The following is a 72,089-nucleotide window of genomic DNA, read 5'->3' on the forward strand; positions in this document are numbered from 1 at the left end:
TTGCTGTCATTGGCTATCAACATCAGACAGCAAATTGCTCAAACATTATAGTGTATTCTATCCAGCCTTATTAGCACGTAGCTAAGGAATCATATTTCTAGTTCTGTTGGATTATGAGCATATGGAAGTTATGTTATGAAATTATGATGATTCTGATGTGAAAATGCAAAAGTGTGCCTCCACGGAGGAAGTCTGCTATACTTAGCTAGCAGAGCAGCCGCAGAAACTGCATCCTCATGGCAGAACAGGCTGACCTTTGGTTTCCTCTTCGTTCACTTTTTATGCAAACAACAAACAACAGTTCTGTTAACCTTACTGAAATGGCATGCAGTCAAGAATACATTAGACGTCATAGTGGGCTCAGGGAGTGAGCCTTGGCCTTTTCTTTGCCGTTTCCATGAGTTCAAACAGATTTCATGAGAACTAAAACAATAATAATAATAAAATAAAACACAAGCAGACATCTGTTCTTTTGTCTCGTGGAATTCTGCATCTTTGTTGGTTTTCCCATGCCAGTTATGCTACACACTACACAGACAGGTAGATTGAGACCAGTTTGTTTCTGTCTTTTCTAAATTCCATTTTGTTTGCTCATATTATATCATATCCTCCCACTTCCATATGTGTGTGTTGTGTGTGTTACAAATCATGTAGCAGAACACCCACTTGCAAGCACACACACACACACACACACACACACACACACACACACACACACACACACACACACACACACACACACACACACACACACACACACACACACACACAAAAACTCACCACCTGTAACATACACAAAACCCTGCTGGTCTGTTGTCCTTTTGTGTGATATAGATACTGCTTATTGCATTCAGAGTCCACCGGGGCAAAGGAATGGCTGAATAAGGGATTTGATGAGATGGGTTTTGACGTGGTAGCATTTAGTATGCCCGGTTCTTGTGTGAGCCTTGACTGACTCTGCACAGGCATCAGGAAAGGTCAATGCTAATACAGACTGGTTAGTCCATTTGGTTCACTCTTTCTCTATTTCACATGCTTCTTTCCATCTATTCTATCTCCTCCCGAAGTCCTTACCAACACATTTCCTTAGTTCTCCTTCTCTCACACACTCACTTTTTAGTTTACTCTCAGACACAAACACACTGCCCATCACCCATAAGAATTTCAATAGATGTTGTGGATACCCTTATCTGTCTCCTTTTTCCTCCCTCTCCTGCCTCCCTCCCTTGCATGGGTGATTAGGCTCATTGCAGCCTTACTACCTTGTTAGTGCATCTTGAAAGGTCACACCCGCACAATAGCTAGTCCATATAGCTCAGGATATACCCTAGCAAAAAAAAAAGTCAAACTGCTGGATTTGGCAAGCAATACAATGTATAGAGGACACATAATGTAAATACTTGGTGACGGCTGGTGGTGATATCGGGTGGGTGGGTTATCAAATGCGTTTATACCCATCAATAGTTCATGCTGAAGCGTCCCATCCGAGATACCAAGTTACAGCAACGACACTATATACCTTGTTATGTAGCGAGTGCTCTACAATAACACCACAGACTGTTTACACCGCACGTCATCACTCCGGAGGCTGAACATTTCAGAGATACTGGACATAAACATGAAACCGAATTTGCAGCTGTTCCCAGTTATTGTTGCTCAAAATGGTCAGTTATGGCATCTGGGTAGCATAGCGGTCTATTCCGTTGCCTACTAACATGGGGATCGCCTGTTCGAATCCCCATGTTACCTCCGAATTGGTCGGGCGTCCCTACATACACCCGTGTCTGCGGGTGGGAAGCCGGATGTGGGTGTGTGTCCTGGTCACTGCACTAGTGCCTCCTCTGGTCGGTCGGGGAGCCTGTTTGGGAGGGGGGAATGGGGGGAATAGCGTGATCCTCCCACGCGCTACGTCCCCCAGGCGAAAGTCCTCATTGTCAGGTGAAAAGAAGCGGCTGGCGACTCCACATTTATCGGAGGGGGCACGTGGTAGTCTGCAGCCCTCCCCGGATAGGCAGAGGGGGTGGAGCAGCGACCGGGACTGCTCGGAAAGGGTGGGGTAATTGGCGAAGTACAACTGGGGAGAAAAAAAAAGGTGGGGGGGGTAAAAAAAAGGTCAATTAATGTGTTTTTGCTGTTTTCATAGTCTACTATAGTAGTAGAAGGCCTCTATAGTTTCTGTAAAATGTCCCTAAATGTAGCTTCCAAAACGTGCTCTATTTCTCATTGTTGTATTCCAGGAGAATAAGTCTGACCTGTACAAGAAGGATGACCCAGACTGGGTGCCATCTGTTGATATGACAGGAAAGCAAGATCCACTACCGCCTAAAGAGCCATTGTGAATTCAACCCAGAAGAAACTGGAGGTCCATGCTTTGTGCCGTATAGGGACACAAACCGAAATGACTGGTGAGTTTGTTGATTCTCTGAGCAGCGAACTTCAAAATCACGGAACAGAAAACCTGTCAGTTGTGTTCTGATGTGGCACATTTGTCCTCTTCCTACGACCGACATACATTTGTTGGTAAAGATGAGACGGGTTTATTTTCCACTGGCCTACATACATTCTAGGTTTTGTTAGCACTCTTTACTCTTGGCCTCCAACTCCCTGTGAAGAAGTCGCTTGTTGCAATGAAGGTGCTGGTGCTGACATCGATGTGACTAAGGCTTAATGGTTCTACGGACTTCCTGTCTCATGTGTTCAATGTGTCAACAGCCACTGCTGTCGGGGTCTTCACTGAACCCAGCCACTGAGGATGCACAAGCCAGTGCATCCTCAGTGCCGGTCCCAAGCCCGGACAAATGGGGAGGGTTGTGTCAGCAAGGGCATCCGGCGTAAAATCTTTGCCAAATCAAATATGCGGATCATAAATACGGATGATCCGCTGTGGCGACCCCTAATGGGAGCAGCCGAAAGTAGTACTAGTAGTAGTAGTTAGGGTATTCACTGATGTCATCGATGCCGTGTTCATTCACATGAAACCGCTTGTTATATGGCGAAAAAAGAAACGTGTTGCTAGAAAACCACGCCAACACAATTCAGAAAACATTTTAGTAAAATAAATAAATAAATAAATGTGTTATTATTGGCTGTTTTGAGGATTTTTTTAAATTTATTTTTTAATAGATCTTCCATCTAGCCAGAGGAGAAACGTGGTCTTCCTAAAAGCACCATAACAAGGTTACATGTTCTATTGGTATTACACCACAGGGCACAGTCTCTTACATGGCAAATGCATGGGGGAGGAAGAGAGAGGGATAAGCACATAACCAAAAAACTGTGGATTTTTGGAGAACACTGTTCCCGGTGATTTAGTTCTCGCTGACCTCGGCTTTGACATTCAGGACGCTTTAGGTTGCATAATGGCCCGGGTAAAAATCCCAGCCTTGACTCACGCCCAGCACAATGGCCCCAGTGGTTAGAGCTGCTGCCTCACAGCAAGCAGTTACCTCGGGTAACCTCTTGCTGTGAATTCTTGCTGCGGGCTTATCTCCCGAGGACACCTCTGGGAGAGGAACAGGCTACGGGAGTAAACCCCTACAGAAAGTCGACGTCTACGGTGCTGTTGTGTTTTGTTTTTCTTGCCCTTCTGCATGTGATTTAGTGGGACAGTACTGTTGGCGTCATGTGTGGCTGCCGCTTCTCCCTCTCGTAGCCCCCCGCCCACCTCCCATCCACCCCCTGTATGTCTGTTGTGTTTATCTGTTGTCTTGTTTCACCCCGTTTATTGTAAAGTGACTTTGAGTGTTAGAAAAGTGCTATATAAGTTTAACTTATTATTAGTAGCATTATTATTATTATCATTATTAAGAAGTTCTTGAATTTGATGATAAAATAAAGTGCAGTTAGCTCCAGCTGACATAGAATCACAAGGAAAATTGCTCATTTTAGGATTCATGTTCAGCATGTGACTGGCAATTTTTGCCAGAAATATTGTATGTTTTTTTTTTTTTGGGCGGAGGGGGGGATTGCCAACTAATGTATTGATGTGCAAGGATAATGACCGTCTTTGCACCGTAAACAAATTGGACTTGCTTGTCGAGCTCTGATGAACCTTTGCCCATCAGTTGTTGATTTTAACTGAAGTGACTTGGTTTAGACCAGCGTTTCTCAAAGTGTGCGGCGCCCCCCCTGGAGGCAAAGAGGCATGACGGGGGTGCTCATGACTGGGGTGGGGGGTTGTAGTGCAGAACTACTGTTTTGACATTGGACTCTTTCACACGGCGGAACAATCAACAAAATGTGCTTTCATGAGACCGTCTGTAGGTTCACAGAATGGGGAGATGTTTGACAGGGACACAAAACAAAGACGGGTGGCACAGTGATTAGCGTGGTTGCCTCACAGCAAATAGGCCCTGGGTTCAAGCCCCGGGGTAGTCCAACCTTGGGGGTCGCCCAGGTCCTCCTCTGTGTGGAGTTTGTTCACCCCGTGTCTGCGTGGGTTACCTCCGGATGTCCCGGTTTCCTCCCACAGTCCAAAGAAATGTAGGTCAGGCGAACCGACCATACTGAATTGTCCCTAGGTGTGTGTGTGTGTGTTGGCCCTGTGATGGCCTGGCGGCCTGTCCAGGGCGTCTCCCCGCCTGCCGCCCAATGACTGCTGAGATAGGCTTCAGCATCCCCGTGACCCTGAGGGCAGGATAAGCGGCTTAGATAATGGATGGATGGATGGATGGAAAATAAAGACAGGCGATGCTTCCGAGACAAACAAGATAAAGTGCTTAGCTGATGGTAATCAAACAAAAACCAAGGTTAAGAAAATATGACGAAGCCTATCTTGCTCTTGGGTTCACAGTGAATGTGGTGGGAGATGAGGAGAGACCAGTGTGTATTGTATGTCTGAAAACTTTGGCAGCTGATAGTATGAGACCAAACAATTTAAGAGGACACTTCGAGACATTACACCCCAGTCACGTCAATAAGCCACTCGAGTTGATTCAGAGAAGACTTGGTGCACACCGTCAGCAGGAACAGCTGCATCAGTGAACAACAGCGCAATGGCATCATACAAAGTCACATACAGAATTGCCCAGTGCAAGAAACCACACACAATAGCAGAGGAGCTCATACATTCCACGGCTTCAGAAATGGTGTCAACTATGTCTGATGAGACAAGCGCCGCAAAACTGAAGGGTGTCCCTCCGTCCAGTGATACAGTTGCAAGATGTATATGCGGCATTTCAAATGACCTTGAAGAACAACTCATTGAAAAACTGAAAGACAAACGTTTCACCTCACAAGTGGACGAGGCTCCTGACAGCAATAAAGACTGCTTGTTTATTGCTTATGTCCACTCTGTGACGTCAGAGTCACTGTGTGAGGATTTGCTGTTTTGCAAGTATGTCCCAAGTAGAGTGACAGCTGATGAGCTCTTCAGGCTTCCTGACTGTTACCTGGCAGGACGTGGGCTGAAATGGGAGAGCTGTGGGGGCATTTGTACGGATGGTGCATCGACCATGGCAGGGGAAACGAAGGGATTGCAGGCACTAATCAAGAGGGTCTTACCAAATGTGCAATGGATGCACCGTGTCATACACAGAGACGCGCTAGCATTGCTAGGTGGCTCTCGTGAGGTAAAGTAGTGTCGCGAGTCTTTGAGCTCGGAGAGGAAATCCGGGTGTTTCTGGAGGAGGAGCGAGCGTATGCATGAAGTTGCGAGCAAGTTTAATGATGAAACTGGCCTATCTCAGCGATATATCTGGAAAGCTGAATGAATTCAATTGTCAGCTTCAAGGCAGAGACAAGCACCTTCCTCACCTAGTAGGCAAGGTCAGTGCATTCACTCGAAATCTTGAGATGTGGGGCAGGCAACTTGATCAAGGAAATACTGATTTCTTTGAGAATCTGAGGGAATTGGTAGAAACCAGTTATTCTGGAGCCACCACAGCCATTTCATGTCTTAAGGAGCACATCTCATCCCTGAGAGGATTATTTCAATATAGTGTTAATTAGTGTCTAGAACATTAGTGTTAATTTGCCCATTATTACTAACACAAATTACCAGTTGGACATCTTTAATCACTTATGCTTATCTATCCTGGACATGGTTGCTCCTATCAAAACCAAACTCAAGTCCTCTGTCAGAAAAGGCCCGTGGATGACAGAAGAAATGTGTAGCCTTAAAAGAACCTGTCGAAGATTTGAATGCGAGTGGAAGTCCAGTAAACTGCAGGTTCATTACTTGCTAGTCAAAGACTAATTAACTTCATACAATTGTAAGATAATGGAGGAATTTCTCACAGCTAATCTCTGCCAACCAGAACAGCCTCAGCATCCACTTTAATCAATCAGCTTGTAAACTCCCTTTCCCCTACTGGAGATGCTTCTTCCCCAGCTGATGTGAAACTCCTCCTCACTCCTCCCACCTCTACAGTGGACCTATTTTTTGCCCCTCCTTGGATGTTTTGGGTTGTTTTAGACCAATGCCACTGCAGGATCTCAAGAAACCTCTGTCACTTATGATACCCTCATCGAGTCCCCTTGTTATTATCTTGACAAACCTGCTTAAAGAAGCAATCGAGTCAACCAGCCCTGCACTGCTGACCATCATCAATGGCTCTATGACCTTTGGAGTTGTACCAAATATATATATATTTATTTGTTTAACGGCTTGTTTTCAACCGCCGCTGAAGACATCTGGTTTAGGTCCCACAAATTAAAAAAAAAAGACAAAAAAAATCTGGCCAATTTCAAAAGTGCCTTTCATTTCAAATGTCCTAGAACAGATGGTGCTGGACCAACTGCTACAGGCACTTAATAACATCAATATATTTGAGAAGTTTTAATCTGGGTTCTACAAGGTACACAGCACAGAAACTGCCCTTGTCAGAGTCCCAAATGATGTACTGATAGCTACCAGACTCTGGTGTATATCCCCTGTTATCACTGATCGATCTCAGTGCAGCTTTTATAAGATCGACCATTCCATCATTAATGACTGTCTAAAAGAGGGGGCAGGTATTATTGGAACTGCTCTGGACTGGTTTTCCTCATATTTAGCCAACAGGGACTATTTTGCTCCTGTTGGTGAATTTACCCAATGAACTGCTCAGTCTAAACATATAATTCAATTCAATTCAAATTATTGTTATTTAAAAAACAATGTGTAGGCACATGTCAAAATGAAATGAGGGCTGTGGCTTCGCCAAACAGTGCAAGACACACATGGACAAACATAGCAAACATAGTATAAGATATATATACAAATGAATACTTACTGATAAAGTAAAAACATTAAGAAAAAGAGCACGAGTATAAACATATTTGCAGACACTCAGTAGCCAGGATCAGGTGGGTAGCAGCTTGGGGAATTATTTTGTTTTGGAGCCTGGTAGTGCAGCTGTGAGGCTCCTGTAGCGCCTCCCAGAGTGCAGGGGGGAGAACAGTCTATGGTTGGGGTGGGTGGGGTCTCTGCTGATGCTGAGACCCCTTCGACAGCAGCGTTTGTGATAAATGTCTTTTATGGCTGGGAGCTGGGTACCGGTGATATGCTGGGCCGCCTTGACGACCCGATGCAGAGCTTTCTGGTCTACTGAGGTGCAGCTGCCGTACCACACTGAGATGGAGGTGGTCAGGATGCTGTCTATGGTGCAGTGGTAGAAGTTCCATTCCCTCTGCCGATCTGGGGAGGGCTGCAGACTACCAAATGTCTCCTCCGATACATGTGGAGTCACCACCCACTATTTTTCACCTGACAGTGAGGAGTTTCACCAGGTGGACCTAGCACATGGGAGGATCACACTATTCCCCCAAGCCCCCCTGCCCCCTAAACAGGCACCGCAACTGACCAGATGAGGTACTAGTGCAGCAACCAGGACACATACCCACGTCCAGCTTCCCATCCTCAGACACGGCTGATTGTGTCTGTAGGGATGCCCGACCAAGCTGAAGGTAAAACGGGGATTCAAACTGGCAATTCCCGTGTTGGTAGGCATTGGAATAGACTGCAATGCTACCCAGATGCCCCCAGTCTGGGTCTTTTAACTATTCCAGAGCCCAGGTTAAAATCAAAGGGTGATAGAGTGTTTGCAGTACTGGCGCCATGGCTCTGGAACAGCCTTCTACTGAGCATCCAGTCAGCTGACTCTGTTGCCACTATTATATCTTGTCTTCAAATTCCCAATAACTGATAAGTCTATATTTTCCTGGGTACAGGGTTATGTTTGTGTCTATCTATCTATCTATCTATCTATCTATCTATCTATCTATCTATCTATCTATCTATCTATCTATCTATCTATCTATCTATCTATCTATCTATCTATCTATCTCTCTCTCTCTCTCTCTCTCTCTCTCTCTCTCTCTCTCTCTCTCTCTCTCTCTCTCTCTCTCTCTCTCTCTCTCTCTATATATATATATATATATATATATATATATATATATATATATATATATATATATATATATATTATAGCCAATGGCGAAGGTGTGTGTGTGTGTGTGGATAGAATAGACTCGTCTTTTTTTTTTCCTTCATATGATGGATTGCATTTGGACCCAATTGGCCAAAAGTCTGTCAGTTATTTGTGCATGATGGGGCCACAGTATGATGCCATCATGGCTGAAAACACGCTCCACCGGAGCAGTAGATGCAGGCACTGCCAACACCCTGATGGCCACTCGAAATAAAGAAGGTAAAGCCTTCATGTTCATTGCCCAGAACAAAAGGGCATTCTGTCCTTCAGCTATCTCAAGGTAGCAACTTTGCTGTAGTGCTGGATTGGTCCCAACATCCCTTATCTGTCTCTTGCGATATGCTGCAAACAGCCCTTCCTCTGATTTTGGTCATCTCACTCTCCCTCTTCTACACAAGGCACAGCTTGCTCAGTCCCTGCAGTATCTTGCAGGATCAGCTGTGGCAAAACCTGTAACAGCACAGCACAATTACAATTAGATTCAGCATTACTATTAGGATGTTGGTGATGTGGTGGGATTAACTAAAACATTATTGTTGCAGTCATTTGCATCAATCTATGAGACCACACATTTTCATTACACACAATATTTACCTTTCACTCTTTGTGCCACCTCCTCCTTGACTTCAGGACTGACCAGCACATGGTCCTCCACCTACATCAGGGAAAAGGCTGGATCCAAACCTGCTGATTTGAATTAGACTGGAATGGAAAAGGGGGCAGTGATTCCACCTTGTGTCCTGGCCATGTTCCCATTGATGAAGATTCCAAAAAATATTTTTGCTTCAGGGATGCCTGGAGGCCCATGTTACCTGCAGGCCCCCGACCAGGGCACTAAGGAACCATACTTGAAGCTTCTGATACTCCACGTAGTGACTCAGGGCCAGGATGGAGGGAACAACAGAGCTGATGGTGGCGACCTTCTCCCCCTGTGTCTAATCTGTTGCTTCTCCAAACAGCTTTGGGACATCTGTCAACTCCTTCAGCTGATTCCATTCCCATGCAGTTGAATGGCAGATGCTTGTGCCTGGCCTCCTCTAGAACATGGCAGACTTTCAGATGATCACAGTGGAGAACTGCCTTCACTTGTCTCGTTGTTCGAGTTCCAGCTTGTGTTGATAACTTTGAAAGAGAATGAGACACCACTTTGTTTTTTTTTTGTTTTTTTTTGTTTTTTCAAGAAATTCCATACCACCAGCTGGAGAATGTCGGCAAAATGTTGTGAGCAATGTTTTCTAGCCATAGCAGCATCCATTGTTTGCTGTTCTTCCAAGAGGAGGCTATTCCAGAGCCCAGGGTCATCAATATGATCTTTGTCGTGTACTTCATCACCTTGTTCAATGGGAAAGCACACCGTGAAAGCTTTTTTTTCTTTCTTTCATATTAGCAGCATTGTCACTAATGATGTGGTCCAATTTATCATTAATATTGTACTCATCACAGAGGCCCTCAACCTGCTCACAGAAGCTTTCAGCTCTGTTTGGTCCTCTGAAGAAGTCACAGGCCAAGAGATTGGACTTTAGCTGTAACCTCTCTTCATCTTTCTCAAACCAGTGTACGGCAACTCCAAGAAACCTCCTCATCGTTCTGTCGGACCAGATATCCACTGTGACCGAGACACGGTCTGCATTGCTCAACTGGGTTTTTAGTTTTGAACGTCGCTTTTCAGCAAAGTTATCTGCTTCTGATGTCAATGTTCTGCAAGACACTGGGCTGTATGTACTGTCAACCATGGACAGAAACGACTAAAAGTCTTGTTTTCCACAATAGATGGAAAATGTGCAATTGATAACCAAGTCAGACAATACGGAACTGGTGATGGCTTTCTGCTGTGGATGATTTATACTGTACTGCCTTACACGGGTCTCCAAGACCTGTGAGACTGAAGGTTGTTGTGGGTCAATCGAGATGCTTCTCTTAATCTGATATCCTTTAAATCTCTAAGAGGTAAACATATTAATAAATATCAGACAATGCATGAAAGTGCAACATTAATTTTAATAGATGAAACTACTATTTTGCTAATATTATTCATTTCATTGCCAAATTCATAGCAAAACATAATCATGTTTTTTGTAAATATATCAATATTCAGAATCACAGTTATAATTAAATAATTTTGAGCTGCTTGAAAAAAAAAACAGTAGTCTATTGGGAAAAAAATGGGTCAATACATCCATTGTATTCCCACTTGAAAAAACTAAATAAAATAAAAATGGATTTATTTGACCTCAGCTTGCCCCGCAGTTTACGGATCCGTGGCTTTGTTTTATTTATTTTTTTCCCCACTTGCTTCCTGCACAACTGACTCTTCTCTCTCTCTCTTACTCATATACCTCACACACATGCACACACGCATGCACACACACACACACACACACACACATACACTCGCTGCCCCATTCTCTAACCTAACACACTCCTCTGCCCCCGTTTTCTCTAACACACACACACGGGTGCATGCCCTCCCTGTAGTGAACAATTATGTTAATGCGGGAAAAACGTGCCATGGATGGCCAAGAGTCTGCAGGTTGTCATTCCAACCAGAATGTGAAGCAGGTCATTCCACTGATTAGCTCACCTTCAACCACAGAGGAGGAACTAATCATTGAAATCACCTTGTATAGTATTTGGTTCAAATGAAAACCTGCAGACTCTTGGCCCTCCATGACACATGGTTGCCCATCTCTGGCTATTCTACCTCCTCTTAACCTAATTACAGACAACTGATTGTTGGTTGACTTGATAACTAAGACTGCCCAGCTGTGGGTTAAATGCTAGGTGCAAAGATAACATATATTTCACTATATCAAGTGATTATTGATTGAACTAGGAAAGTTAGCTAAATTACTTAGCTACCTGTTAGCTAATATTGGCTAAGCATTGGCTTTCAAGCTAGCTAGCTACCATACATTAAGTCTCAATTTGCCAGTCTTTGTCCAGCTTCAAGTGCCGAACAAAGTTTGATATTATGGTATCTGTATTGTTATTTTTTAAACACATGCTCTGCTATTGTGCTGCTATTGCTACCTTTTTTTTATTGCTAACCACATAATCTTTATATGCAAAAGCTATTATCCTGGGTATAATTTTCCCATGAGCCACTTGCTTTATACTACACTATGCTCTGCAGTCAAACACGTCTGCTTGAATTGATGTTTCACATTGTTCTCATATGCAATGTGATTATCTGGCTTATTGGTTGAGGGTGGATGTGATATTTGCTGATGTCAGTCAAAGTCACGTGTACTACTGAAGGCCAGGCTACACTTTGAAACCTTTAGTATGCCTCGGGGACTTGCAAAAACTGATTAATTGTATAATTTGTAATATAGGTAGGCTAGCAGGTGTTTCCGAGTCAAAAGGCTCAAATCCAACTGCAGTCACAAGTCACTGGTGATCAAGTCAAAGTCGAGTCACAAGTCTTAATTGAGTTTCTCAAGTTGAGTCTAAAGTCATCAAATTTGTGACTCGAGTCTAAGTCATGTGACTCACGTCCACACCTCTGAAGCACAGTGTAATTGAAATTGTGTTGTGTGGGAACTAGTGTTTACAAGGAGGAATCAGTAACTCAAGGATCAAGGATTGTAATAACCATCAGGGTATTACAATTATGAGTTGTTTTGGCTAGTTTCTTACTAATATACTGAGTGTAAGGTTGTATAAGTTTTGTGAAGAAGATATTATATTGATGGAAAAGGGTTTTGAAAAGGGTAAACCACAGTTGATTATATATTCGCACTTAAACTTGCAGTGGAATTGTTTTGCTTAAAGAAAAGCAGCCTTTTGGGGGATTTTAACAGAGTAAACCTCAGCCACAAACTGCCAAAATGCAAGCAGCATGTTAAATGTCCCACCAGAGGGGAAAAAAAAAACAATCTGGATATAAAGGATGATTATCGCTCTGTCCCTGTGCAGCCCTGGGACTCCCCGATCACTGTCTGATTCATCTTAAACCAACCTAAAGCAGAAACAAAAATCTGCAAAGCCAGTGGTTAAAACTGTGAGGAAAAGGACCAATGAGTAACAACTGGCGCTCCAGACCTGCCTCGACTGCACTGACTGGAGTGTTTTCAAGGCTGCATCTACAGACCTGGATGAACTTACTGACACTTACATCAGTTTTGTGAAGACATGTGTCTTCCAACCAAAGCTTGTTGTATGTTTAACAACATTAAGCCCTGGTTCACAGCAAAACTCAAGCAGCTTAATCAGGCCAAAGAGGAAGCCAACAGGTGTGGAGATGGGATCCGGCATAACAAAGCCAGAAATACTGCACAAGGAGATCAGATTGGCAAAAAGGTGCTAGTCCGAAAAGTTGAAAATAAGGTTTTCTGTCAACAACCCATCATCAGTCTGGAGAGGTTTGAAATACATCACCATCTACAGGAGACCATCCCCCCACACTGCAGGGAACTATCAACTGGCCGATGACCTAAATGGGTTTTACTGCAGGTTTGAAAAGCAAACTTTCACACCACTCATCCTCTTCAGCCACAACACACAAACAACTGCACCCACTGCCAGCCACTCTCCCCTCCCCGCTGAACCCCCACCCAAACTCAGGATATGTATTGAGGAGGTGTGCCAGCTCTTCCAGAGACAGAAGACCAGAAAAGCACTGGCCCTGAATGGCATGTCGCCCTCCTGTCTTAAAGTCTATGCTGACCAGCTGGCCCCTATTTTCATACTGATCTTCAACAGATCACTGGAGCTGTGTAAAATCCCCTCCTGCTTCAAGAGCTCCACTACCATCCTGGTCCCCACTAAACCCCATATCACAGGATTAAATGACTACAGGCCCATTGCCCTAATGTACGTGGTCATGAAATCCTTCAAGGGACTGGTGTTGGCCCAAGTGAAGGAAATAACAGGTCCCCTGCTCAACCCTCTGCAGTTATCCTACTGAGCACACAGGTCAGTGGAAGACACATTCAACATCAGATTGCACTACGTCTTCCAACACCGCGACTCCCCAGGGACATATATAAGGGTCCTGTCTGTGGACTAGCCAATGTTTAACACTATCATCCCGGATATCCTCCACTTCAAACTCACCTGGCTCACTATACCAGCCCCCATCTGCCAGTGGATTAAATACTTCCTGACAGACAGTAGGCAGCTGGTGAGGAAGGGAAAATCACATCAAGCACCTGAACAATCAGCACTGGCACCCCCCAGAGATTTGTGCTTGTCCCTCTACTCTTCTCCCTCTACACAAATGACTGCACCTCAGGTGATCTGTCTGTTAAACTCCTGAAGTTTGTGGATGACACAACCATCATTGGTCTTATCCGGGATGGTGACGAGTCTGCATATAGACGGGAGGTTGATCAGCTGGTCCTCTGGTGCAGCCATAACAACCTGGAGCTGAACATGCTCAAGACAGTGGAGATGACAGTGAACTTCAAGAGGAGTTCCCCAACACTGCCCCCCCACTATACTCAACAGCATGGTGTCTACGGTGAAAACCTACATATTACTGGGTTCCACATTCTCCCAGGACCTAAGGTGGGCATCCATAAGAGACACAATGATCAAAAAGGTCCAGCAGAGGATGGACTTTCTCCGCCAGCTCAATATATTCAACCTGTCTCACGAACTGTTGATTCAGTTCTACACTGAAATAATCCAGTCTATTTTCTGCAGATCCATCACTGTCTGGTTTGGTTTGGCCACCAAACAGGACAGGGACAGACTACAATGGACAGTTAGGTCTGCAGAGAAAATCATTAGTATCAACGTGCCCTCCTTTCAGTACTTATACACCTCCAGACTCAGGAAATGGGCAGGCAGACACCATCACTGCAGACCCATCACACCCTGGTCACGACTTGTTATAGCTCCTCCCCTCTGGTAGGCACTACAGAGCACTGTACAACAAAACAACCGGTTATAAAAACAGTTTCTTTCCACGGGCTGTCGTCAAATGAATGCTTAACTCTATCAACTAAATCTAACCATTCCGTATATACTGTACTGTACATTGTACATATACTGGTACACTGTCATGTCCACCTCAGCATATGTGATATATTATCTGCACCATTGCACTTTATCTCCTCTTATTCAGCTGTATAAGTCAATCCTTGTGTATATATCCGAAGATTGTTCTGTTGTAGTGTTGTTATTATATGTTAAGTACACAGAGAGCCATGAAACTGGAGTCAAATTACATGTATGTGTAAACTTACATGGCCAGTAAACATGATTCTGATTCTGATTTTGATTGTGAATCTGTTTGAAAATACCTGGAATGTATAGTAACACAAATAATGTTAAAATTACATTAGCAAATTCAAGAAAAACATGATTTGCAAAGCAATGATTTGGCATAGACAACTATCAATTTTGATGTCACACTATTTCTGATTAACCCCTGCGTCTCTGTGTATAAATGTAGTCAACATTTTATTTTCACAAAAAAAAAGAGCCTAATTTGAGTTTCATGTAGTTTGATAAATTTCACATACCAGTGACCTAGAACAACGCTGATGCATTATTGCAGTACTCAGTTTGAAAGCCTAATCTTTTTCAATCTAGGTCTGTCTTTACCTCCTGTTTATTTCTAGTGTCAACCACCACAAAAGATGCAATGATCTTTTGGAACAAAAGTAATGATCTATTTTCAACAACCTGTTACAAAAGGCTTTTGCATAATAGGGGAGAGGAAGGCGTCACGTGTAAGGGGGCACAACAAAGGAGAAAGTGAAAGTGTGAAGAAGAGAGAGACAGAAAGAGTGAATGAGAGAGACGGTGTATGAGATTGACCTATAAGGTTAACAGCCTCCCTGAGAGAGCAGGGGTGGGCGGTGGGTGGCAGGAAGTCAATGAAAACCAGATTGTCAGAGAGTCACATCATTAGGAATACTGAATGAACCCTTGTTAGAGAAGAACCCATCACCGCTGTTTTTACTGTTATATATTTCATAAGTAATAAAAACCAATAATTTACACTATAATATTAGGACCACACTAGATACACACATTTCATTGCACAGACAACTAGGATTCAATAGCCTCAAGTCCTAATAGTCTACATTCAGTAAAATGTTTCCCTAGTAACCATCAGTTACCATTACACATTCCAACAACATCCGCAACCGTCCCTTTTGAGCAAGTGGCCCACAAGTGACACAGCTAATCCTACAAAACATGTCATAAGCTACCTAATGCATAATTTAGTTTGCAGTGAATTTTACTTTTTTTTTTGACAGATGATAAGGCTTTTTGGACATTTTACAAAGCTCGCTCCTCTGTGTTGGAGAGTTGAAACATGCAGCGAGATGAATTGTGGGAAGCTTTATTTTTGTGGAGGGCGGGCGTAGAAGTTTCCCAGTGGGTCGGTCTTATGAAGCTGGTCTTTTTTTTCTGACCACAGCATTATATATATATTATTACATATATCATCTTATCTGCAGTGACATGGCTGGTCCAATCCGTATTTGCAGGTAGCAGTTGCCATCATAACTGAAAGTATCTAGCACTCGGGCAGTTAGTATCTACCAGCCTTTAAAATTATCTAGCACTTGAGCAGTTAGTATCTACCAGCCATTAAAAGTATCTAGCATGTTTTGCCAAAATATGGATAGAAAGATAAAACCCTTGGCTAGTGGTGCAGAGAAGGTGCACCAAATAAAGTAAAAGACCTTTCTGGCTTACACCACGAAGTGGGCTAAGATAACGGATTTAATTAAGCAGTGTGCCAGTGGTGATGAGGACCGTGGCAAAGAGGCAGAAAAATCAAAGACGAGTGATAAGGGAGCAGGCGCTTTATCGTGTGTACAAGCTACGCTGTGAACTAGCTAAATTAACTAACTAAAGAACAAATGTTTTTGTTAACCTTGGGTTCCAATGCTAGAATCCTGGTGCAGGTTTGACTACTTCCAAGTTGAACTAGTCAGACTTAGTGCACAAACGTTTGGAAAAGTTTACACTGAATTTCTCTAAAATTACTGAAAAAAAAAGGTCATCAGCTTTGACTGTACATAAATGGGTAAAACCAGAAGGGAACCATCAAGGCCCTGTAGGCCCTGAAAGAGGGCCTAAGGTATTCTAAAAAATATATATATATATATATATATATATATATATATATATATATATATATATATATATATATATATATAATATTCAAAAAGTCATCCGTTCTGATTTTATTTTATGAATTCATTATTTGACAATCAACATCTGAACAAAATGTTTCTGAGGAAACAAACCCTTAACAGCTGCCTATTCAGTTTGTGTTGGGATGTGAAGGGTTAAATGAAAGAAGCCGCTTTGGCTCCCTGTCAGAATTGTGCTGCCTATGCAGTTGCTAGGAAGAAAATGCTATGCTTTCAGCTATGTGATTGGTGGTCCAATCTAATCATAGAGGTCTGAACAATAGTAATTAATTGAAAGAGTACTTTCAAAGACCATAAAATGGACCAATCATATCTTTCCTCTACATGGATGGGCTTTGTTATTCTAACTTTATGACGGGGGGGGGGATCATAAACTAGTAAAATAAATAAATGAATAAATAAATAAAGCAGATCAACTAGTTAGCTAGCTAGCCTGTTGGTTCACGATGGAAGCCGTGAGTAGAACTACCACTAGTGTGGAGGGCATCATTACAAATACATTCTCCACATCGTTTTCAAGATTAACTTTTAATGAAAAGTTGGCATTAAATGACAAAGGAAGACCTACTCCAGAGCTTAATTTGGCAAGTTATTTAAAAAAAAAAAAAGAATTAAAATCTAATAAACTGCCATGCCAACTGATTTTATTCTGTCCGCCAGTGTCATTGTTTTATATATGTTAAAGTTTATTTGAGAAAACAGTCATTATGCAGAATCACTGGTCAATCTCTAAATGTACCAAACTCAGTGGTCATTATTTACCATGGCGTATATATTTAATAGGCTGCTGTGCCAGTATAATATTAAAAATATTACTTGTTTGTGGTGGTGGGTTCCCAAAATGCAATGGTCGCTGTTCAGTGTCCATGGTTCTGGAGTGTATATCGCTAATGGTTGCGCTGTCATGATTTACATGAAAATTTTGTCGGTTCCGTGTGGTAGGAGGGGGTGGATGTCATGTGTTTTGCACCCCGGCCCATTGTCACCATATTCCGCTGAAGTGAACACACAAGAGGTGTGATGATGTGATTATTTGAAAGGAGGATTTGTATTTTGCTTTAGAAATTAGCTGTTTTTTTTGTTTTTTTTTGTTTCCTTGTTTTGCTGATAACTCACTCTCTCTGTGCCATGTGCTAACATATTCTACGGCTGGACTTGCATCGTAAATTTTGTTTCAGAGCTGGAATTGATGTTGGTAGCTTTTGTGGTACCAAAGGAGATGACAACATAAGCTAGGCTGATAGTTTGCATTTTTTTTCCCTATGGAGGAAGGGGGCCAAGGTTTAAGAGTAACGGTTTGCTACTGCTTGTAGGGAGGATTTTCGTTTTGTATTAGACTTTATCTGTTCTTTGTTTTGGTGATAACTCACTCTCTCCGTGCTGCTTGCCGGTTGCATTGCTAAGGCTGGACAGGCATCTTAATTTTTGTTTCAGAGCTGGAATTGCTGTTGGTAACTTTTGCAGCACCATGGCAGAGCACACATTATGCTACCCTGGTAGTTTTATTTTTTTTTCCCAATGAGGGAAGGGGGTTCAGAGGGTCAAGGTTTAACAGGCATGGTTTGCTACTGAGTAAAATAAACACGTGCATTTGATCATTTTCTTCTAGACAACTCAACATTTTCTTTATCATTATAACATGTCGAGTATATCTATTTGCTAGCCAGCCCAGCAATAAAAAAATGACTTGTTAAATATTTACAATTTAAATAAAACGGGTAAATGTTGGAATTGAACTGGTGACAGTTGCAACCGTGCGACGTGGTCTGTAACCATTTGGCTACGGAGATGCCCAGAGGAGGAACTTCCTAATTCAAAATCATCACCAATGGCACATGCATCAAAAGACACTCCACTTTCACTGTATGCTTAACCGTTGGTATAAAACCCTAAATATGGGTTTTGCAGTGGGAGAGGAAAAGGGGTGAGGGTGTGTTTAGAGGAAAGCAGAGTTACTTCTTGAGTATCATGAGGCTCACCATCATCTTCCGTTGGAAGGGGCTTTAGCAGGGAATTAGTGTAGGGAACAGCAGATTTAGAAGGATTCAGTCGGGAAGTGTTTCACAGAGGTGTTGGAGGAAGTGAGATTGTGGGTGCAGGTTTGTCTTACAGTGGTAATATGATTATGAGGTGCTCGGGTGTTCAGAGGAAGAATATGGAACATGAACTGTTACACAGGACCCTAAAACAATGTCTGCACTCTTTGGACCTGCTTTTCATGCTGGCACAGGACTAGCAGACATGCAAACACAGATTAGTAGTTTCCTTGGGTGCAAGATGATTTTTTTTTTTACCCGCCTGCACCTGATATGTATTTCCATGGTTTGAAAGGAACTCACCAACATAAAATGGGTGGAGTGGTGTGTGTGTGTGTGGGGGGGGGGTATGCATTTAGATCCACTGGTACATATAAAATGGGGCGGCATGGTGGTGCAGTGGTTAGCGCAGTCGCCTCACAACAAGAAGGTCCTGGGTTCGAGCCCCGGGGTAGGCCAACCTTGGGGGTCGTCCCGGGTCATCCTCTGTGTGGAGTTTGCATGTTCTCCCCGTGTCTGTGTCGGTTTCCTCCGGGTGCTCCGGTTTCCTCCCACAGTCCAAAGACATGTAGGTCAGGTGAATCGGCTTTACTAAATTGTCCCTAGGTGTGAATGTGTGTGTGTGTGAGGGCCTGGTGGCCCCTGTGAGGGCCTGGTGGCCTGTCCAGGGTGTCTCCCCGCCTGACGCTCAATGATTGCTGGGATAGGCTCCAGCATCCCCATGACCATGAGAGCAGGATAAAGGAGAAGCAGTTTGGATAATGGATGGATGGTGTATATAATTTTGTTGATCATTTTGACTTGCAATGCACTTACAAGCATGCCAGCCCAGACCATGTATATGTGCAGATGCAGGTGCATTGAGCTACTTTAATGCAGCAGTTCAGGCGAGGGTGCATGGAAACATCTGTCCAAATGTGCTTATGGGTGTTAGCCAATCCATTTTGGCCCCTGAAATAAATAACTAAACCTATAGCAACATAGAACAAATTAATCAGCTATACATGTCAATATGTGGCTGTTGTATTTAATGTGATTCAAAGATGGTTTGTGCTCATCATGATGCACAGAAAAGTCAACCTAACTTAGCAAAGTGAATGTGTGTCTCATCCAATATGATATAAATACAAGTACAAACTCTCTATACCAGAGCTGGTTGGGAATCTTGCAGAATTCCTGTGGTGCTGGAGTCAGTTTCACTATCTTACCATGAACAGGACGAGATGGGAGAGTATTTTTTTTGCAGAGCAAGATGATCAGGGTGGAAGTGAAAATCATTGGTGTAGTGGGGGGATAGTACACAGTGTATACCCACTGCTATTTTTGGGAATCTGGAGTATACCCACCTACCGGCCTAATAACCATGGATTTATGTAGGCGAGTCCGCCCACTTCCTCCTCAGTGAGACACCCATCTATTTAGTAGCACGTCCACCTATTGAACTACCACTGAAGCCCTGGCGAAGTCCACTGGGAAGACAGCAGTGCCACAGGTAAAGAATCTGCCATGAGGGACACAACAGGTCATGTCTGTTTTTCACACCACTCTGCTCCCTGCCTGCTCTCCACCACTCCAGATCCACTTCCACCTGGTTCGACCTGATGGAGGTGGATGTGTGTGCCCGTCCAGGCTAAACTCCCACTGTCCATTTTGGCTCTCGCTAGCTCCCCATGAGACAGGAATACAACCAACGGGGTCCAGGTCGAATGACAACAAGGCACCTGTGTAGGGAGAAGGGCTGTCTCAGCTTCATTCTCCTGAGACCAGCTGTATCATTAAGTTTGCCTACATCTTTTCTGCATGGCAGACTTGGATAGGTGGAACCCAGCCACTGAGGATGCACAAGCCAGTGCATTCTTAGTGCTGGTCCCAAGCCCAGACAAATGGGGAGGGTTGCGTCAGGAAGGGCATCCGGCGTAAAATCTTTGCCAAATCAAATATGCGGATAATAAATAAGATTTCTTGAGGAGAGATGCTGGGTATATTGGGAGAAGGATGCTGAATATGGAGCTGCCAGGGAAGAGGAAAGGAGGTAGGCCAAAGAGGAGGTTTATGGATGTGGTGAGGGAGGACATGCAGGTGGCTGGTGGGACAGAGGAAGGTGCAGAGGACAGGAAGAAATGGAAACGGATGATCTGCTGTGGCGACCCCTAACGGGAGCAGCCAAAAGTAGTAGCAGAGACTTGGATAGGTGGGGTTGGGTGGATATCCTGACTGTCTCTAATGCTTCATTTCAGTCAGTCGAGGTAATTGTTGTATATTGATTATAACTGGCTCATCCTAACATATATCATATGGACGAAAAGTAGACAAAAATAAAATAATAGGGTGTCCTGGTAGCGTGGTGGTCTATTCCGTTGCTTACCAACACAGGGATTGCCGGTTCGAATCCCTGTGATACCACCGGCTTGGTTGGGCGTCCCTACAGACACAATCGTGCGGGTGGGAGGCCGGAAGTGTGTTATGTGTCCTGGTCACTGCAGAAAAGTGGTGTGACTGGCCATGTACAACTGGGGAGAATGGAGGAGGAGGAGGGAAATCAAAAATTAATAAAATAATAATGTGGAGGCTGAAATTTCAAGAATTAAAGTATTTTGGACAAGGCTTGTTGACAGAGATTCAACAAAGGGCAACATAATTAATTAACTAATTTAGTAGCAGTTAAACTAAAATACAAATGTAGGCTTTTCTAAAATGCAGCAGCAAAACGGATGGGGCCAATTTTAGCAGTTAACAGCATCAGTATGGGGCTACCTGGAGAGTCCACTTCCACCTAACAAGCCACATTAGGAAACATCTATATTGCAATGAATTACAAGTGGTGAGTGTCATAGCTAATTAATTAATGTTCCCTCTCTGAACAGCCAATCTGCACTTCTTCTTGTTACGTATTATACTAGCTGCTCTGCCTTCTCTGTTCCACCTCAGGCGGTTAAATCATAGCTTCACTTTTTTTTTGAGCTGAGACCTCATTAAAATTTAATAGTTGAGCATTGCTCAGACAGAAACATCGCTGATGGCTTCAGCACTGAGAAACTGAAACTTCCCATCCTGCTGAATCTCTCCACCGGGCTTTAACACGAGATCAGCAGTCACACTTCACTTCTCATTTGTCATTTGTGATATTGGGCTATGAACAAAACAAAAATTAATTGACTTGACACTGCATTTTTTGTTATTTTTTTTGACCTGGTAGTTTATGTATTTTTTTTTCACTACATAGATTTTTTTAACCCACTTTGCTTTTTTTTTCTTCTTTCTTCTGTTCAGGTCCCTTTAGGGGCTCCATACCTAACTGATATTTTTGTGTAACAAAAAAAAGTATGTATTTATGTATATATATTTTTTCCTGTATCTGTGTTGATATTCCGCTCCTCATTAGTTGAGCACTTATAACACCATTGACGGTTTCGGAAAAAACACTATATATATATATGTGTGTGTGTGTGTGTGTGTGTGTGTGTACATACACACAGGGTGTTGTGATGCGTCTAGTGCAGCAGTGTGTAGTTGGAGGGAAGGTGCATGTGTTCTTCCAACCCGCTTGTGTCCTTCCTGCCCTTAGCTTGCTGCCACTGGCTAGCCTTTGTGGCGAATAGGGAAGCATCCTAGCGTGTAACCCTTCCCTTGCCAGTACATAGCCTCTCCTTCACCAAGACTCCTGCCAGGCCTCCCCGTGGCCACACATGGTAACTGGGGTCTTGCGGCCCCAGGCTAACTTGGCAGGGGATCTCGGAGCAGCAGTGGGCCCCAGAGATATGGTGTGCAGGCCCACCCTGGTGGACACGCCCTGGCACCTATCAACCACTGCCCCGCTGCCTTGTGGGTGAGTCTGGGGAGACATAAGGCTAAGGGAGCTCACCCCGACAGAAAAGCAAGCTGTGGCGGTACGCTTTGAGGCGGTTTCCGAAAAACAGGATTTCCGGCAGCCCCCTGCAGTTGTGTGGAGGTGCCGGTCGTCTAGGGATCCCCCTTGCCATCGGAACCATCTCCTCTACAATCAAGTCATGTGGCGTTGGGAGAAGCGCACCCCCCATGCCACTTTAAAAACCATCTCTGCGCAGGTATCTTCTGCTATCTGAGTCCTCAAAGGACCCACAAATAGAAGAAGATGGTCATCATCGGGCACGATGGACAACCAGCAATGCAATGCAATGCAATGCAATGTGTGTGTGTGTGTGTATGTATATATATATACATATATATATATATATATATATATATATATATATATATATATATATATATATATATATATATATATATATATATATATATATATATATATATATATGAGACATTGGGGGGATGTAACCGATAAGAAGAAAGAATTGTTAAATTGACTTTATTTTTCCATCATCCTTTTAAGATGAAATGAGAACACTCTCAATATCAACAAAAGAGACCTATATATCTTATCAAAGCCTGTCAGGAGTATAATAACATCAAATACATTAATATCTACACACCGGCACTGCTACACACAGCCATTCCTTTGCCAACACACACTCAGACACTAACACACAACCACTGCTATATGCATGCCGACAACCATCCACATGCAGGAACAGCCACATAAACGGCCAAGCAAACACATGAACACACAGAAATATGAAAAATAAGTTTTGTTTTAAAAAGCATGTTACACATGACAAAAATTACCCTACTGGGATTGGTATTACACTATATATATAAAATCCAGTGTGTGTGTGTGTGTGTGTGTGTGTGTGTGTGTGTGTGTGTGTGTGTGTGTGTGTGTGTGTGTGTGTGCATCCACATATCAATGCATACACCTTTTTTTATTTTTTTTCCTGTAACAATTAATTCTACAGTTAGTGGTGCTTTGAGGTGACTTTTCCCCAACCCTTTTGTCAATTTAATATTCAGTAATTACTTTTCTATGTATTAATGAGATAAGAGCTCCATATTGCTTCGGCCTCATAACATACAGCAGAACCTCATGAGAACGGGGTTGTAATAAGAGATGATGGGGTATGTAGGGGAGCATTATGCAATCTGGTGTGATTATAATTCGAATAAGGGAGGTTAATGACACAGGAAGTTCAACTCAATATCCTATGCAGGGCTGCATTTACATGGAAAGAGAAAGACCGAGAACACAGAGGTGTGAGAGGTGGAGAAAAATAGTGGTCTTCAGAAAGATAAAAAATAAAAGAAAGCAGTGGGTTCAGGTTGTGCAGTGTAAAGAGGACAGCAATGTGTGGATGGTGTCGTTCCTCGCTATTATCATCTAAGTGACAGTAATGATTCTCCCCATATATATATATACACACACACACACACACACACACACCCAATCAATATATATACACACACACACACACACCTATTTTGGGTCCTCGTCTTAAACTACCCCTCGTACTAGCAGATATCAAGTGCAGTTATTGGGGTATCCACCAATAGAATATGTGCAGCACGCAGGGACTGAATGTGATTAGACAAATGTTATGTAAATAAAAATAGTAATTTCTAAATGCTTGGTGTTAAACTAAAATGGATGGATGTTGTCTAATCTAAAGGAAAGCAATTTACTGCAGATTAAAATCGTATTGGCAAGAGAAAACGGGTGTCTCCATTTGGATCGTGTTCATCAGGTGGCCACTGTAGATATGTCGCTGTGTGCCCGGGCACACCTCATTTATCAGCATTACATGGAAACGGCTCTCAGTTCCCTCCTACAGCATAAATTAAGAGTTATTGTATGTATAGGAAAGTTGATATTTATCAAATGTGTGTATGCTTGCCTCACACACAACTGTAAGTAATTTGCCTTGATAAATCCCACACATAAAAACCACCATGCTCATGCACAATGAGTCTCATTTATGTAAAGAAATGACCCCAAATAATGTGTTATGGCAAATAAATAAATAAATAGATAGATAGATAGATAGATAGATAGATAGATAGATAGATAGATAGATAGATAGATAGATAGATAGATAGATAGATAGATAGATAGATAGATAGATAGATAGATAGATAGATAGATAGATAGATAGATAGATAGATAGATAGACAGACAGACAGACAGACAGACAGACAGACAGATAGATAGATAGATAGATAGATAGATAGATAGATAGATAGATAGATAGATAGATAGATAGATAGATAGATAGATAGATAGATAGACAGACAGACAGACAGACAGACAGACAGACAGACAGACAGACAGACAGACAGACAGACAGACAGACAGACAGACAGACAGACAGATAGATAGATAGATAGATAGATAGATAGATAGATAGATAGATAGATAGATAGATAGATAGATAGATAGATAGATAGATAGATAGATAGATAGATAGATAGATAGATAGATAGATAGATAGATAGATAGATAGATAGATAGATAGATAGATAGATAGATAGATAGATAGATAGATAAATAAGCCAAACAAAAAATCACAAATATCTGACTTTCAAGATGGAGTGGTCTAAAGAGGGCAATGAGGGAAAACTTTTCAGACATTGAAATAAGTTTCGATCATAGAGACGGAAGCAGAACAACACATACTTTGTGGTTTAACAAACAAGAGGAAAACAATACAGTCCGAGCTGCTTTAAACGAGTGCAAAATAGTTACTGGTATCCAAAAGAAATGGTTTGATTCGAGAAAAGCTGCATAAATAAATAGATAGATAGATAAATAAATAAATAAATATTATCATTATTATTATTATTATTATTATTATTATTACACCCTGCAAAAGTGAAACAGTGCAACAGGTGGAGGGCAGATTGAGACTTATCTGTCCACTAACTAGTGTATATAGACAGCATCAACGGAATCATGCAGTGACAAATCTGATGGATCACCAGACACTCCATCATCATCATCATCATCATCAGGTCGAGTATCCTCGGATGGCTCTGACCCTCTCACGCCACCCATTTCTATCCTGCCTAGCAGCTGGAAATTCCTCAGATGGACATCCTGTGTCGTCCACAAGTTGATTGATGTAATTTCTTGCAGGCCTCCCCCCACGTGTCTTTCCACGTTTGGGTGACCAAAGTAGAGTGTCGCTAGCAACTTCTTCCTTGCTCCTCCGGTAATGACCAGCAAATCGAACCCTTCATTCTCGGACAGCGCTTGAGATGGCAGGTTTTTTGCCATAGAGACACTTCTTTGTAGGATGCTTCTTCCAGGATACATTTAGTGCAGCACGCAGCATTCTGTCAAAAGCCCCATCAAGTTTGGATTCAAGCCATTCAGTGAGGGTCCAAGAAGATGATCCATAAGTGAGAAGGGACTCAAATATTGCTCGAAACAATTCCTACTTCAGTGTGTCTGGTAACGTGGACTTCCATATGACGTTATGTCCGTCAATGGCACCCCAAGCCTTTCCAATTTGAAGCCGCACGTCTCTTTCGGTGGATTCGATGTTGCATTCCAAGTAAGCTGCTGTGACTGATGGTAAAGTCAAGCTTTATTTTAACAAACATATTCAGATACAAACCATATTTGAGTATTTTCTCCTGACCACAACATACACATCATCTTTGAAAGTGATGTGGGTGATTTGTGCAGCCTCTTGTCCTCTTTGGCATGAGAGTCACCTATTGCCAAGTCAAGTCGAGTCAACTTTATTTGTATAGCACAATATCACGAATACAAATTTGCCTCAGTGGACTTTACAGCAACACAACATCCTGTCCTTAGACCCTCACATCGGATAAGGAACAACTGCTTAAAAAAACCCTTTAACAGGGGGAAAACATAGGAGGAAACCTCAGGGAGAGCAACAGAGGAGGGATCTCTCTCCCAAAATGGACAACATACAATGGATTTTGCGTTTATACAATTTGCAAAATGCAACATTGAAAATTGAGAGAGGATAACAGAATTATAATGGAATTATAAAATATATGAAGAATATGATGAGGAGGATGCCAAGCAGTGTCCAGACACCACCGGAGTAGACCAGGACCCGAGCTATGCGACCACCATCACATCATCATGTAAAATAAGTAAATAAATAAATAAGTCACACATCTTAGTGAGAGAAGGATATAACATTATAAAAGGATAACAAAGGTATATGGATTTATAGGGTATATAAAAAGAATATATGATGAGGGGAATGCCACGCAGTGTCCAGGTGGTGACCGCCACCACCATGGAGACCTGGGAGGAGGGCAGAATACACATGCACATGGGGGAGACTCATCACACCATTCACACACACACAAGAAGAGAAAAGAGAAGACGTGATTCAGAGAGAGAGAGAAAAGACACGTGAGAGAAGGGGACAGTTTTTAATAGTCCATAATCTGTACTCTATAATCTCGTCGGCAGAACAGTGGTTGGTAAATTCATTGAGACAGAAACCAACCCACCATGCAGTACAGGTTGTGAAGCACTCAAATAAAAGGCAACTAAGTGTAGACCAATGCAAAAAAAAAAAGAAAGATGAGTTTTGCGTTTGGATCTAAAGAGTTGTGACTGACAAGGTCCTAAAGCGACAACAAGAGGTTTAGTGTGTCAGTTCAAGGAATCAAGAAGCAGCTGAAGGACGTATGGGGGAAAAATCAGTCACTGAAAAAAAATGTTCATTGGGTCAAACCTATGAGCAAATATATGATGCTGCCCTGCAGACATGGTGTCTTACCAGTTGAATGGAATATATGGAAGAACAGATGCATGTCATGGTTGTATGACACTAGCTTTTTTCACGGTGTTAGAGGTAGGCAAAGCTCTCCGTCGGACAAGGGCTCAGCAAAACTTTATTTTTGATGGCAATGTTGGGTTCAGCAGATTTTTTGTTTTTTCTGATAGTAATGTTGGGGACTATAGCAAGTCTGCAGTGATGAATGCAACATTCTGATTTTTTTCTTTTCCCCGGTAGCAGCTGAGACTAGCATAAAAAATAAATAAATAAATAAATCAGTTAGCAATCGGCCCTCCATCCTCACCAGCTTGTCCCTGCACACTCCACACAGAAAAACCCAGTCAGGTTTGAACACACAACCTTCTTGCTAAGTCACACATCATGCCAGTCTGTTGCACAGTGTTGTCTGGAAACTGCATGTCTTACAGGGTCAATGGCATTGTCCCATCAGCTACTGCTGGCCATATTACGCTCAGGCTATGTTGTGGAATAACAGTCTTATCCCCAAAAATCCCAGGGGAGGATGCTGATATATACTTGGAGCACATTTTTTGTGTCAGGTTTTGTCTAACTTTCCAATATTAGTGTAAATTAGTGAGAGATTAATGAAATATAATTTTGCCAAAGAGTAAAGCATTGTTCTCAGCAAAGAAATGTCTCTTGGATATTGTGCATTAGGTAATGTGAAGTCCTCAAGCAAAATGCTAGTTAGATAGATAGATAGATAGATAGATAGATAGATAGATAGATAGATAGATAGATAGATAGATAGATAGATAGATAGATAGATAGATAGATAGATAGATAGATAGATAGATAGATAGATAGATAGATAGATAGATACTTTATTGTAATTCTTATTTTTTGTCAGCATCTATACCTTCATACACATTTACATCTATACACTTACACATGGGTACACAGGTGCATCGACCTACTACATCTACATACTACAATCATATGTACACGATATTCAGTGGAGTACGGGGGGAAGGGGTATAAAGATACTAAGATTTCAGCACAGTATATTTTATTAGCTGTCCTAAATTGCCATGAGTTTCCACTCTCTAATTGGCATGTAAATTATTCAGTCATCCTAAATGGTTTAATGTTTATGAACACAAAGAGAAAATTGGTAGTTGTAGTGGTCAGGCATTTATTAAAAAAAAATACATTTCTAGACAGACTAGCAATATATTGTTGCCCTTTTTTGTTTGTAGTGTGCTCATTTAGTATATCTCCCTACTCCTTTTCCACCACAACATGATGTGTGTATGCATGGTGAGCGCTCACACATATTCTCAAGCACAAATAGACACATTTCACTCTTTGTTTCAAAATGTCAGCATGCATGTTAATTATGAAAATCTCTTTTCATACACAAAGCTGACAAACGAGGGCTCTGAAGTTGATATTCTAACAGTGAATCCTGCTAGTTGAAGAAAGGCAACAGCGGTCATTATTTCCTCTGTTCTATCTCAAGTCACAAAGAAATGTATTGTATTTATTTATTTAGGTATTTATTTATTTCTCCCCAATTATATCCGGCCAATTACCCCACTGCTCCACCCCCTCTGCCGATCCGGGGAGGGCTGCAGATTACCACATGCTTCCCCCGATACATGTGGAGTCGCCAGCCGCTTCTTTTCACCTGACAAGGAGGAGTTTCACCAGGGGGACATAGCGCGTGGGAGGATCATACTATTCCCCCCAGTTCCCCCTCCCCCCTGAACAGGCGCCCTGACCAACCAGAGGAAGCGCTAGTGCAGCGACCACAGCCCGGTATCACGAGATTTCGTGTCATAGTCATGAAATTTAATCTATGGAATTGTGCTGGGGGACATGATGTCACTGACATTTTCTTGTCCGGCACCACAAAGTTGTATCCAATGCATTCCTATGGGCCAAGTTTTTCCGGCCGGTCACTTCCATATATTTGAAAACACAAAAACTGCCCTATCCCTAACTGTTATTTATCCATATATCAGACAGCAGAAACGGCACGACTGCTCAGTAACTGTCTACATCAGCTCTATTATTTTCCTCTGTGCTTTTTTTACATATCATTTTCTTACTTATCCTTTCTACTGCCCCCCCCAATGGGCAGTGGACTAACTACAAGCTATAACCCTAACCGCCGTAGATTTTGTGTTTTCAAATATATGTAAGTGACCTGCATTCTCCCGTGAGGCCAGACCAGCCAGAGCCAGCATCTTGATAATGTGACTCATGCAAGAAAAACTTGGCCCATAGGAATGCATTGGATAAAACTTTGTGGTGCCAGACAAAAAAAAAAAAAATCAGTGACATCGTGTCCCCCAGCACGATTTCATAGATTACATTTCATGACTATGACACAAAATCTCGTGATACCTGGTTGGCGACCAGGAAACATACCCACATCCGGCTTCCAACCCGCAGACACAGACAATTGTGTCTCTAGGATCACCCGACTAAGCCGGAGCTAACACGGCTTTCGAATCCGGATCCCCGTGTTGGTAGGCAATGGAATAGACCGCTACACTACCCGGACACCATTATTATTATTATTATTATTATTATTATTATTATTATTGGTATTACTAATTAATTAATAATTAATTTGTGTATTAATTAATTTATTTTTTTATTTATTGCTGGTTTTGGTTGTGTTACATTCTGAAAATAATGTAATTTTTATTTAGATTTCTTTTTACGCACATACTATGCAACCAGGGTCAACGTCAACACTTTCAACTAGCCCATCGTAGTGTTTCTGAATGAGTCGGGGTAATAGGCAGAGCTAGGGAATCAGGTATAGGGAACTAAATTTGTGAAAAATTACAGAAAACAATTTTCAAAAATAAGCAAAACATATTTTTAAACCAAATAAGCTTACATACATCTTACAATTTTAACCAAGGTGTCTTCCACAAATCTGAAACAATGGCTAGGTGTTGTCCCTGGATAGGACATCAGAGCCCTCTTTTCTACTTCTTCTGAATCCATAGCACACCCATACCTCTGCCTATAGTTCTGCCCCCTGTATGTGAAGTACGTGGACTGAAGACACAGCTTCAGGAGTAGACACACTTGATCAGTATTAAGGGTGGTCCTATTGCTAAGGGTGGGGTCGTTTTGTAAATCCACACAGACTACCTCCACCTCCAGGAACACACGTAAAAAGAAATGTAACGTCATAAGCAACCATTGTTTCCTCCCCCTACATAAGAGGGACATTGTAACAACAGAAGCTTGTAATAACGGATTGTTAAAAGTACATTCAAATAACCAATGTAGAATCAACACAAAGTTAGTATATTTAAATTGAAATACTATTGTTTAATAGTGTCATCATAACTTTGAACATAGACTCTATCCTGTGAATTACAGATTTCCAATAAAACCACCACTGCCAACAAAATTGACTGTCAGCTGGAAAGGTGTATTTCTTATATTTACTAACACAAAAAATAGCAAAACCCAGAGTATATGGTAAAGTGCCAGTTGAATTTATAAAACCATCAAGGCCATTAAAATTAGCTATCATCTTAGAAGGCAATAATTTCTTGTTTGCACTAATATAAATGATAATTAACAAGAAGAATGTGTTCCATGTTCAAGTGCCAGTTAAATTTAAGTGTCATGAATTCATGATGTTCATTACGTGTTCGTGAACTAGAATATCTAGTATTCTCCACGAGGGGATGAGGACTGAGGACACATCAATGCTACTGCAGTGAGAAAGTGGAGAGCAAGGTCTCGTACTGTAACAGTCTAGGGAGGGGAGGTGCACAACGGCAATGTTATTCACAGTTTCCAAACATAATGCCTGCAACTGACCAAAGTACAATGTAGTGACAACATTATCCATGGGACCAAATAGAAACATTCATTTAAAATTGTTGCTGCAACCGCACAAGAACATTTCCAGAAGGTAATTTTGGGGTGACCAAATGGGCACTTACTGACGATATGCCTGTGAAACAGCCAGAGGCGAAGCTTCTGAACAGGCAAGCCAGGCAACTGCTTGGAGCCCCAGGCAGAAGGGGGACCCCGATGGCTGACAGAATTTACTCTACAACAGTGACTGCAACCCCCCCTCCGCCTTAAACAACCAATTGACGATTTGCAATGCCATGACATCACAGTAGGAAACCTCCCTTGTACGGGCCCCATATCATTCGCGTTGCACGTACACTGCCTGCGCTCTTGGAACGTGAAAGTTACTCCCAGCGTCCACACCAAGATATGTCAACGAAGGATAATGAAGAGAAGTTATCCCTCGGGAGCAGAACGACAAGGTTAATATTTTGTATATTTTTTTGTTGGTGTCAGATTATTTCTAACATAATGGCAATGAACGCTGGTTGGGGGGGCCCTCCTGAGAATGTATGCCTAGGGCCCCAACAGACCCTAGCATCGCCACTGGAAACAGCCTCTCATAGCTGCCACAGGAAGTAAACAAAATGCAGTTGTGTTAATTGTGCTATTTATTTTTTTTGACGCGTTAAACATTGATCGCAAAAATGAACACGGTTAATTTTGAAAGCACTACTCAAAACATGTTTATATTTGAAGCGAGAGCTGATTTTTGCAGTCGTCAGTTGCAAGGCCCATTAATTCTACTTCTTTAACTGCTGCCAAAATTTGCCAGTCACGCAAATCTACAGGTAACCTGGCGCACTGCAGATGTGGGGCCCGGATTGATTTGCATAAATTTACATGTCAAATGTGGTGCTACAAACAAGGGCAACATTAATGCAAATTATTGGCAAGATTTACTCAAAGCTAATTATTTGTTTATTATGTATATATTTTTAAGGATAATTTGCCATATTCAGCAGCTGCTAAGCCATAGTCCAAACGCTGAGCTGCTGCCATGTGACTCACTGCAGACTTTGCTGGCTCCCTGGGCTGTCGTTTATTTGACTGTCTACACTGAAAATAGGATTATTTGTTTAGAGAGCAAACAAGCTGTTTTCTTTTTAAAATGCAACTTGCTGCTTTTCGAACAAAGAAGAAGAAAGCCACTTTATTTTGTCATTGTGGCTTATAATGGAATTTGGTTTCTGCATTTAACCCATCCTATTGTATAGGAGCAATGGGCAGCTGTAGCACCCGTCCCTCCGATGTAAGTGGACACTTACACTGGACTAACTACTTCATTTATTTATTTATTTATTTATTTATTTATTTATTTATTTATTTATTTATTTATTTATTTATTTATTTATGTGTTTGTTTGTTTGTTTGTTTATCTATTTATCTATCTATCTATCTATCTATCTATCTATCTATCTATCTATCTATCTATCTATCTATCTATCTATCTATCTATCTATCTATCTATTTATTAATACCCATGGGGCAATTATTTCTCTGCATTTAACTCATCCTAGCTGTGTAGCTAGGGGCAGTGGGCAGCCGCCGTGCAGCACCTGCGGACCAACTCCAGTTTGTCTTGCCATGGCTCAGTCAAGGGCAGAGACAGGAGTATTAACCCTAACACGCATGTCTTTTTGATGGTGGGGAAAACCAGAGCACCCGCAGAAAACGCACCACACACACGGGGAGAACATGCAAACTCCACACAGAGGACGACCTGGGATGACCTCCCAAGGTTGGATTTTTTATTTTTGGAAATCATCAATGGTGTTGATAAACGTGCTCAGCAAATGAGGAGCGGAACATATATATATAGTGGGCCCTGTGATGGGCTGGCGGCCTGTCCAGGGTATCTCCCTGCCTGCCCCCCAATGACTGCTGGGATAGGCTCCAGCATCCCTGCGACCCTGAGTAAGGATACGTGGTTTGGGTAATGAATGAACGAACGTACACGATTACCTTGAGGAAAGAATAGTTGTATTACCTAAGAATAAGCAAAACAATAATTAAAAAAAAGAATCAACGAGAATGCCATTTTGGCTATTATTGCTACATGCAATACAGCTTTGACACTAATTTTCATTAACTTTATTGCTGCTTTTTTTAAATTGTACTTCCTCTGCTTGCTCTCAAGCTTATGAAGTGAGTCAGCAATGCATCTCAGATTGTTTTCCTTAAAAAAGAGAAAGTAAGGGAATGGTGGTCTGTCTCTGAACATCTTCCCTCCCTTGCATTCACTGAGATGAATGAATTTAATTAACTCCCACATATCGATAACAAATAACTCACACGTACAGATAACACATACTTAAAAAAGAGCCATTTTACAGGAAAGTAAGACCAATTTAAAGAACTGGATGAAAGTAAAGATAAGGCACTCTCCCAAATATGACTAACCCTTGGCAATGCTAACTGCTCTCTGTTCTACAAGAGCATAAATTATTTATGTCCTAGCCATGTGAAACTTTCCTATTTTAATTATCACACTGCCCAAAAAAAGCTGGCATATCCCTTGACAGCATTGTTTCTTTCTAAGTACTCCAATCACCTCCAAAAACCCAAAGACACGCACAAGAGGTCAGCTGCTGACTTTAAATCAGTACTTGCTATAAATGGCGTGTTTGTGGGCCCGCTGATGGATTTGCAGCCACTCTAGCGTGTCTCCCTTCCTTCTGCAAAATGCCAGCTGACCAACTGTGATCCTGAACTGGATTAAGTGGGTCACAGTATACAAATAATTGAATCCATATGCATCAAATCATACTTTAATGGAGTATTAACTTTGATTTTTTTCCCCCAAAACATATGTATCTTACATATCACCACAACAGGAATAACACAAAATGCAAAAAAAAAAAAAAAGAATTTAACAGTGATGGGCTGTCAGGGCCATCAGGGCCTGCTGCCCCTGCCAAAATCAAAATCATAATTTGATTTTCATAGTTTTTTTTCCTCCCCAATTATATCCAGCCAATTAACCCACTCTTCCGAACTGCCCCGATCTCTGCCCCACCCCCACTGCCGATCCGGGGAGGGCTGCAGACTACCACATTTCTCCTCTAATACATGTGGTGTCACCAGCCGCTTCTTTTCATCTGACGGTGAGGAGTTTCACCAGGGGGACATAGCACATGTGAGGATCATGCTATTCCCCTTGGTTCCCCCTCCTCCCTGAGCAGGCGCCCCAACCAACCAGAGGAGGCGCTGGTGCAGCGACCAGGACACATAACCACATCCGGCTTCCCACAGACACAGCCAATTGTGTCTGGAGGGACGCCCGACCAAGCCAGAGGCAAAACGGTGGCTCGAACTGCCGATGCCAATGGAACCGACCGCTACACTACCCGGACGCCTTACTTTCCATAGTTAGATTGAAGTGTGCCCGAAATGTCTCTGAATTCAATGACTTGTTTTCTCGTGGAGCTGAACAGGGATGTACTAGTATATCGAATGTCATGTAAACACATCACAGCTCTTCGGTATAGCACTTGTATCGCTAGCCATTCATTGAAGTCCAAAGCTGCAAACTCATTACAACTTTGAGTGACTGTATCATCAGCCAATCAGATTTTAATGTGTAGTGACAGATCACCCAGGGGCCCTGCGATGTACCGTCACTAGCTCCCGGTGCTGTCATCACCACTGAGCTTCAGCTTCTGGTGGGTTGTGAGTGAACTCAGTGTAATGGCGGTCACATTCACAGCTACGGACAATCTTGTTGCTGATCTACTTCATGTACCTTTTCAAAGGTGACTGTTTGGAGACAAGAAAGACATAATTCCTAGAGCAAGACCTACACCTAAACTGGATGGGCTAACACAGCTAGCAAAGGTAGCTTACATGTTGCATTTTTCTTATTGAACTGAAGGTGTTGCACTGATAATATTGTGGCTATCTGTTATTAGATTTGCTGAAGTTGTGCAAGTGACTGGTGAACAACGTTACAACAACAGTGGAAATGTGCCTGTTATTTTTGTTTTAGTGTCATGTGGTGTGCGTGTGCAATTTGGTTGCAGGAAGATCTTATGGTGATCCTGCAACAACTGCTAGAGTACACAATTGTGTGGGTGTGTGTGTGTGTGTGTGTGTGTGTATTGTGGTTGTTGAAAATCAGCGTTTTTTTTTTTTTGAGGGGGGGGTTTCCCCCCTTTTTTCTCCCCAATTGTACTTGGCCAATTACCCCACTCTTCTGAGTTGTCATAGTCGCTGCTCCACCCCCTCTGCCAAGACTACCACATGTCTCCTCCAATACATTGGGCGTCGCCAGCCACTTCTTTTCACCTGACAGTGAGGGTTTTTTTTAAATCGAAGGTGTATTGATGAATGCTATCAACATATGCCCCACAAGTTGGGTGTGAGATGGAAGAGAAAGAATAATTCTTGAGTTGGATGAAGTGGTGGAGAGGGTACTCAAGGACAAGAGAGTGGTGATTGGAATGGACTTCAATGGGCATGTTGGTGAAGGAAATGGAGGTGATGAGGAGTTGATGGGTAGGTATGGTGTTAAGAAGGGGAATGTGGAAGGACAGATTGTGGTTGATTTTGCAAAAAGGATGGAAATGGCTGTGGTGAATACATATTTCAAGAAGAGGGAGAAACACAGGGTGACATATAAGAGTGGAGGAAGATGCACACATGTGAATTACATCTTTTGCAGGAGGCACAGTCTGAAAGGGAATGGTGACTGCAAGATGGTGAAAGGGGAGAACATAGGTATGCAGCATCAGATGGTGGTCTGTAGGATGATTTTTGAGATCATGAAGAGGTAGAGAATGAAGGCAGAGCCAAGGATCAAATGGTGGAAGTTGAAGAAAGAAGACTGTTGTCTGCAGTTCAAGGAGGAGTGAAGACAGAGACTAGATGGTAGTGAAGAGTTGTCAGATGGCTGGGCAAACTGCAAAAATAGTGATGGAGACAGCTAGGAAGGTACTTGGTATGTCATCTGGACAGAGGAAGGAAGACAAGGAGACTTGGTGGTAGAATGAGGAAGTACAGGACATTTATACAGAGGAAGAGGCTGGCAAAGAGGGAGTGGGATAGTCACAAGGCAGACAGGAGTTTAAGAAGATGTGGCATAAAGCAATGAGAGAGGTGGCGAAAGCAAAGAAAAAGGTGTATGGTGAGTTGTATGAGAGGTTGGACAAGAGGGAAGGAAAAAAGACTTGTACCAATTGGCTAGAATGAGGGACCAAGCTGGGAAGGATGTGCAGCAGGTTAAGGTGATGAAGGATAGAGATGGAAATGTGCTGACAAGCGAGGAGAGTGTGTTTTGAAGGTGGAAGGAGTACTTTGAGGGGCTGATGAATGAAGAGAATGAGAGAGAGAGAGCAGGTTGGATGATGTGGGGATAGTGAATCAAGAAGTGCAGTGGATTAGCAAGGAGGAAGTGAGGGCAGCTATGAAGACGATGAAGAGTGGAAAGGCGCTTGGTCCAGATGACATACCTGTTGAGGCATAGAAATGTTTAGGAGAGATGGCAGTGGAGTTTTTAACTATATTTTTAAACACAATCTTGGAAAGTGAGAGGATACCTGATGAGTGGAGTATAAACATACTGGTACCAATTTTTAAGAACAAGGGTGATGTGCAGAGATGTAGTAACTATAGATGTATGAAGTTGATGAGCCACAGCATGAAGATATGGGAAAGAGTAATAGAAGCTAGGTTAAGAGGAGAGGTGGTGATCAGCGAGCAGCAGCATGGTTTCATGACACGAAAGAGCACCACAGATGTCAAGTTTGCTTTGAGAATGTTGATAGGAAAGTATAGAGAAGGTCAGAAGGAGTTACGTTGTGTCTTTGTGGAGTCAGAGAAAGCATATGACAGGGTGCTGAGAGATGAGGTGTGGTATTGTATGATGTAGTCTGGAGTGGCAGAGACATATGTATGTAAGAGTAATGCAGGATATGTATGAGGGCAGTGTGACAGTGGGGAGGTGTCTGGTTGGAATGACAGATGGGTTAAAGATAGAGATGGGTTTACATCAAGGATGAGCTCTGAGACCTTTCTTGTTTGCAATGATGATAGACAGGTTGACAGACGAGAGCACACCGGAGTGTCCATGAACTCTGATGTTTGCAGATGACATTGTGAGCCGTAGCGAGAGTAGGTAGCAGGTTGAGGCTAGTCTGGAGAGGTGGAGGTATTCACTGGAGAGAAGAGGAATAAAAGTCAGTCAAAATCAAAGTCAGCAAAACGAAATGCATATGCATGAATGAGAGGGAGGACAGCAGAATGGTGAGGAATCAGGGAGTAGAGGTGACAAAGGTGGATGAGTTTAAATATCTGGGGTTAACTGTGTAAAGTAATTGGGAGTGTGAAAGAGAGGTAAAGAGGAGAGTGCAGGCAGGGTGGAGTGTGTGGAGAAGAGTGTCAGGAGTGATTTGCGACAAAAGGGTACCAGCAAGAGTTAAAAGGAAGCTTTACAAGACAGTAGTGGGACCAACTATGTTGTATAGTTTGGAGACAGTGGCACTGACAAAAAGACAGGAGGCAGAGCTGGAGGTGGGTAGCATAACATTTTTGTTGGGAGTGATGAAGAAGGACAGGATTAGCAACGAGTGTATTAGAGGGACAGGCCAGGTTGGACGGTCTGGACACAAAGCAAGAGAGGCAGGATTGAGATGGTTTGGACATGTGTGGAGGAGAGATGCTGGGTATATTGGGAGAAGGATGATGAAGAGTGAACTGCCAGGCAAGAGGAAACGAGGAAGGCCAAAGACGAGGTTTATGGATGTGGTTCGGGAGGATGTTCAGGTTTGCTGGCGTGACACAGGAAGATGCAGAGGACAGGAAGAGATGGAGATAGATGATCTGCTGTGGTGACCCCTAAGGTGACCAGCCAAAAGTAGTAGTAGTATTAGCAGGTCAGTGGGTAAAAAAAGAAGAAAAAAATAAATAAAAGAAACACATGATATGTATTTTCAGCAATATTTGATTTGAGTGAACTTGTTTACTTTTTATTGACTGATATATAATGTTCCCCGACCCTCTTCCCTGATGTTTGAACTCTATTACCCGGTTCTTTATTCACATTGATAAGTGCCACTTGTGAGTAGATTGTTCGGACAGCATGTGTGCATTCCTGACCATGGCTTAGAAGCCACGATGCCCTTGAAGACGTTCTTTACTGTCATTTCAGGTGTGACAGTAATTGGGCCTGATACAAGGCAAAATATCAGAGGGTTAGCTGCTGGTCACCATAAACAGAGGACATAATAGCGAGCAGCAGAGGGAGAAAGACAAACGGATCACCTTTTGCATACAAATCCCTTTAGGCAAGCATTGACTGCGTATTTGCGCATGGCAGCTCGGTGCGTGAGTCATGCCACTGTTAGGCTATTCCTGGGGAGGACTTCATCAAACTCACACACTCTCTCACACACACGCAGAAAACACATACACACATTTGCTTGAGAGGGTTAATCACTGGGATGTCCATCTGAAGTTTGGCAAGCCCAGGGCACAAAAGTGTATTATTCGGTTACTTACTGTACCTTCAGCTACACAGCCAAAAATAAATAAATAGATAAATCATAAAACACTGGAAAGAATCAAGAGTATTAGGGCAAAGCCCCATTACCGCTTAGAAAATGGGAGTTTGCCATCTGGCTTTAGACAGAGCTCTATAGTTCTGCATTGCCCATCAGGACAGTTGTGAGATGCGGCCAACTGGCCAACGTTGCTACCAATCTGCCTTCATGCCTGGTGGCCTTTCAGAATGAACAGCTTTCACCATTTCAGTCTGCAGACAAAGTAGGAGACACAGTTACAGGTTACCTAAAATACACGACAACATACGACAAACCCTATCCTTGAACCCTTGAAACGAATGATGAAAAACTCCACAAGAAAAACATATAAGGAACGAAAAAAAATAGGGGAAACCTCAGTAGGAGCAATAGAGGAAGGATCTCTCTTCCAGGAAGGACAGACAGATAGGTGTTAGATGTACAGAAAATAGAGAAGTAACATAATTATAATGTAACATCATTAGGTTACACACAGAGTGAGGCAATATAGAATATATATAATTAATGGTAACACTTTAGTATGGGGAAGAATGTAGTCACCATTAATTAGGTGCGTATTAGCATGCAAATTAGCAACATATTGGATCTTAATTGGTCATTATTACGTACTCATTAATGCCTTATTCTGCATGGCCTTATTATACAACCAGTAAGCCATTAACTATGAGTTTTCCCTCTATAACCTCAGAATTATTGTTTATTAGTAGTACCATCTCAATATGCTTTGCTTAGTATGGACTTTATAAGGTGGTAGTACCACAAGAAGAGTTATTCTCCCTTACCAACACTTAATGAATATGGTCTGTTCTTACATAACAACACACAAAACTACAAGTGTTCATAGTGTTAAATTACTCTAAATTAAGTTTTTGTTACTTAGAATATGTTCCCCATACTAAAGTGACATCTTGATCATTACTAACTGACCAGTAATTAAGTTTTGTTACTTAGAATATGTTCCCCATACTAAAGTGACATCTTGATCATTACTAATTCACTAGTAATTAAGTTTTTTTAATTAAAATATGTTCCCCATACTTTAAGTGTTACCGGATTAATATATGGAATTTAGCAAAGCAAATCTAAATGTACTGGGGAATAAGAATAGTACAGAGTGAGCGCGAGGCATATTAAGTGAATCTGTGACCATCTAAAACCACATCAGGCAACCTCACAGATGAAGTTAAAAGCCAGCAGGACCCACACCACAAAACCAGCTTAGCTCAGCAGAGAGAACAGACTTCACATGCACATAAGAGGCAGACTCAATCACAGGGAACAGCCCCCCCCCCCCTTATTGGTATGCCTCGAGTGCCTTCACGTGCCTTCTCTACGTGGTCCAGGTTTTTGACCCATACATTAGACAGGTCAGCACTACCGCTTTGTAGAACAGAATGTTTGTTCTGGCCTGAAGGTCATAGTTTTCAAAAACCCTTTTACTCAATGTTGAGAAGGCCCGGCTGGCACAGCTGAGATGACGGTGTATTTCAATGTCAACGCTGGCTTTGGAGGAGAGAAGGCTGCCACGATATGGGAACTGTTCCAGGTTTTCAAGTCTGGTGTTGTCTACAGAGATGGACGGGGACAGAGCAGACATATTTCTGTTAGGTGAGAGTTGGTAGCGGATACGGGTATTTTTTTTTTTTTTGCTTAACGGCCAGGCTGCTTGTATGCCTTTGCAAAGGTGTCCAGTGTGCTCTGTAGTTCCTCTTCTATAAAGAACATTAAGGTGCTGCCATTGGCATACTGCAGCTCTATGATGTGGTGGTGGTTTTACATTTAGCCCTGAATCTGTATATATTCAGAAGATTCCCATCAGTCCTGTACATGATTTTGACTCCCTGAGGCAGATTGGGACCCGTGAGGTGGAGGAAGGAGGATGACGGCATCCCAACAACAATGCCTCAGGAAGATCCTTAAGACCAGCTGGGAGAGTAAGTGTACCAACTTCAGCATCCTCAAGCAGGCCAACATGCCTACTATAACTGCCACCATCGCACAACATCAGCTGAGATGGACTGGCCATGTCATCCACATCTTTGAATCTTGCCTCCCGAACAAGTCCTTTACTCTCAGCTCATGACAAGATGACATGCCCCAGGATGACAAAAGAAGTAACATAAAGATACCATCAACGCCCGTATCAAAAGGTTTGGCATTGACCTTAACACCAGGGAACAAGCAGCAAAAAAACAGTGAGGATTGGAGACTGGCTATCTGTGAGGGTGATGGGCACTACAACCATGACCTCCACAAGCACAGACTCAGAAAGGAGCGACTTACCAGAAAGGCCCGAACCACATCCTCAACCACTTCTTCACACTCTTTCCCACATTGCCCCAAAATATGTAGTTCCAGGATTGGCCTCTATGCCCGCCTGAAGACCCACAAGGACCTAGAAGGAGGACAGTCATACTCAACCCTGAGTAACCACCGATGATGATGATGATGATGACAGGTGGAGTGAACAGCTGGAGTGGACAGGTTTGTGTACTGGTGTGATGAGCATCACTTACACATTAATGCAAGTAAGACTGAATAAATTATGTTAGAGCCTAGATCAATTGGAGACCACGGCTCTTTTGTCATACATGGCCATGACATTAGACAGGACACTAGTAAACATTTATGGGTCCACATTGATAGTGAGCTTAACCGGCACACATATGTGGCAAGTGTCTGTGTGATAATCCATCAGTGTCTCCATTTCCTCCAGCAATTCAGAGTTTTTGGTGTTTGCAGGAATATTGTTTTTTTTTTTTTTTTTGTAGAGCTACTATAGAGTTCATCTTATTTTATGGCATTACCAGCTGGTTTGGAAACCTAACGGTCAAGTCTAAAGCTCAAATATTTAGTCTGGGTAAAATGAGAAGGCCCACATCCCTATCTGCCCAAGACATTTTTGAGCAGTCCACTATTCGGCAAGCCAACAGGATGTTATCTGACTCTTCCCATGTGTTGAACTCTGAGAATGTGCTAATGAACTCTCATAGGAGGCACGGGGTCGGTCCCTTTGTGCAAGCACAACAATTATAAACCTTAATTCGTCCGACCTCCAGCTACACTTACCAATGGACAACTCCTGGAGAAGAGACAGAACAGCAGGGAGGCTCTAAGATACCTGCAGGTCCCACCAATCACTTTTGCACTTATGAGCATGTAAAGCAAGATGTGTTGTTGCTTGAAATCTATGCAATAAGATGTGTATGTATGCCTTAAAATCTTCGTAAGTTTTAACAGTGTGAATAGCTCCGGTTGTTTATCTCGGGCTGGTGTTTGCATGTGTGTACCTATTTAATGTGTTTTTTTTATTGTAATGCCTGGTTAATGCAGCATTTCCCCTAATCCAAGACAACCTTCTCCCATGAGAGACAATATAGTAGCCATAACCTTAACCACATTCACACAGAGGGAGAAAGGTGAAGTGAGGTAAATTAGTCATCGCCACAATAGGCAATTGTGAACAAGAACAACACAGATTATAGCTTGAATGTCCAGGAGGATGGGACTGTGATTAAGGGAAGACAGTATGTAACACAAAAATGATCCTACATCCCAGCAGAGAGAGAGACAGAGAGAGATAAATGAAATGGGGGGGGGGGGTGCACAACATGGGTACTTGAGCTCATGGGCTCAGTAACAGAAGTTTAGAACGGTGTGATGCATTCAGAAAAGTTTAGGAAGATTCTCGTTGGCAGGATTAGGAGATTACTGCTAAAGCCTACCACCATCCTTACACTGAGATTGGGACCGTCCCAAAGGAGGATAGCTGTAACAGAGCTCAAAAAGAAGTCAAAATACCACAGAAATAAAAACGCCTAGCTGAAAGCTACAGAAAACAGATGGGTTTTAGGTTCAGACTCACACGATTGTTAAAAGTCAGATTCTCTGATGGTGGCTGGGGACTATTCTAAAGAATGGGGGCAAGGTAAGAGAGGGCCCTGCAGCCTGCAGACTTCTTTTTAACTCCAGGACAGAGAGGAAGCCTGCACTTTGAGAATGAAGGGCTTGAGAAGGCACATAAGACTGTGCAAATATGACAAATATCTGACAAATATGAAGGGGCAGGCCATTTAAATATTTGATAGGTTAAATTTAGCACTTTGAAGTCCGATCGAGCATATAGTGACAGGCATGGGCGCAAGTCCATGAATACTGGGATGGCATCCAGCGCTTTACCTGTGCCCCTGTCCATAGGGTTAGCGGTTGTGTCAGGAAGGACATCCAACATATTTTTTTGTCAAATCATTATGCAGATTGACAAGAGCATACGGGATCAGTCGAGGCTCCACACAGCATTGGCTGAGGCTCGGGTTAACAACAGCCGCCATTGGTGCTGTGCCCTCACAGGGTACTGATGGAAAATGTACAGTACTTTGGCAAACCCTGAGATACAGGGTGCAAGCTGAAAGATGAAGAAGAAGAAGAAAGTCAGGTCTAGCATGAACGGGGAGCCATATAAGGGAGGCTAGAATCGGTGTGATATTGTAAGGCAATCAAAAAGAGGTTAGTCCTATCTGGTGTTCTGTTGTTTATTGGTGGGCAACTTAGCATGGCTGTTTGGCTTATCACTATTCTGGAAACACAGGAAATTATGCATATAAAGGAACACACAACGCACAAACATGTGGAGACAAAGAAACCAGACCTTTTTTACATAGATGCAGACAAGTGATACCAAGTAGGAACACATCCATTAACACTGACACACACACACACACACACACACACATACACTCACTTCCACAAATACACCAGACCCTGGGCCCTTTCTCCTATTGAAATTCAGCAGTAGCCTCCACAAGCTTCATTTACATTCTAGTCCAGACCAGACCCTCATCATTGTCTCGCTGCAATGGGCCACCTATCAGCAAAGCAACCATCAAAAAGAACGGTGCTGGTACTAATGGAATCAAATGACCAAAAAAAAAAAAAAAAAGACAAAAACTAGGGAACAATCCTGAATTGGAAGGTGGGAGGGGGAGAGAGAGGATGATGTAGGAAACATTGTATAAAGTGAAAGAAAGACGGTGGAGGGTAGGCAATAGGCGTGAAGGAGAGGGAGGTTTAGTTCAATACATGGTAACGTTTAGCTGAAGAAAACACAGCCGCGGAACCAATGAAGCCACATGGCATCCCCGGCCTCCTCCTGCGGAGAGGGAAACATAGGGAATGACAAATGCTGTTGAGAAGGGTGAGCCGGTTAGAGAGAAATAGGACGACGTTGGTTTAAATAAACTGAAGCATGTTTCCTGCGAGATGGAAAGGTAAAGCGGAGAAACATGACGAGAAAAGCGGTAGGAAGAGTGACAGGCAGGTGGCAAAAAGAAGAGGGATGACACATTCCCACACGCCGGCAGCACCTCGTTGTATGGAGCGAATGCCCGGCAGGGTGAACACAACCCAAACAAGTAAAAAATAAAGAAATACAAGAAACGTGGCTTTGCCAGTTTTGCCTCGTCCTGGCAGTACTGGAAGCAAGGGGGAAAAACAAGAACGTGTCACTGGAACGACCAAGGCCGTCAATTTGGCGGCTTTTTGATGTTCAAAGTCCAATAACTTTTTGAAAAAAAGAAGATACGGACGTGCCGCTCCTTGGATGCTCCTGAAATTGCATAAAAATTTGCATTGAAATGAGTTTCAGCTCAATGGCACAAAAACGTTATAAGAGCTACCTAAAACGACCATGAGCGGTCAAAAAGACGGCTCGTAATTTGCGCGTCATGTCACCGTTTACGACGTGTGTTGGTCGCGTCATTTCCTTCGCGAAGTTCGTCGCTCTGTCCTAGAAACACACTAGCGCCCTCCAGTGGAGAGTCATAGTCTAAACATAATTTCTGATTATGTCCAACGTGTCTGGTTCCAGACGCCGTTTCAGACGCACCAGGACTACCACAGAGGCGCTGCAGCATTTACAGGCGTCGGACAGCGGCCATTTTAAATTATTTGAAACATAACATTAAAGTTGTTAAAATGTTAATTTTGGTGTCAGTTAGTTTCTTGACAGACATACTAACATGTGTAATGTATTAATATCTCAACTGGGTATTTAGCTTGACAGATTATACAGTTTAAAATCAACTGAGGATGGTCGGTTTTTAAACTATATATTCTATAAAGATATATTATTAGTAAATATTATTGTATAAGATATAGTATTGTATATTAGTATTTTTTAAGTTCCGATCGTTGTTTGGGACTGTTTCCGTGGTTATTGAGAGTGCGTGTGTGTGTGTGTGTGTGTGTGTGTGAGAGAGAGAGAGAGAGAGAGAGAGAGAGAGAGAGAGAGAGAGAGAGAGAGAGAGAGAGAGAGACCCTAACCCACAACGAGTAATCCCCCTCTATCTCTTCTGTACGACGGGGCAGTATTCGTGCTCAACCAATCATGGCACAGACAGACGAATATTAATGAGCTATTTCAAGGGGGTTACAACCCTATAACACAGCCTATGTTATACCTTGGTTGTTTTCAGTTATTTTGACCCCCCCCCCATGGTCGTTTTAGGTAGACGTGAATGACCGGGACACTAAAGACGCAGAGGACAGAAGGACAGCACGAGAGAGGGATGAAGGACAGATAGTAAGAGACGCAGAACGCACTGTGATCCAAAGATATGATATATATATATATATATATAAATGATTATATTTTTAAACGGCGCCATTGGGCTGAGTTAACCAGCACTAACTCGGTCAAAGAATGAAATTCACTTGGACTTGCAAAATCTGGGTTATATTTGCACTTTTAATCCATTCCCAGGCAAAGGTTTCCAAGAGATTGGAAGGTGGAATGGAGGAAGACATTTGGGACTGCAACAGAGGAGAAGATATTATATTGTCTGTGTGTGTGTGTGTGTGTGTGTGCAGACATACGGTAGGTTTTCTAATACCAACTCGTATATTTCAGATAATTTGGCTGTCATCTGCCCCTCTAATAAAGACATAAGCTCACTTCTCAGGTAATGTAAGTGTGTAAAAACGGTGCAGGGGCAGGATGAACTTTAAAATATAATTGATATAAAAAATCCTCATTGCAAATCCATCTTGCTTACGAGACGTTTGCTAGAAATGAAAAGCCTTTCAGTGGACAATCCTGTGCAAATTGTGTAATTGTCCTATGTATATCTTTCTGTTCTGCATGAACTTTTCTTTAAATCTATGTTTTATTATGAGTACAGAAAAGACACACCGATATGTAACATAGTGATATACAACAATATATGTGAAACGGTGATCTGGTTGACAACACCCCACTAATTACAAGGCACATGTGCCTGGCACAATGTCATGTTTCTGCACATGCACACATGTTAGATGCCTTTTCTGTGCCCAAGTTAATGCCTTACATTTGTTTTAGTGATGCTGGCAAATTTTATTGCTATGTAAAACGGTACAATTTGTTTTATAGTCATATTCATCAGTTGCCTAACCAACCCTAACAGAAGGGCTGAGGCTGGCTTCAATGATATCAACTCATTCTTATATATATATATATATATATATATATATATATATATATATATATATATATATATATATATATATATATATATATATATATATATATATATATATACACTCACCGGCCACTTTATTAGGTACACCTGTCCAACTGCTCGTTAACGCAAATTTCTAATCAGCCAATCACATGGCAGCAACTCAATGCATTTAGGCATGAGACATGGTCAAGACGATCTGCTGCAGTTCAAACCGAGCATCAGAATGGGGAAGAAAGGTGATTTAAGTGACTTTGAACGTGGCATGGTTGTTGGTGCCAGACGGGCTGGTCTGAGTATTTCAGAAACTGCTGATCTACTGGGATTTTCACGCACAACCATCTCTAGGGTTTACAGAGAATGGTCCGAAAAAGAGAAAATATCCAGTGAGCGGCAGTTCTGTGGGCGAAAATGCCTTGTTGATGCCAGAGGTCAGAGGAGAATGGCCAGACTGGTTCGAGCTGATAGAAAGGCAACAGTAATTCAAATAACCACTCATTACAACCAAGGTATGCAGAAGAGCATCTCTGAATGCACAACACGTCGAACCTTGAGGCAGATGGGCTACAGCAGCAGAAGACCACACCGGGTGCCACTCCTGTCAGCTAAGAACAGGAAACTGAGGCTACAATTCGCACAGGCTCACCAAAATTGGACAATAGAAGATTGGAAAAATGTTGCCTGGTCTGATGAGTCTCGATTTCTGCTGCGCCATTCGGATGGTAGAGTCAGAATTTGGCGTCAACAACAGGAAAGCATGGATCCATCCTGCCTTGTATCAACGGTTCAGGCTGGTGGTGGTGGTGTAATGGTGTGGGGGATATTTTCTTGGCACACTTTGGGCCCCTTAGTACCAATTGAGCATCGTGTCAACGCCACAGCCTACCTGAGTATTGTTGCTGACCATGTCCATCCCTTTACGACCACAGTGTTCCCATCTTCTGATGGCTACTTCCAGCAGGATAACGCACCATGTCATAAAGCTCGAATCATCTCAGACTGGTTTCTTGAACATGACAATGAGTTCACTGCACTCAAATGGCCTCCACAGTCACCAGATCTCAATCCAATAGAGCACCTTTGGGATGTGGTGGACCGGGAGATTTGCATCATGGATGTGCAGCCGACAAATCTGCAGCAACTGCGTGATGCTATCATGTCAATATGGACCAAACTCTCGGAGGAATGTTTCCAATACCTTGTTGAATCTATGCCATGAAGGATTAAGGCAGTTCTGAAGGCAAAAGGGGGTCCAACCCGGTACTAGCAAGGTGTACCTAATAAAGTGGCCAGTGAGTGTATATATATATAATACTGTTATACATTATCACTTATTCATCAAACAGGTTTTTTTTCCTCCATTTATTTATATTTGCACAGTCTTGCAATTTTGTTTTGGTATGATATCAGCATACATGTAACAGTATTTAAATATACAATAACATAACATAAAATAAGCCACACACTTTTAGACTACATCACGTGGTCAACAGCTGTTGTGTACATTGTTTTGTTTATATTGTGAGATTAATTGACAATTACATTTTTTGTTTTTATGTATCATACACTTCTACTTCTTATTAGGGGTCAAAGCAATGAAGCTGATGGAGCCCTATTGTTTTTGTTCTCATTCTAGCTTCTTCTTTTGATTTTTCTCCGCTAAATATGTTTGAGCAGCAAAACTGTAAGACCGAAAAACACGAAAATTGGCAGGTCGGTGGCAAATTCCACCCACTACTCAGACATATAAATTACACCCACTGACCTCAAGGTGGTGCTATAATAGTCAAGTTAACCTTTTTTGAAATTATCTCGATAACGGCTTGGCTTAGCGTCAAAATTGTTTCATCATTTTAATTACCAGTTATCCAGAGAGAAACAAACTTGTGGATGCAACAGTTCTAAAAGCAAGGGATACTCTGGATGCTTCAAACACACCAGCATGATTTGGCACCAAATCCAGACCGCTAAGCAAGAGAAGAGTGATCTCCATGTCATTTTTCTTGACCTTGCCAACACGTTTGGATATGTCCCTCACAGTTTCCTTTGGGCATCCTTTTACTTCTTCGGGATACCAGGGACCATCACAAACCTTGTCAAGGCCTATTTCCAATATCTCCAGCTCTGTTTGACCATGCCACACTTTACCACCACATGGCACCAGATGGAGAATGGCATAATGGCAGGGTGCACCATCTCCCAATTGGCTTTCACCATGGCGATAGAATTCATGATAATTTGTGGTGTTTGGCGAGTGGCGAGTGGCTGAAATCTGGATTCCATCTACCACCCATCAGTGCCTACACAGATGACATGACAGCCATGATAACAACAGCACCTTGCATCAGGCACGTTCTAATGAATTGTCACTGGAGCCAGAATGACATTCAAACCATTCAAATCAAGAAGCATCTCTATAATCAAAGGCAAACTGACAAAACAAAGGTTCTTAATTTATCAAGAACCTATTCCAACTGTTAGAGAAGCCAATCAAAAGTCTGGGAACATGGTACGATTCACAACTGAAAGATGCAGGCACATATACTTACAAAAGAAGTAAGTGAAGGTCTGGAAAACATTGCATGATCTATGCTGCCTAGAAAGCTGAAAATCTGGTGCCAACAGTTGGGTTTACTAGCTCACCTTATGTGGCCACTAACCATGTATAATGTCAACCTCCAGGAATTAGGAAGATGGAAAGGACGATCAAGGACAATCTCTTATTGGAGAAAATGGTTAGGAGTTCCTAGATACCTGAACAGCATAGGCCTGTATACTCCAGCTGCCTCTCTCTACCCTCACAGAGGAGTTGACTGCTCCTACTGCTACTCCTCATTGCTCATAACTTGCAGCTGTTTCCGGTTTCCACCTCCATTAACTTCAATTTCGTGAGATCGATAACTGCTTTTTTATTTTATTACACTCTCTCTTCTCTATATTCGGCCTTAACCTCTTCATTTGTCCTAATGATTTCACTATTTTCTGTGCTTAGTTCACTTATCACTAGATTCTCTAGTTTTCATTCTCAAACAACTCATGTTAGTGGACAGCCTTTTGTTCCTAGACTACTAGCTTCAAGCTTAGCCTAGCTTAGCTTAGCGGTTAGCTTTATTGAATTTCCAGTCAACACAGCCTCATTAGAACGATGGTGTGTGGTGACTGTTTGGCATTTACACATAGGTTTTTTCTACTAGAGAGACATGTCCATAAGTTAGAGCAGCTTCTTTTGGCTAAGATGATGTTAAATGTGACGGGCTCTCCAGATAGCCCTAGCACTGGGTCTGACAGCAGACCTGCTATCGTTAGCACTAGCTCAGCTTCACTGGCAGATGTAGCAACATTTGTCTCTGTTGGCTGGCGTGCAAGGTTCACAAAAGCAAGCCAATGGTGGTGTGGCCTGGTCACCTCTCTCAACTGCAAACCAGTTTTCACCTCTCACCACTCCTCTTGGTAGTCCTACCGGCCAGTGTGTCTCTCCCGCTCCTGCCAACAGAGTAAAGCAATGCACGCTAGCGATAGGAGACTCCACTATCCACTATATCAGTTTAGCTTCACCAGCCTTGGTTCATTGTTTACCCTGGGCCAGAATATCCAACATAGAGGATCATCTTAGGGTGCTGGCATCACGGAGGGAGAATCACGGAACCCAGGCATACAGCACCACTACTTTCAGCAACATTGTTATTCTTGGCGGCATCATATGAAGCAAGATCACAAAATCAAGCCTAGTGAGGACATTTGAGTTGGCCAGAAAGATGTGTTGGCATCAATTAATTGTCTCTTGTCCCTTAACCGTGGGGGGTAATGATAAGATGTACAGTTGACTCACCTCAGTGAACCGCTGGTTGGCTCATTACTGTAATGAACAGGGATTTGGTTTTGTTGATAACTGGCCATCTTTCTGGGGCTGCCCTTACCTGCTGAAAGTAGATGGCATTCAGCCTACTGGGGACAGCATCGCTCTTTTGTCTAGCAATATAGATAGCTGTTTACGTTTAGTTTGACACTAGGGACTTATCTTGCAGCAGGTTGCAGGTGATTAGAGAGCCTGCTAAGTCTAAACTGTGTGTGGATGTGGAGTCAACTAGCTGAGTTAACATGTTTAGTCAGGGAATTTCTCACTGTGACCATCTCCCTACCCTGCAGAATTGCTCCCAAGCGCTCCTCTCCTAAATGTGTTAATCACATTAATCTAATCATTCCTACCACTGGTGATGGTGAAATGTGCAACAAATTACTGAATAAGTTACAGAACCAAATATCTAATGTTACCAAAAGTGTGACCACACATTGTTCAAAGATTAGGTCTTGAAAATTGTCAGTTAATATTACAAGGTGTTTAATTCCAATTAATATTTCATCTATTGGTAGGTCTAAATTTCTGCCTACTATTGATCACTTCAACAAGAAGCTTAAATTTCATTTCAAAAATATCAGATCACTGTCTGCCAAAGCCTTACTAATAAATGATCTGATTCTTGAACATAGTTTTGATATGAAGCTTCCCCACCTGACTAGACTTATGCACGTGTAATTCAGGCAAATAAACAAGGTTTGTGTGTCACATTTATATTTAAGTGTATTTTCAATTTAACTTCTAAACTTTAATCTAAATTCCAATCTTTTTGAGGCTCTTAGTCCATTTCCCTCAGCCACAAATAGACTCTGCTCAGTCCAGATTGTGATACTCTATTGATCTCATGGCCCTTACTCAATAATTCTTGAAGAATTTGGAGAATCTGTCTCAAGTGTTGTTACTCATCCTGATGAAATTCTAATTCTTGGTGATTTTAATACTCATCTGAATAAGGCTGTGGATCCTCTAAGTAAAGCCTTTCTGTGATTGTTGATACATATGGGTTTGCTCAGTTTGTGCAAGAGTTGACTCATTGCATTGGTAACACCTTTGATTTGGCTTTATCTAATGGGATAGCTGTTTCTAATCTGAATGTCTGGCCAATCATATTGGCTGTGTGAGATAATTTTCACATTAAATTTGAAACATTATTGGCCTGTGCAGTTAACGTTGGCACAGATGTAATTGCCACTTGCATTTGGCCAGCAGCTGCCCGAAATCTTGGCTCCTTTCACTGTAGAGACTGACTGTTGAAAATGTCACTAGTGACTTAAATATAGCCATCGCTTGTCTCCTCAATTCAGTTTGAAGCTTTCACTACCAGAGCTAGGTGGCTAAAGAGGCCTATGCCCTGTTTTAACAACCAGATATGTGCTCTTAAGTGGGACTGCAGGAGACTCAAATGTATATCCGTCCATTGTCAAACCCGCTTATCCTTCTCTCAGGATGGTTAGATGCTGAAGCCTATCCCAACAGTCATTGGGCCAGGTGGGGAGACACCCTGGACAGGCCACCTGGCCATCACAGGTTCAACACACACACACACACACACACACACACACACACACACACACACACACACACACACACACACACACACACACACACACACACACACACACACACACGCATTCACACCTAGGGACAATTTAGTACAGCTGATTCATCTGACCTGCATGTCTTTGGGCTGTGGGAAGAAATCGGAGCACCCAGAGGAAACCCATGCAGACACAGGGAGAACATGCAAACTCCACACAGAGGATGACCCGGGACGACCCCCAAGGTGGGCCTACCCCGGGGCTTGAACCCAGGACCTTCTCGTTCTGAGGCGACCGTGCTAGACTCAAATATAATTGACCCTTTGTCAAGCCCCGCCCATGTCTCGCTTTCCTACGTTACTGTTGCTAGGTTAGACAAACTACGCTCTGAGGGGGTCCATTCCCATAGAATAACATTGAAAACTTGTACATGTAGTTAACATTAAAACTCATCATTTTGATCCTTAAAAAATGTAAAAAGTGTACAGTGAACAAGTGTGTGTACGGTGGAGGGAATAGCCAGCACATAAAATCTAAAAACGGATTAAAATGAGGGATTTTCACCAATGGCTGCCAACGTTAGCATGGCTGCTAACGTTAGCTGTCTAGCTTCCACAGACTTGATATTAGCTAGTCTAGACTCTATCAGGCAGCATTTCTGGAGTCAGGGGTCTCAAATATCTTCTAAAGCCAGACAACAGGGACTTCAATACACTGTGGAGCGTTATGTTCATGATGTGACATTCACAGCTACATCCATAAATGCATAATGCTACCGCTCAATGGACAAACGAGAAGCCTCATTTGCTGTCTGTGGAAGTGATGGCCAATGGGATTGTCACACTGTTTACTGTTTCACACTGAGGGTTTTTCATACTGTTTACTGTTTTATCGGTGTACTATTTGTTATCATCACATTAGAATGATATTGGAAATTCAAGTAATATTGTGTGGGCCTGTTCTTTGTAAAAAATTAAACAATTGCCAACCTTTTTGGGGTTTTTTTTTATCAAAATAGCTTATTTTAAAAAACAAATTGAGATATCAACCTGGAATTTGAAAACACGTTCGGATTTTTAACCTCACCTGAAGATAATAAGGTCCTGGGTTCAAGTTATTTTCGTGAACACTGTCAATTTTATCTTACCTACTTTTCAAGCTGTTCAACCATCGTAGATTTCAAGCTTTTCAACCAGCCTTCATGTGGACTGACACTGATTTGAAACTCAGAGTTCCTTGGATTTTTTCCCTCCATTAAAGCTTCAAAGTTCATAAAATTTGCAATAAGCATCAAAGCTCAATAAGCTCTCATGCTGCTTGGACCCCATTCATTACCACTTGCAGCTATATTTCTATTTCGAATTCTACTGCTGCTACAGTGATTAATTCTCTTTCAGAAATCATTAAAGATCAATAAAGCATGTCGGATCTATCCCAACACATACTGACTTCACAAACAGTCATATAGGTTGTCCTCATGCATGCTTAATAATCCAAGTAAGGAAATCACAGAAAGTTGAATTAGTTCATCATCTGGACACATTTATTGAGATAAACATTTCATTACTCTTCTAAGTTGACCTCTTCAGTCTCAACTGACTGCAGGTATCCCCTGCAGATGGATGGAGGGAAACAAGACCCATAACCAAGCAGCAAGCAAACATTCAACGGTGTATAAATGTGAATCTAACATATCTTTTACCTGTGAAGTAACACTGGAGTAAGTGAAAAAAATCAACTGTCGTCAATGGGAGTGTCTACGGTTTCAAAGCAGAACGGTAAAAGGAAAAATCGATGAAAAAAAAATATTAGATCCAAAGAACATTATAATAACTGGTTTTGTTTGAAACTGGCACAGTCTCATTTCTCGCGGTTCTGTCTGTGCATAAGTACTAACAGGAGCACATTTTCTATTAGTACCAAACTTCTTCTTTTGGCTTATTCCCTGTTTCTCAGGGGTCACCGCAGTGGATGTTACAGTTTCCATGTGAGGGCACAGCACCAATGGTGGCCATTGCCATCCCAAGCCTTGACCGATCTGGCATGATGGTCTTGTCAATCCGCATACTGATTTGGCAATGTTTTTTTTTTTTACGTCAGACTCTCTTCCTGACACAACCAATAACCCTATGGACGGGGGCACAGGTAAAGCGCTCGATGCCATCCCAGTATTAATGGACTTGCACCCATGCCTGTTGCCACTATTAATACCAAACTAAGTACATTAATTGATGACATAATAAGCTTCAAATTAGTATACTATGAATATTAGTACAAATAGATACTATGGTGCAGTGCTAGAGTATAGTATGGTATTTGGTATATAGTGTACCGAGACCATCTTGCAATGTTTTAAACGTTTAAGATGTCAGCAAACTCACTAAAAAGTTCCTTAATAAAGTCTTTAAACATCAGCATGCCCACAGCGACAGACTGAGTATTTCACTGAGAAGTTGAGGCTGGTTGGAAACAATAATTAAATATAATCACTGACAGGCCGCTCTTCCAATCCGCTCGTGATGTGGCTGGCAGGTTCGTATCCCAGACTCGTCGTAACCGGTCACGGCCAGAGCGTCCACGGGGTAAGGCCTTCATTAGGCCCCCCTTACCCGAGGGATAGTGGGTGTATATCGGTGTAGTGTTAGGGGACTCGTCGTTCTCCAGCGACCCCTCTGGCTCATCCGGGCGCCTGCAGCCAAGCGAGCGAAAGCATTCTCCCTACGCCTCCTTCGCGGCCTGAAGGTGATGCAATCCATGCGAGGAGGCTTCAGCGTGTAAAATAGCGAGAGCAGTCGACACGAGGCTGAAGGGAGCTGGTGTTACGACTATCTCCTTCCTGTGGAAACGTGAGCCAGGGGAGTTATTCCACAAGAGTTCCGGCCATAGGCCGTTGGGTTAATCGGGTGGGATAAGGGGAAAAACTAGAAATAAATGTATAAAAAAGGAAAACAATCACACACATTGCATATTTAAGCCCTATTCACATGGGACTAGTATTACCTGGGAACCTCTAGTAATGTTTAATAATTGCAGAGGTCATCTGTGATCTTAATCCCGTGCAAATTGGCCATGTCCATAATTTATAAAGTAACAATTCCAGCGCAAATCACCTACTGTAGTTCACCAAACACAGAGGTCATCTGTTATTCCCATGCAAACTGGCTTATCAGTAATTTGGGGTCGTATATATTATATATATATTTCTTTCTTTCTTTTTTATTTAGCAAGTTTTTTTTTTCTTCGCGCCTTTTTTTCTGCCTCTTTCCTGGTTGAGAGTTATGGAGGCTGCAGCGGAAATTATAAACGGACGTTTTGACAGCATTCTGGGTGCAACTTCGGGAGTCTGGTCTTGCCACACAGTATGTGGACCCATCCGCAGAAAGAGCAAGCTCAAATCCCGCACAAGAGCGAAATCCGGAAAGATGATGAAATCAGGAGTCAGGAACACTGACTTGTCATTTCATCCCAAGCACCTGTGCATATGAAATGAAATTAAATGTAATTTCCCCCATCCCACAGCAGTACAACAGGAAGACAAAAACACATCCAAACTACAAAAACACATTTATCCGAAAAAACTCCAAAAACACATCCATCCAAATGAGTGTACTTTTTATTATTATTTTTTTTTCTTTTCTCATTTGTCTGTGTTTATGTGAATGATGTCATTGTATATCTGCCATATATGTATATGTACTTGATGTCATTTCGGATGATGTTTGGGTGGGTGGGTGGGGGGGTTTGGAGACATGTTAGGTAGCAGGGGAGGGATGGGAATTATACTGGATTTATTTCATGTTGATTCTGTGATTTGTAAAATGCAAAATTCAATAAATAATATAAGTTAAAAACAAAAAAAATGAATTCACTGTCCAGCAAAGCGAATGCCAGGATGACTGTCGGAACTGCGGTCTGCATGGACTAGCAGCCAGCCTGGTCTGCCCCACTTCAGCACCCTGTCACACCGCCCTCGGTGCTTCCTCCTCGGGCGCAGCTCCAGGACGTGCCATGGCCCCAGGACGCACAGGACGCAGCAGACCAAGCTCTCCCAGCCGGTCCAGCGCCAGCTCTCCCAGCCATCAAACTAAAACACAAACTTAGACGCAGACCTGGACAAAGAAACTGCATGGACGGAACTGGGTGAGGCCGCCGCGACCGGAAGTTGGCGCGCTCATCTTCCCACACCGCTACTGGGTGAGGCCGCTGCAAACGTGAACTCGTGCAGCCATCTTTTTTTTCTCATTCTTTATTGAACACATTTTCATATATAATGGTACAAAGACATTGACAATAGAAAACAAAAATAAAAAGGAAGGTAAACTAAACACAAAAAAAGATGGCGTGCATGGCAGCATGCAGTAAGGAAGGTGGAACTATATAATATGTGGGGTCAGAGGAGAAGTTATGCAGAACCTTGACATTTTCAGTCATATCCAGGGGGATAATGTCAATAGATTCGACGAAAATACAGATTTTGCTTATCCTGTGTGAATGTACCGGAAAAAAATAAAATAAATAAAAAATAAAAAAAACCATGTGGGGGGGGGTAATTTCTAAACCCCATGATTTACCCAGGTAACATTAGTTCCGTGTGAATAAGGCTTTAGATGCCAGAGACGATTTTGGAAATGAATTTAAAACAGCTGCAGGCGCTCTTGTCTTTTTTCTTCTTCTTCTTCATAAATTGCCACAGTTATGACTTTCTTTTTGTTGCACGACACACACATTAACGGCCTCTCTCAGCAGGTCTCACTCAGTCCCCACCTATCTCTCTCTGTTCCACCCTTTATGATGCCCCCCTCTTTTTTTAATTCCCTCATCTCTCACCTCTCCACATTTCAATGCGCATCCTCCTTTCGATCGTTCAGTAATTGAAAGTCATCAAATGCAACCTGCCTGTGGGGGGTGGCCACTCCTGAGAACTGGCCAGCCTTTTTACAAAGAACAAAAACATCAATTGCATTTTTTTGAAATGTTTTTGAAGTGCCCAGAGCCTTCCTGGGTCCCTCTACCCCTCCATAGGCACTTTTAAAAATGTCCCTCGTGAGTATGACCTTATTTGAAAAGAGACAAAAACAGAGGTTGGAGAGAGAAGGAATCCGGAGCGTTGGAGTTTAGCAGTTAAGCAACTATGTGTTTGGCATCGTAGCTCAAGGTCACACAAACTGTCAGCCAGCTGTTTTCCATGAGAGACCAGCTTTTTTCCAACACGACCCCCAACTTCATTTGTATTTTTATTTTAGTTTCTTCATTTTTAATTTTATTCTATTCTTTTATTTTTTTTATTTTTTTTTGTTTTATTTTTCTTTAAGTTGGGAATTTATCTTTGATGTTACGGCTAACCAAGGCATCACTTAGTCATGATATTTCTCCACCCTCATTCTGGAAAACAATGAATAAAACAACAAAAATAAATTATTCTTGCCGTCATGGATAAATGGATGAATGACATATATATATATAAAACTTAGGAATGATTCTAAAAAAAAAAAACCAAAAACACTGAGATGGCAGTTGACTGATAAGTCATATGTGAACGACATGCTGCTGAGTGGCTACAGAATGCAACACCGTTGCTCCTTACTGCAATGTATTTTACTGTGATGCAATGTATTTTACTGTGATGCAATTTATTTTTTAAAATCAAAACACAAAAAAAAATGTTCCACATTTACCATTAAAGCACAAGGCCGGGTGATATGCAAATTAATCATAATGAATTTAGGACTTCTTCTGAACATTTTTGAGAACCTGATCACATTTATGTCTGCTATATTAATTTGGACAGTTGTGTATTAGCCGCTTATCGTACAGCGCAGAAATCCTCCCTCCCGAACGTGACGTCACTGCACAGTCATCCTCACCGACTCAACACAGTGAGCTGAGCACATCCGAGCCTGGCAATGGCTTTTTAAAGCTGTCTTATGACTCTTCTCCCTTTGAGGGTGCAGAGAGTGAACCGGGGGGCACACTCGGCATTATTCCTTCCCAGTTTGAACTTTATTTGTCCTCTGCCTACTTGTACGTTCATATGCAGAGATATTATTAAAAAAAACATTTAATAGCCATAAAGTTTTTTTGATTCTTTCAAAAGTTTTACTTTTTTTTTTCAAAAATCGTACAATGAGAACACACGGCTACCACTTATAAAATAGTAGGTGGTTAACTTTTAAATCACCACGTCCCACGACAAAAAGGGGGTGTTGGATCCAGCTGTTAGACTGTAAAATATGTCATGACAATGACACATTGGACACCACAATGGTGGTATATTTTCACGATATAGGCATTTATTTAACATTATCAAATGATTATGTTATACAGACGGCCACTTCAAATCAAATCAGACAACTTTTATTTCAGACTTCTAATGTCACTTGCAAACAAAATCAACTCTGAGTGACTATGCAACAGAAATGCACAGATGGATGATACAGGCTATACGCCTAAAGTAAAAATCACACTGTAACAGCAATCGTCCATCAAAGAAAGCGGACTACCAAGAAACAAGGCGATTCACACAAACGCAGACAACAATTAAAGTAAAAGAGGGTCAAGGTGGTAGAGAGCTGCAGGTGTTGTGGCTGTGTTGCTACTTGGTGCAGCTGCAATCACATGTGAGGAGTATTTTGATAGCAAAACACGTCATAGTCTGTCTAGCCAATGTGTGACAGGTGGAATTCAATGTAGGTGTTGTGCTGACCAAAAAAATAAAAAAACAATGGTAATGTATGATGTAATAAGGTATGTTGTTGAGGACTGTTTGCACACACACACACACACACACACACACACACAGTTTTGGTTTGGACACACTGTGAAGGTTTTATTAAAATGAAGCAATTAAATATTTTGAAGGAAGGAAAATGAGAGAAAAATCTGTTTTTTTGTTTTCCTGCATTGTAACATCCATCCATCTATTATCCAAACTGCGTATCCTAGGCCGGGTTATGGGAATGCTGGAGCCTATACCAGCAGTCATCGGTTGGCAGGTGGGGCAACAACCTGTAACAGGCCGCCAGTTCATCAGAGGGCTGACACACACACACACACACACACACACACATTCACACCTAGGGACAATTAAGTACGGCCGATTCACCTGACCTACATGTCTTTGGACTGTGGGAGGAAACTTGAGCCCCGGAGAAAACTCACGCAGACACGGGGAGAACATGCAAACTCCACACAGAGGATTACCCCCAAGGTTGGACTACCCTGGGGCTCAAACCCAGGACATTCCTGCTGTGAGGTGACTGCACTCACACGTGCATGCCTGATTAATCAATTAAGTACCTTCATAACATTTTTCCCTAATCCTTAAACTATCAGCCGTACAAGAACTTTCCATTAAAGTTAATCACAGGGCAGCTGAGCTGTTCATGGTGTAATGTAAGACTTATGAAAATACATAATTTAAAGCCCTGGAGAAGCAAAATCCACAATTGCAGTTTAGTACTAGCATGTGGCCACCTGACAACAGAAAATTACAGTAATCAAGCCTGGATTAAACAAATGCATGTATTAGAGTCTCTGTATCAGCCATGGCCAGGAAATACTGAATTTTATCTGTTACATAGGTGAAAAAATCAGTTTTAATAATTTTGTTAATGTGTTTATCAAAGGAAAGGCTGGGATCAAACATAAAATAATGTTTGCTGCCATACATTGTGAAACCATAGTTGTCGTGTGTTACTGTTATGCAATCAGATTTGTGTATGTGTCTAACAGAACAAATGACCAGCATCTTTTTTTTATCCAAATTTAAAAGCAGGAAATTTAGAGACATCCAAATTTTCACAGCAGCCAAGCAGGCCTCTAAATTAGTCATTTGAGTACAACCATCAGCCCTTATAGGCACATACAACTGAGTATCATCCGCATAGCAATGGGAATTTATTCCATGATGGCGTATAATTTGGCCAAGAGGTGAAATATAAAGAGAGAAAAGTACAGGGACAAGAACCAAGCCCTGAGATACACCATATTTAATGTCAGAGAATGTCCATGTATATTATTATAGCAGACACACATGCTCTTCCAGATAAGTAGGACTTAAGCCAAGAGAGAGCTTAGCCAGAGACACCACAATTGCATTTTATTCTGTCTAGTAGAATACAGTAATACATGATGTCAAAGGCTGCACTGAGGTCCAACAGTAAAACCACAGAGGTGGAACCAGAGCCCATAGCTAGCAGTAGATAGTTCACCCCTCTGGTCAGAGCAGTTTCAGTGGAGTGACAGGCCCTGAAAGCTGATTGAAAAGGTTCATATAGATAGTTTCCATTTATATGGGTCAAAAGTTGTTGATACACAACTCTTTCTAGTACTTTAGAAAAGAATAGGAGATTAGAGACTGGTACAGAGATATTAAGAGACCATGGGTTGAGGTGTGGTTTCTTAAGTAGAGTTTTGACCACAGCTGTCTTAAAACTGCTGGGAATAGAGCCAGTAGTAAGTGATAAATTAACAATGTCTAGCATTCCAGGTCCCAGGAAAGGCAAGAGGTGTTTAAAAAGTTTTGCTGGTAAAAGATCAAGTAGGCAAGTAGTTGATTTAGAAGCTGACACAATCTTAGTCAAACTATCGAGAGAAATAGTCTCAAAAGCTGTAATAACAGGGGCTATAAGGGACTCATTGTATAGATATTAATTTAGCAAGACAGGAGTAGCTTGAGTTGAGGAACTAATTTTGTTTATGATCTCAATCAGCCTTATTTTTAAATTTATTTCTGATTTTCCCTTTTTCTCCCAATTTAGTGGCCAATTGATCCCTATTTTAATTCATACACCCACCCTCGTACTGCATGCGTTCACCAACTGCATCTCTCCGGCTGGCAATCTCGAAGGAGACGCCTCCCCACTTTCGTGACAAGGCGAACACAAGCCGACTCCGTCCCCCTCCCGAAGACAGCATTGCCAATTATTGCTGCTTCATCGAGTCCAGCCATAGTCGGATCTGACGAGACCAGGGCGCGAACCCCGATCCCCAGTGGGCAACTGCATCGACACAAAGCCGATGCTTAGACAGCTACACCACCGCGGACCCTCAATCAACCTTTTTGCAGAAAAAGTCTAGAAACTTATGGGCCGTGGATTGTGAATAACTAATAGACAGCTATTTTTTTTATTTTTTTAGTAAATTCAGCTACAGTCTTCTTCTTCTTCTTTTGTCTTGTTCCCTGTTTCTCATGGGTCACCACAGCAGATTTTACAGTTTCCATCAATACCCTGTGAGTGCATAACAGCAAAGGCGGACTTTATTAACCCGGGCCTTGACCGATCTGGTATGGAGCCTCGACCGATCCAGTGTGGTCTTGTCAATTCGCATTCTGACTTGGCAATTGTTTTTTTTTTACGACAGATGCCCTTCCTGTCACAACCACTAACTCAATGGACAGGGGCACAGGTAATGCACTGGATGCCATCCCATTATTCATGGACTTGTGCCCATGCCTGTCAAAATTCATGCCTGTCACAACAGTGTCAAAGAGAAAACTGGGATTTTGTTTATTAATATTGACTAAGCGAGATATGATGTGTTCACAGCAGCTAAAGCACGCTTATATTTCAATAAACACTCATGCCAAGTTAGGCAAAAAACTTCCAATTTTGATTTTCGCCATTTACGTTCCAGTCTCCTGCAGGCCCACTTAAGAGTATGTGTCTCGTAGTTAAACGAGGTTCTAGGCCTCTTTAATTACCTAGCTCTGGTAGTGAGAGGTACAACTGAATTGAGGGGACTACAGAGGGCCACATTTAAGTCAGAAGTGATTTTTTTTGTTTTAAAGAGAGTCAGTCTCTACAGTGAAAGGAACCAAGACTTCAGGCAGCTGCTGGCTAAATGCAGCTACAGTGGATGGATCACTGTGGTGAGTGGCAAATACATCTGTGCCGACATAAACAGGACAGGCCAATAATAATTATTGGCCTGTCCTGCTAATGTCCTATTGAAGCATTATAATGCTTCAAATTTAATGAGACAATTATATAACACAACAGATGTGGTTGGCAAGACATTCAGATCAGAAAGAGCTATGCCTTTCAACAAAACCAAATCAACGGTGCAGTGCACCGAATTGACTCTTGAACAACTGAGTGAACCCAAAAGTATCAACAAGAACCAGAAAGGATTTACTTAGAAGATCAGCAGACTTATTCAGGTGAATATTGAAATCCCCAAGAATTAGAATCTCATCAGAATGACTAACAAGACCTGGGTCAAATTCTTTAAGAAATAGTAAGGGCCAGAAGGTTGATACCTTATCACAATCTGGACTGAGCAGAGTCTGTTCCTGGCTGAGGGAGATGGACTTAAAATAAGAGCCTCAAAAGATTGGCATTTAGATTCAAGTTTAGAAGTTAAACTGAACATAGACTTAAATATTAAGGCAACACCTCCATCTTGTTTATTTGTCCGAGCTACAGAGGCATAAGTATAGTCAGGTGGGGAAGCTTCATTTAAAGGAAGAAAAATATTTGGTTTCAGGCTTGTTTCACATAACCCAATCATATCTAAACTATGTTCAAGAATCAGATCATTTATTTTTTCTAAATTTTATTTATTTAGCCTGGTTGTCTGAATAAATCAGAGCTGATCTCTGTCATTACCTCTCTCAAAATGTGTACAACTATGCAGAAAAGCTTTGTATGAGTAGATGAGGACTATCTGGACAATCTCTACATCCCAGTTTTGCTTTTAGAAGCTTTGACATGGAGCAATAGCGTCTTCTTTTTTAATGTTTTTATTTATTTTACACCAGCATTACACCAGTATTGTGGACAATAAAGTGACAATAAATTGACTTATATAAGGTGTCTAAATGAACTGGTTGACTAGTTCATTTAGTTCAACCCCCATTTCTATTGAGTCCTACCCAACTTTCACATACCCATTAACCTTTCCAACCCAAATCCCCCCCCCAAAAAAAAGAAACAAAAAGGTGGTAGTGGTGGCGGAGGGGTTGGGGTGGGGTGTGTGGCATCTAGTTGGCATCCAGATGGATAGTAGCCTTATACAGATACTCAATAAAGAGCTTCTAAGTATTGTCAAAGAAATTACTCAACTCTGAAAAGATATACTCTAATCTTTTCAAATTTGATGTGATTTAGGATGTCCTTGAGCCAAGTATTGTGTGAGGGGGGAAGAGTGTGTCCCACTTAAATAAAATGAGGCATCTAGCTAATAGAGTCGTAAAGGTCAGAACACATCATTTTATCCATGGGAAATTGGGTGCTGCAGGTGGTGGGACTCCAAATAAGGTCATGAGAGATTCAGGGTTAAGGTTCATACCAAAAACCATCCCAAGCGTGTTAAATATTTGATGCCAGAAATCTGTTACATTTGGACAGGACCACAACATTTGAGTATGGTTAGTGGGTAACTGTGTGCACCTATTATAAATATCACTGGTATCTGGACAGATTCTTGCCAATTGGACATTTGTATAATGTACTCTGAAAAGAACCTTGCACTGCAATAAACCATGCCTCACACACATAAAGTAAGAGTGGACTAGATCAAGGATGTGGTCCCACTGGTTGTCAGGTATTGGCACCTCAATTTCCTGCTCCCAAATCGGCTTCAGATGGGTTGTTGGATGAGAGTGAAGGGAGTCAATGGAGTTATAAATTATGGAGGTGGAGTGCTTCTGGACTGGATCCAAAGCAAGAAGAGAATCAATCTGGGACTCAGAAGGGTGATTAGGGAAATAGGGGTATTTAGATTTAATGAAATGTCTAATTTAAAGGAGGAAAAAAAGTTGGATTTGGACAAGTCAAACCTAGTTTAGAGCTCTGTGAAATCAGTGAAGATGCCTTCCTTATAGAATTACTATGTGAGATTAACTAAGCCCTTGTCATGCCAAATACAAAAAGTGGAGCTGAAGGAAGAGCATGGGAATAAAGAGGATGGGATACTGTAGAGGATTTGTCCAGTCGGAAAGTGAATATAGAATTTTATCCACATCTTAATTGAATTGGTAACAACTGGGTTTTGGGATATAGTTATAGTTATATAGTTTTAAGGGCATTAATGAGAGACTGCAGGGAGCGCTTTGATGACAGTAGTTCTGTTTGGGCCAAGGGAGGACATATTATCTTGGCCCTACCATTGATCCAATATAATAATGTATCAATGCTGCATGCCCGGTAATACTGAAGAAAGTTGGGTAATGCCAGACCCCCTGACTTTTTGAGGAGTTGTAGAATGTATTCTTAGTTGTATTCTTAATGCGTGGAGGTTTATTAGCCCATATGAATTATGATACCATCTGATCTAGCTGACTAAATAAAAAAAAGATGTTTTTTTAATAGAAATTATGTGTTGGACGAGGTATGAAAATGGTGGCAGAATTGCCATCTTTATAAGATTAAAATGGCCAATGAAGGACAAAGGGAAAGAGCACCAGTGAGTTATGCCAAATTTACATTCATCAACAAGTGGACAAAAGTTTTTTTTTAGTAAAAACGATAATTAAATTAAGTTGAAATAAACACATTGAGTATTGAAAACCTTCATAGATAACTCTTAATGGGAAGAGAGACCATGTTAGATAGAACATTGATGGGGGGCAATAGCTTGATTCTACATGCCCAAAAGCAATTACGTCCATCTATGAGGGAGTAGCATCCTCTACTTTCTGCTACTTTCCCCCCTTTATTGGTAGCAATTTTGAGGTGGGCAATGGACACAGAGATCATTTCTGAATAACTCAAACAAGTGAGATATTTTCAGCAACTACTCAGTGGGCCGAAATATATGATACTTGGCATTCCCTATGTAAGGTATCAGTAAAACTTGGGTCTTTGACCTAGTAAGATTAATAAGACTGACATCTCCAAGTGGTCCATGCATTAGCCCATCCCTAAACTGGGCCCAGCTACCTCTGGCTCCACAAATAAACACCTAAATTTAAGACCAAGGACTGATAGTTGACATAATCAACAGGGGGGGTCTATTCAGCTCTCCTTAAAAGCAGCCAGCAAAACTAAAGTTCCACAACCACATAATGGATGACGTCCTCTGGCAGCCCAGTTGACTTACTTTCTGCTCAATACGTAATAATTCTAATTCTGCAGTTACCAAACTTAGCTGAAGGCCGACAGTTGGTGGGTTATAAAATAAAAAAATCATTGCACAACTGCCACAAATCCTGACCAACAAGACCTTGATCCCAATGACTCAGAATGAAGCCCACACTTTCTGAGCCACATAGAGGTGTCACAACCAATCTCCAGCTTAACAATTATTTAGCCCCCTGTTCAAATAGAGCAGCAACAGGTCACCTTGGTTTGTCGAAATCTCACCAGTGTCCTGTTGTCTTCGCACAATTACTTTGCTGCCACTTCATGCATCCTCGAATTTATCCCCCTCATTCTTAGATTTATATTTGCTTAAAAGAGAAAATATTGTGTTGCCATGGGCAACAGATCATCTCTATCTCCTCCTTTCATCTGCTCCCTTTTGCCCATCAGCCAATATCTTAATTACTCTCTTAACTTATTTTCCTGTTTTTTTTTATTATTATTATTATTTTTTTTCTATGTCCATGAGAGCAACAACTTACTTACAAAATACATACAGCGACGTTGTTGTTGCTCTATCTGTACTTAAAACTTGATTCAGGAAAGACCAAACTTTGTCAACAGCATCATCATCAACAATGCTCTTCCAGATTGGTACAATAATCACAGAGCGATCCAAGGTCACGCTTGCCAGCTAATTGCTTGCCCTTCCAATAACTTCGCCTCTGAGCCCGTTTTTGATGACCCAGTGAACACGTGAACGTGTCGATCAAGTATTTCAGTGGTATCAACATTCATGTTATCAGTGTAAAATAGTAGAACGGGGTAATGACAATGTTTAATTCACTAGGAATGTAACACCTAGTACACTCTAAGGCTGAACGTTTCAACGCCATAAGAGACCGGGACAGATGGGGCAACATCATCAGGGAGGTAGAGCGAGCAGCTAACGCCCACAAGGACGACGCTGGATGAGTGGGTGAGGAAACTAAAACAAATTAACATTGTTCATACATGCATAACCACAAATACACACTCAGCTATACGTCAACTAATGAAATAATATTTCATTCCCAAAATAAATAAATAAATAAATAAATAAAATAAAATAAAAAAAGAAGGTATCCAGAGAGAATGCTGTCTATGAGAAACATACACTCACTGGCCACTTTATTAGGTACACCTTGCTAGTACCGGGTTGGACCCCCTTTTGCCTTCAGAACTGCCTTAATCCTTCGTGGCATAGATTCAACAAGGTACTGGAAACATTCCTCAGAGAGTTTGGTCCATATTGACATGATAGCATCACGCAGTTGCTGCAGATTTGTCGGCTGCACATCCATGATGAGAATCTCCCGGTCCACCATATCCCAAAGGTGCTCTATTGAATTGAGATCTGGTGACTGTGGAGGCCATTTGAGTACAGTGAACTCATTGTCATGTTCAAGAAACCAGTCTGAGATGATTCGAGCTTTATGGCATGGCGCGTTATCCTGCTGGAAGTAGCAATCAGAAGATGGGAACACTGTGGTCATAAAGGGATGGACATGGTCAGTAACAATACTCAGGTAGGCTGAGGCGTTGACACGATGCTCAGTTGGTACTAAGGGGCCCAAAGTGTGCCAAGAAAATATCCCCCACACCATTACACCACCACCACCAGCCTGAACCGTTGATACAAGGCAGGATAGATCCATGCTTTCATGTTGTTGACGCCAAATTCTGACCCTACCATCCGAATGTCGCAGCAGAAATCGAGACTCATCAGACCAGGCAACGTTTTTCCAATCTTCTATTGTCCAATTTTGGTGAGCCTGTGCGAATTGTAGCCTCAGTTTCCTGTTCTTAGCTGACAGGAGTGGCACCTGGTGTGGTCTTCTGCTGCTGTAGCACATCTGCCTCAAGGTTCGACGTGTTGTGCGTTCAGAGATGCTCTTCTGCATACCTCGGTTGTAATGAGTGGTTATTTGAGTTACTGTTGCCTTTCTATCAGCTCGAACCAGTCTGGCCATTCTCCTCTGGCCTCTGGCATCAACAAGGCATTTTCGCCCACAGAACTGCCGCTCACTGGATATTTTCTCTTTTTCGGACCATTCTCTGTAAACCCCAGAGATGGTTGTGCGTGAAAATCCCAGTAGATCAGCAGTTTCTGAAATACTCAGACCAGCCCGTCTGGCACCAACAACCATGCCACGTTCAAAGTCACTTAAATCAACTTTCTTGCCCATTCTGATGCTCGGTTTGAACTGCAGCAGATCGTCTTGACCATGTCTACATGCCTAAATGCATTGAGTTGCTGCCATGTGATTGGCTGATTAGAAATTTGCGTTAACGAGCAGTTGGACAGGTGTGCCTAATAAAGTGGCCGGTGAGTGTAGGCGTTAATATCCGGTGGGCTCACTTCCTGTGGGTGAGAACAGCTTGAAATCTGCTCTGTCACAGCATGCACGGTTTGTGTACGTGTGTATGCATGTGCACGTTTTAGTGTGTGTGTGTGTGTGTGTGTGCGCGCGTTCCTTCACCGTGCTATTTTTAGATGCTTACCTGGAAGATCAGTGTCCTAGAAATAGACACACTTCCCCCCTGAGGATTTGATAGCGCTGTCTCTCTGTTTCATGTCACCTGCTTTAATGCGCGTGCACTTCCGTGCGTTCGAACATGTGTGTGCGTGCGTGTGTATGTGTGGACAGGTGTGTGTTTGTGTTACTGTGTTGCTAGCCCTTGGACATGGAAGTAAAACAGCCGCACTTAATCCTCCACATTTCGATAGCTGCTGCTGCATCTAAAATCACCTTGATGAAACAGAAAAGACGAAATGGGCAGAAGAGAAAATGAAAAGACAACAAAACAAAAGAAGATGGGAATGAAAGCGACAGGATGTGCAGGTGAAAAGGAAACATTATCAGAACCAACGAACAGCTAATAGTGAAGACGAGCAAAGGAAAAAAAAATGAGGTGGGAAGAAACTTTAATAAAAACCCATGGGACATCTGAGTCTCTGCAGCAGCAGACAATATCCTACGACCAAGGGTGGGAAAGCATGAGAAAAAAAAACACAAATAAAAAAGATAAAAAACTAACACAACTACCATAACAACTCTAGGGACATGCTGAGTAAAAAGATAATAAGAATATACAAAATAGCAGTAAATGTGCACTATGGTGCAAATGCAGCAGTAACCAATACACACTGAGGAGGACAAAAATAACTGCACTGCTATGCAACATTTATATCAAACTATACAGAAAACCATTAATTACACAAGATTACATCATATATGTATGTGTGCATACATACAAAACTTATGAGAAACACTAGAACAACCAAGGCCTTCATTTGGACCATTTTGGATTTTCAAAGTTTAATAATTTTGTGAAAAAAAATATATTGCATATATTTGCATTAAAATTAGTTTTAGATCAATTGGATTAAAAGTTATGATAAGTTCCACCTAAAACGACCATGAGCGGTCAAAAAGACGGCTCATAATTTGCGCGTCGTGTCACTATTTATGACGCGTGTTGGTCGCATCATTTCCTTCGCAAAGTTCATCGCTCTGTCCTAGAAACAGAGTGGCATTCTAGTCTAAACTCTATTTGTGATTATTTCCAACATGTCTGGTTACAGACGCCGGTACAGACGCACCAAGACCACCACCGAGGCGCTGCCGTATTTACAGGCGTTGAACAATGGACATTTTAAATTGTCTGAAAAATAGTATTAAAATTGTTAAAATTTAAATTTTAGTGTCACTAATTTCTTAACACACATACTAGCATATGCAATTCATTAATATCTCAACTGCGTATTTATTTTGACATACTATAGAGTTTAAAAACTGTTGGCGGTCATTTTGACAGCCCATGGTCATTCTAGTAGTTTTTTTTTAAGTTCTGGTCTGTTTGGGACTGTTTCACTGATTAGTTTCATTTTCTTTATAACATTTCACATTTTATAGGCCTTATTACATTTGTTAGATTAGCAATATGTGTTGTCCGTTGTTTTTCAGCTAATATTTTCACGTTTTCAATTTTGCTATTCCAAGTTCCAGCATGTCTCTTTAAATGGTTTAAAAATAGCATCATAGTTTTTAAAATGCTAATATTGGTGTAAGTCGTTTCCTAACAGACATACTAACATATGCAACGCATTAATATCTCTATTAGGTATTTATTTTGACAGAATGTAGAGTTTAAAAATCGGCGGTCTTTCTGACCGCCCATGGTCATTTTAGGTAGGAGAGAAGTCCCGGTCATTCTGGTTAAGATCAGTTTAATGAATGTAATCCTGCACAGTCAGCCAGTGTGAACTACAACATATGTGCAGAAGGTGCATCGTATCTAAGTGTTTGCTCGTGACACTGCCCTGTCTTGCAAAAACTAGACCCTCCATTGAAAAATGTGCTGTGTGAATGATATGCAGCTGCTCATACATACACACACACAGCACAGATTGTTTCATTTTGGGGTTGTTGTTATAACAGCCGAGGGATGGCCTGGTCAAGAAAGCTTGGCAGAATATTAAGTCTAGATTCTTTGAACAGAATATGAGAAAAAAAAGAGAAAACATTAGACGTACTGAGATGTTATAGTCATTTTTCTTCCTCTTTGTCTCTTTCTCCCTCTGCAGGCAGACAGCGAGTCACCCAGTCAGTCACTCAATCCTTTAAACAGTGAATCTTCATCAATTATTGACTCTCAGCCCTTGTACTTTCCACTACTGATTGCACTCTTATTGCTGAGCCCTGTAATCACATCTCCCCAGAGCCAGCCAGGGCTGAAATAGTAATGGAGGATACGTAACATGCAAAGCCATGTCATGCTGGCAAAATGGCCTCACAGTCAAGCCAGCAACACCTGCTATTCATTCAGCTATGGGTCTGTATCTGCTGTGTTATCTGTCTGACGTACAAGCACATGGCAACATGGATATAGTTTTTCAACCAAACAAACTTTATTGATACCACATACTATTTCTTACAGTAAAATCAGATGCATGCTATCATATAAGTCTTGCTTGGGGCGAGTCACCTTCACCTTAAAATTGTATAAAAAAATAAAATAAAAAAGCAGGTGAACAGAATGACGTCAACAACATATGGGATTATTTAATTTCTAAAACGCTTCACATGCAGCTTCCTTTTCTTAAGGTTACACACAAATATGCACAAAGGCATATAGCTGTGTGTGTGTGTGTGATGCATAGGTTGACTCAAAGTTTCTGGGAACTGCAGTTTACCTGCTGAACCCGCAGGTTTGGGTCAAACTAAAGTTATGGTCCTTTATGCTGAGGAAGAAAAAATAACATCTGAGCAAAAAACAAAAAAAGTATATATATATATATATATATATATATATATATATGCGCTTTAGAACAGGCTTGTTTTCTTAGACATTAGGCTTGCTTGACTCAATAAGTGGCAGTTTGTGTTCATGGATAGCATAGGATATATCAGCTATTTTACAGCTGTGCGTTTTAAAATGACTATCAAGAACGGACCCTCGAGGGTGCTTCGCCCCCCTCTGTGCTGAGGGTCTAGCTCCGCCCCCGGCCTAAACAAGTCAAGTCAAGCCAATTTTACTCGTGTAGCCCAATATCACAAATCACAAATTTGCCTCAAGGTGCTTTACAGCAACACAACATCCTGTCCTTTCAATAAACGTCGTTTCAATAAACCATGCAATACTTCCCCTTGCTTGCCTCTGGACTTAACAACTTAACTCCACAATAATATTCAATTACAGCAGCTTTTGTTTCCCTGTGATTGTCCCCATCACTTGCACATATCCAAGGGTGGCTGTAAACACTACGCAAATACCCTATTTGACAGTTAAAGCCTACGTTATAGTCTACCATTTAAGTTAGCCAGCCAACAAATCAGGCTAAAGTCACGAGCGGTGGTGGGGGGGTGGCATTTTTTTAAAAAACAGGTTTTTTAGTAGTGGGTTGTGGGTCAGCTGACACCCATTAAAGCTGTGGGTGGGCTCGGGTGGCTCTGGAGCTGACCCTACACCACTAATGTCCGCGTGCATCAACACCGCCTGCCAAAGAGTGATTGTTGGCGGAGGTGTCAGCGCAGACCCAAAATACACTAATTCATGCAGCACCATTTACAAATACATCTATACGTCCACACACACACACACACACACACACTTCAATACATACAAACACAAGCGCGTTCAGTAAGGTTTCAACAGGTGCCCTCTTTAACAGGAATCAAGCATCATAGGAGCCGCTGTGAACCAGGTCTGATTATGCTGCACTTACTTGTGTTTGTGCAAAGGAGGCCTTGATTCGTGCCGCTGCCCTGGTCCACTCCTAAACCGAGCAGCAGGCCACGTGGTCGTGTATGTGCGTTTGTGCCGGATTACAGCGTGATTAGAGATTGTCATGGATTGTGTTCTTGTTTTTGGGTTGGAGGACTACTGTTCAACTGGAAGTAAAGCGTGCGTGCGTGCGCGTGTGCGCGCGCTTGTGAGGATTTCCGCGCTCGCACTTGTACTTGAACGTGTACGTGCATCGCTGCGCTTGTCAAAGTGCAGTTGTTGCACGGACAACTTGATTGAGACAATCATATTTACACAACTATACAACCAACTTACATGTACAACCTATCAAACCCCCCCAGCAGAACAGTCGTTAGAATAAAAGGCCTATCGACACGCGCTCGGAGGAGTCGTGGTCCTTTGAAAGTCCAATTGCTTTGACTAATCAGACGTGAGTGCGGGCGGTTCTCGGCAGCACCTCAAAAGCCGAGCAGCGGAGGAAACAAACGGCAGGAAAAACGGTGCAGCCTTCAGATGTAAATGGCAAAAGTTGTGCGATAACAGTGTTTAGTAACACTGCTGACGACTGCTGCCACCGCCCGTCTCCACTGAGTTTACCTTCCCTGTGGGAGAGGGAAGAACGGGCGTTTATCCTGGTTACCCAACAAAGCGATCCTGGTCGGGCGTCTCTACACAAATAATTGGCCCTGTCTGAGAGAGGGAAGCCGGATGTGGGCATGTGCCCTGGTCGCTGCACTAGCGCCTCCTCTGGTCGGTCGGGGCGCATGTCCGGGGGGGGGGGTAGGAACTGGGCGGAATAGCGTGATCCTCCCACGTGCTACATCCCCCTGGTGAAACGCCTCACTGTCAGGTGAGAAGAAGCGGCTGGAGACTCCACGTGTACCCGGTGACGCGTGGCTTTTTGTTAATGTGGTGTTTTACCACCACTCTGACTGACCCCTGTTTCCCAGTGTATTTAAACAGTCGCTAGACGAAAGGAAAACGTAATCTCGGTTTTGCAAAAGCAATGCTCTTAATGGCACCTCCATTTTAAGGGATATCTTTAAAAGGTGGGCACCACTTCATTATAGTGCAGCGAATTCGGGGGGGGGCAGTCCGGGAACCGCCACAGTCGGGATGCGAACCCGTGTCTCCCACTCAGCAAACGACAACGTTAACCAGTCGGCTAAAGGGTCCGACCCGTTTGCCAAGGACCAACATGTCTATCTATCCATGCACGTTACACTACCCCCGTCCTTCAAGAAGCGCGTTCCCGCATATCAGCTCCCTCAC

This window comes from Lampris incognitus, chromosome 1, assembly GCF_029633865.1.
Source record: "Lampris incognitus isolate fLamInc1 chromosome 1, fLamInc1.hap2, whole genome shotgun sequence".
NCBI classification, from domain to species: Eukaryota; Metazoa; Chordata; class Actinopteri; order Lampriformes; family Lampridae; genus Lampris; species Lampris incognitus.